Source organism: Lineus longissimus, chromosome 6 (assembly GCF_910592395.1).
Source record: "Lineus longissimus chromosome 6, tnLinLong1.2, whole genome shotgun sequence".
Taxonomy (NCBI): Eukaryota; Metazoa; Nemertea; class Pilidiophora; order Heteronemertea; family Lineidae; genus Lineus; species Lineus longissimus.
Window position 1 is genome coordinate 6,106,879 of NC_088313.1, and position 72,089 is coordinate 6,178,967.

General features: G+C 41.8%; 6 protein-coding genes across 6 annotated transcripts; 2 read left to right on the forward strand and 4 right to left on the reverse strand.

Moving 5' to 3' along the window:
- Positions 1-21,723: 21,723 nt before the first annotated feature.
- LOC135489492 (uncharacterized) lies at positions 21,724-23,255 on the reverse strand. Its single transcript, XM_064774872.1, has 3 exons — positions 23,102-23,255; positions 22,826-22,982; positions 21,724-22,667 (listed from the first exon to the last, which is right to left on the reverse strand). Exons 1-3 carry the CDS (start codon positions 23,253-23,255, stop codon positions 22,013-22,015), a joined length of 966 nt encoding a protein of 321 aa, XP_064630942.1. The 3' UTR covers positions 21,724-22,012.
- A 33-nt stretch (positions 23,256-23,288) lies between these two features.
- LOC135489494 (uncharacterized) lies at positions 23,289-23,957 on the forward strand. Its single transcript, XM_064774874.1, has one exon. It carries the CDS (start codon positions 23,289-23,291, stop codon positions 23,955-23,957), a length of 669 nt encoding a protein of 222 aa, XP_064630944.1.
- Positions 23,958-25,955: 1,998 nt separating this feature from the next.
- LOC135489496 (piggyBac transposable element-derived protein 3-like) lies at positions 25,956-26,981 on the reverse strand. The gene has a single exon (XM_064774876.1). The coding sequence runs from the start codon at positions 26,979-26,981 to the stop codon at positions 25,956-25,958; it is 1,026 nt and encodes a 341-aa protein (XP_064630946.1).
- Positions 26,982-37,408: 10,427 nt separating this feature from the next.
- LOC135489498 (uncharacterized protein K02A2.6-like) lies at positions 37,409-38,446 on the reverse strand. Its single transcript, XM_064774877.1, has one exon. It carries the CDS (start codon positions 38,444-38,446, stop codon positions 37,409-37,411), a length of 1,038 nt encoding a protein of 345 aa, XP_064630947.1.
- Positions 38,447-46,580: 8,134 nt separating this feature from the next.
- On the reverse strand, positions 46,581-48,764 carry LOC135489499 (uncharacterized). The gene has a single exon (XM_064774878.1). The coding sequence runs from the start codon at positions 48,762-48,764 to the stop codon at positions 46,581-46,583; it is 2,184 nt and encodes a 727-aa protein (XP_064630948.1).
- Positions 48,765-57,549: 8,785 nt separating this feature from the next.
- On the forward strand, positions 57,550-58,068 carry LOC135489500 (putative nuclease HARBI1). The gene has a single exon (XM_064774879.1). It carries the CDS (start codon positions 57,550-57,552, stop codon positions 58,066-58,068), a length of 519 nt encoding a protein of 172 aa, XP_064630949.1.
- The last annotated feature ends 14,021 nt before the right edge of the window (positions 58,069-72,089 follow it).

Below are 72,089 nucleotides of genomic sequence, written 5' to 3' on the forward strand. Positions count from 1 at the left end.
TCCAAGGGCAATGTGAATTTTCAGAGTCGATATTGTGTCGTGACCATTCTGAACTGCAAGTCCTTCAAACTCGAGGCTCTTCAGGTCTGGAAGTATATGGCCAACAATAGCATCTATCCCATAGTGTTTTATGTCCACAGATCGAGCAACAGCCAACATAAATAATTATATTATTCAAACATGTTTGGTACACAGGGTGGATATCCTTTATAATAAAGTAAAACATTCCCAATTCATGATTCCCATTTCCTCGTAACGGATTTGTTGTCTCAAGCTCGTCGAAGTAGAGCAGAATGTTACTACAGTCACGATCACAGAGGCATTGAAGTGATTTGTAAAACTCTCCGTCCTTGAAGTCCTTCAGGTCATCATCAGCTGTTGCTGATCTGTAATGGTCTATCCCATGAAGCACCTGATCTTGGTTGATGCTGGGGAAATGTGTTTACCCTTTTCAGTGAAATATTTCCCCTGCTTATAGCGACTTTCAAAACCCGCAAATGGAGTGCAACAGTCTTCGAATATCTTCCTCAAATGTTTAACTCTTTCACATGATTCTACTTCTATGCCAGTATCCTCAATCACACACAGCGTTCCCACTACCTCATTGAACATTTCTGATGTACATTCAATGACATTTTGTAACTAGAATTTCAACTGAGTCTGCATGCAGACTCTGAAGTCTCCGTCACGTGTCGGGTGTAGAAAAGTAATAAGAGGAAACAGCATTTGAGTAATGTATTTTATTTAGTATTCATTTTATATACATTGTTTGTTTTAAAAATATGTAGTGTTAACAGTTATAAGTTGAACGAATTGTCTTGTACAGTGGGGAAGCAGAATAATTAAATAGTAACGCAATAGTTGTGAACAGCTGAACCCACATCAGGCCTAGAATTTAAGAATGAGAGGGGCACTGCCATTTTGTCCCCATTTTTTCCCCTTCTGCCAGGGCAGGCAGCCAAGTCAGGGGCAGCAAGGTCAAACTTGGTCACTTTTTTGGGCACTGAGGACATGGCAGAATTTGACCTGAGGGCATCGAGGCCAAATCGCACGTCATCGTAAAATCGTCTGCTGTTGTGTGTACATAGCTACATACATTGTACACACATATAGTACACACACTGCATGATCGAATCGAGAGGATGACTAACAAAACCACCCTGTGCATCGGCGAACTAGACTGAGAAATCACATCGAAGTTTGATCAGAGACATGTTAGATAAACAAAAATGTCACAAAACTTACTTGAACAAATTTTCCAGCCTCGGTGTGACTGCTGCAGAAGCCTGAAGCTGCGCCTCTTGGGCCATCCGCCGCCTCCTCCGATCCGGCATTTTGCTAACGAACCTCGGCGACAGGGGTGTGATGTCAGTGTGTATGCAGTGCAAATGATCGTCAAGAGTATACCATGCGAACGAGGTCTGATAATTGGCCGTTCCTCTGTACAAACGCTCCCCGCTGCTTAACACAGCTTCGCAAAATAGTAGTTGAATTGTCGAGAGATCGAAGTGGGAGTGTGTGTAATTAGTGAACCCGTACTAACATCGGCGACCGGGCCACGTGCTACGGGGCATTCCCTTTCAAGGCTTAGGGGCACCGCAGCGAGCCGGGGGAAAGGGGCAGGACACTTGTGGCCGTGATATTACTTGGTTTGGGTGGGGCAACCAGACATTTGAAAGGGAACCGCGGCAATTGGCCGCGGTGCCGCGGTTAAATTCGAGAGCTGCCACATAAGTTAATATGTTGCGAGATCATTTAATAGTGTGAAAAGTTTACAAGTGTCACACTAGCTCAATCAAATCATGCTCTTTGTTCATTAAGAACTAGCACTAGGAATTTTAAGGGTGGGAATTGCAGCAAATGTGATGTCATGGTAGCTGTAGTATGTGTGGCAAGTCCCGTAGATTGTGAAGGCTGGTGTTCCTCTTTGGTATATGTGGTCCAAGAGGGTGTTGCCAGAAGTGGTTGACTCGTTGATCATTTGGGTGAAACCAGTGTCAGCAAAGATGTCTGAAATTGGGTTCTGGGGGTGTTGGTGCAAGTCTAGATTGTAGTCTCCAACTGCTGGAATAGGAGTACCTGAAGTATTGTCTGTTTGGGTGTGTGTTCTTTGAAGAAGTTTTGTTAGTTCTGGGACAAAATCCTTGGTTGCATTTGTAGCGTTTTTTAACGTTGTACTTTCAACATTAGGGCCGACTACAAAAACGTTTTGGGTTCGAACACAAGAAAATGAAATGATATAACATATGATAGGGTTTATTTGATAACGGAATATTCACAGATGTATATATATATAGACGATGGTTTCACGTATTTCTTATATGAGCGACGAAAACAGATACACAGACCATTTAACGTTACGACGTCGGTAGAGAAAGCACAGAGACCGGGACCACAGATTTAGTTTCGTTTGACGAGAGTTCCCACAAACACTGGTTTTTAGCTCACCTCTTAGCAGAGGTGAGCTTATCCCATACCGTGGCGTCCGTCGTCCGTCGTCGTCGTCGTCGTCGTCGTCGTCGTCGTCGTCCGTCGTCCGTTAGCAGGGCACGTTTCGTAACTGTTAGAGCTATTGAGTTGAAACTTGGTACACATGTACCCTTATGTAATGACACCTTGGAGACTAAGTTTCGGTACGATTCGTTTCATGGTTTGGCCACCAGGGGGCCAAACGTTAAAAGTGAAAATGTGCAATATCTCCCTTAATAGTAGTCGGGAAATTTTGAAAAAAATATGGTAGGTACTTCTAGCAAAGGTGCATCATATATCCCCCGGGTTCTTGATTTGACCTCCTTTTCAAGGTCACAGAGGTCAAATGGTGTAAATTGGCCGTTAGGATGTAACGATGGCACGTTTCTAAACTGCAATGACTATTGATACCAAATTTGGTACACATTTACCCCTTAGTCAGGTGATCTTAGGGACCAAAGTTTGGTCCAATATGATTCACCACTTGACCACCAGGGGGCAAAATCCAAAAACCTTAAAAATGTGATTATTCCTTAACTTCTTGCCCGATTGCCACCAATTTGATATCATGGGTACATCTAACCACCATACAGTATATGTCACACAGGTTTTCAATTTGACCTTCTTGTCAAGGTCACAGAGGTCAAATGACGTAAATTCGCCGTTAGGCCGTAACTATGGCACGTTTCTTAACTGCAATGACTATTGATCACAAATTAAGTACACATGTACCCCTTGGTCAGGTGATCTCAGGTACCGAAGTTTGGTGCGATCTGATTTGCCGTTTGGCCTCCAGGGAGGGGGCCAAATCCTAAATTCATCAAAATGCCATTATTCCTAGTAATGACTTGCCCGATTGGCACCAATTTTATATCATAGGTACATCTAATTCTAACAACCATTCAATGTGTCACCCGGGTCTTCTTTGATTTGACCTACTTTTCAAGGTCACAGAGGTCGAATGTACTGTAAATTGGCCATTTTGGGGAAATTGTAATTGCTTGGACCTACATCAAACCTAACACTACATGACACAATACCATGCTCTTTATCCATCTTTCCTCCACATGAGGTGAGCACAATGGCCCTGGCCATTTCATCATTTTTGTGGTCTTCAAACTACCCGCCGTTTATTATAAGTTCATATGCAAATCACGCAAATCACATGATTTTGCTGCTGCTGAGTGCGCATGTCTGGTACTGAACTGGCTCAGTAATGAAAACAAACCATGAAAACGTTAGAAAAGGAAAGTTTATTTATTCATTTACACTTTACAATTGATCATACCTGCAAAATCACATTGTATTTTTTGTTTTCATATGTATTCCCATGGCCATTGTCCCCGTCTCAACAAAGCTTGGCAGCGAGGTGCTAATTACTATGCCGCGGTCGCGACCGATTACGGCAATTAGGCCTGGTGGTCGGGTTAGCGGGGTTGATTTTCAGTTTGGGACCGGCCAAGCCAGTGGTCGCGGTCGGGGTACCGGGGTGGTCGTCTTAGCGGGGGTCTCTTAATGGTAATTAGAGAGGAAACCATTCAGGACCGGAAATTTTGGTCGCGTTAGCGGGGTGGTCGCGTTAACGGGGTGGTCGCCAACCGGGGTTCCACTGTATGTTCATTGAAAATCCAAGTCCGGATGTTGACAGATTCTGAGTGGACATTGCGCCACCATGGCGTGAAAAACGAAACTGAATTGTTCTTGATGACGATATACTTTGGCAGTATTTTTGAAAATCACGGCTGATCTTCCGCCATACTGAGGTCATACAGTTCTATAACAGCAAGTTTATTCCATGAAACAGGGTTTTTGAAATGATTTTACATATCATCTTAAACATTTTCCGATATATTTTGCAGCTATAATTCCATAATCAGACCAGATGACGTCGGATTATTGAAGAACCAAATTTCTTATGATGCCCGTCCGACCCATGGCGGCGGCGGCTGCGCAACTTGAAGACGGACTAAAAAATCTTGATTTTTTTCAGTATTGATTGACGAATATAATTATACTTATATTATTTTCTGTGGGCGCTACAGTTATTCTTACCTTCAAATACGGGAATTAGATCGCCCATCCCCCATGCTCTTAAATTATTTTCCATGATTGTTTTCCGTTTCTGTTGAACTACGCGTCTTCGAAGCGGGTAGAAAAAGATGGCGGCGCTTCTAAAAATCGTCTGCGCGTGAGAGGCTCTCTGATTGGTCGACGCTTTGACTACTAAAGTAGTAAATTGTAGAAATAGACACTTTTGATTGGTCAATTAAGTTAACTACACCCAAACAGTAAATTGTACATACTAAACAACTGCAAAAGTAGTAATCAGAACCTCTGAGAATTATTTAATTAGTAATTTGATGTTAACTACTCAAAATAGTAAGTGAAATAACTACTTTTAGCCCCTAATTTTTTAGAGTGTGCTTGTTTCACGTTCTATATTTCGCGCCACACAAGATATCGCTCCACCAAGCCCAATCCAGGGTCCAGTTTCCCAAGCCCACAAAATCCTTGTGCTCAACAAAAAAAGAACACCCCTAGCAAATACGGTTGCAGATGAACAGACTTACAAGGTCCCAAAAACTCAAAAGAAGAACTTATTGCATAGAAACCAGGTTAGATATCGGTCACACGGAATAGATAAAAGTGACTGAAATCGCGGTTAAACGCACAACCACAGTTATTAACCGAATTAATATAAATTGATGATCTATGTTACCGCGCATGGATATTCTTAACAACCGCGTAAATGGGGCACAACACGATCACGTGATAATGGCTGACTTGCCATGCTATGTGAACAAGAATTTATCACAAGCGTTTCAAAAGGGGAATATCAAGTAAACACGCAATAACATGCGGTACTGATGCACACTGACAGTGAAAGGATGGGGAAGCCAAATTAGAACGTGATAAGCGATGACAACAGCTGTCATGCCAGAAACCGCATGTCAAATGTGCTGACGCAAACAACGAAAGTTATGTACAGAGAATGCTGTACATTATATACACAATAATACGTTGGCCAAAATGTCAAATCACCATAGTATGTTACAGTATTTGCAGTGGGATGGAGCTAACGATATAACATCCCCGGTCTTCCCTTTCCGATCATATTGGTTACAATCAACCAGGGCAATTCAGGAGGGTCTGCGTTTTGTAGCTCAGGGATCTTGGTTTTGTACATATGGGTCTGCGTTTTGTACAGGTCTGCGGTCTTCGATCTTCGGATTGTATACACCCTTCACCATAACAATAATTTCACTGTAGGCACCACTGTAATGTACCATGTTTTACCTACATTGCACTAAGTAAACAAAACCATTAATGCTATTTTTCCTTTTCCCCAGGTATGATCAATATCATGTAGCACACCTAAGATATCATATCATTCGTATTTGGCAACAATATCAGATGGTAAAAATGGCGGACAATCAGCTAATAATAAGCGTCCTCTATGCAGACATTTGAAGATATTAAGAAAGGAGATGGGTAAGTTGACCTACTGATTCCAAGATATGGCGAACATGTCTTACTGATCATCTCAGGTGTTCGTTAGAGGTGGGGACAGCTAGATTGCCAGATTGAACAACCACTTGAAATGATTAGCCAGACATGTTGACCACATCTTGGAAGTATCGGTAGGTCAACTAATTACCCATCTCCTTTCTCGATATCATCAAATGTCTGCGTCAGGGACGACGATTTTCGCTGATTGTCCGCCATTTTTACCGCCGGACTTTGTTGCAGTTTACTACAAATGATATGATATCTTACGTGTGTTATGATATTGAAAGCTTAGTTGGTAGATTAAAGAAAACATCACTAATGTGTCATTTATCCTATATGGTATTTGGCAAGGTTCTAGGACATTTATTCCCCGGACACTTACCCCCTGGACATTCATCTCCCCGACATATACCCCCGGACATTTGCCCCCGGACATTTACGCCCTAGGACACTTACCCCCTAGGACATATACCCCCCAGACACTTACCCCCCAATAATTAGTACTAAAGAGTTGAGCCCTTATGATATTCATGGGTAGGCCTATAGTGTGAACGGAGCAGTGCGTCAATAGTGGAAAAGAATTTTAAGAATCAGAATTTTGCCACTATTCAAAAGCCGGTAGAGGAGGTGCTTTTTAAAATACCATAGCTCTAGGACCCACCACCAGTTTTAAGCATCCTAAAATTTTCTCCTTTGGTAGTTTTTGTCCTTATGGAAGATAATAATGGGTCACATCATCAAATTTGAAATTTGACCTTCGTAACCTATTTTTTGGAAATGATGCTCAGGTGCAACTTTGGGCTTTAAGGGTCGAAAAAGTTAAGAAATCGAACTGATTTTTTTTTATATAACGATTTAATTCTTTATAAATTTCAAGTCTACATTGATTTTATACATATCTATGATATGTATATTGCACTAAGTTGCCCTAGCCCTATCCCCACCACCCCCAGTGTCAGCTATACAACATAAAACAAACTATAATTATAAAGTAGATCAAGTCATGCAAGTCCATTGAACAGTTTCTAATTTCCTATTGCATACAGTGTCATACATATCTATTGCACTAAGTTGCCCTAGCCCAATCCCCTCCCCCCTCCCCCCTCCCAACCGCCCCCAGTGTCAGCTATAAAACATAAAACATACTATAATTATAAATCAGATAAAGTCATGCAAGTCCATCCATTGAACAGTTTCTGATTTCCTATTGCATACAGTTTGTCCTCTCAGCCTTTCAGCAGCATCAGAATAGCACATACAAAAATATCATGAATACACTTCATTGAATTCTTAATCTATGTCTAAAACGTTACATGTACAGTACTAGATAATGAATGAGATCGTTTCAAAAATGATATGGTATACTAAAAAGTACTAGTATCCAGAGAAGTACTACTACATAATACCGAACAAAGGTCAATCAGCAGTTTCCAAGCTCAGAGTAGTCGCTATTGTATTGGTCCCACACCAAAAGGACCGAACATACCCGGTAGTTCTTTCTGCGAGGACATGACAAGCATTCAATTACTTCTGGTGGTATGAAACAAAGCAGTTGCGGCCCGGTATCATGCAAAGGAACATCTTACACTTGAACACTCCCAGCTAGTATACCCTCCTGTGCACAACCTGCACCTTGCACGCTTGGTTCTGTTTAAGGGCCAGTGGTCCATTTTGTCATACCGCACATCACGGGTGGGTGCTGGTAAATAGTTAGTCTTCGTCACTGGAGGCGACTTCATGACTTTAAGGGATGGTCGACCACGGCATACCTTACCACATTTTATCAGAGCACTGGCAACCTTTGATTGAAACACCCTCATTGACATGCGGTCCTTGACCAGGACCTCCTCTATTTTGCAGTCTCTGCAGTACAAGAACCAGGCATTAACCATTGCCATTGTCAGTGTGTGACTTTTCAGCAGCTGTTTGTACAAGATTGACATCATGTCAAGTAGATCTACCCCGCCCATGTTGGTGTTGTACAGTCCTACCACCGCTGGACGATCGACTTCAATGTGCTCCTTTTTTGACCGGTCATATCTCTTCACCTTTTCCAACGGCTCTGTACCAGCGTAAGTGGATATGAGGGTGACACACTTGTTGTCATACCATCTTACTAAGCATAGCTCCCTATCCTTGTCATAGATGGTTGAGACTGATCCACATTTCAACTTCTCCATGGCCTTCAGTGACATCAATGGTGCATCGTGGACACGGTTACCTTTGTACCCGTATACTGTCCAATGCCGCTGTCTTTCACCAACTTTGCCACAGTAAAGTTTGAGAAGTAGTTATCTGCAAAGATTTGAACTGGCGGTTCTTTGGTAGAGATTGACACAGCTGCATTACAACACTACCACCAAGGCCACAACAACCAGGTGCTAATTCTTCATCAATTCCAGTGCCTCTGCCCTGATAAACATTGAAATCATGGCAAAACCCATAACTGCTGCAACGACCCCAAAGTTTGAATCCCCTCTTCTTTGGCTTTTTCTCCATGAACTGTTTTATCAGTGATCGACCTTTGAAGGCAACCATAATTTCGTCAATGCTTTGGTTTTCTTCTGGACTCACTTCCTGAGAACTATCTCACAGTGAATTCAGCCATGGTCTCAGCTTCCAAAGACGGTTTTTCTTTTCTTCATCAGTCACGTCATTGTTGTCAGTGAAATGTAAGGATTGCGCGATTTTACTGAACCGATTCCGACCCATTTCATCAAGAAGTCCACTATGTCGTAGCTCAGCCTCCCAGTAACATCTCAGAGAAGGCATTTTGATAATTGTGGTGGAGCGGGGATTACGGCTAACTGCAATGGGCCTGGTCACGATAAAAAAACAACGAAGAGGAATGCTGAAATTATAATTTACAAAATATAATGAAGATTATGAAAGTTACAATGAAACAATATATATAAAATTAAAGTTCAGTCCTTGCAATAAAAATATTAAATGAACAAACAGCTAAACAGTCCTACCGTGTACAGTCCTGTCACCACCCTCGACCCCCCACAATACCTCGCGAAACCTCCGGAGGCAAAACAAACTAAAGGCTTTCGTCACACACACACGTAACAACACGACTCCAAGAATTCCACGGCAGCAATGCCAAGTGCTACCGACGCACAGTCGGTACGAACGAACCGTGGCACGTCCAGCGGGAACACAGGCAGCAACGCCAATCACCCCCAACACGCAGTCGGTGGAAATGTCCCCCGACCAGCAGGTTCCAATGGCAGCAATGCCAAGCGTAGCTGACACACAGTCGGCCCATAAACAGTTCTCACACGCAGCGAGATAAGGGACCAGCAGGTTCCAATGGCAGCAATGCCAAGCGCGGCCGACACACAGTTGGCCCATAAACAGTTCTCACACGCAGCGAGATAAGCCCCTAAAAAGTGGCCTAGCGGACTCCAAGCTACAGAAGTGCACGCCTTGTCCACAGCACTTCATTCTTCTCCAGTGCCTTGCCTTGAACTCCCGAATTCAAGCACCGCTCCCAATATATAGTCCCCCAAAACAGTTCCAAGCACAAACAATTGTCGCACACACCCAATAAGTCCCGTCCATTTCACAAGTCCATAACCGAAAGACACAAAGTAATTGTCCAAACTCAAATCCAAGTCACTGCATTATATAAAAGCTATGCTCTAGTAAACACAGGAGAAATATTACATAGAGAAATATTACTTGGAGAAAAATTACATGCCCAGCATAACTTTTACGAGCTATATAAAAAAAATAGGAGGTCTAAAATGACCACTTCATCACAATAATGCCCATGAGGAAATAAAGTCCAAAGAATGTCGTCAGTTCATTTTCAGTCAGCTGTAGGTTGTACCCAGTTTTTTGTAAAGAGTACTTGTTTGACTCTTCAGTAATACCACGAAGCATTTCATCAGTGATGAACATCCAGAAGAATTCATATGGAGTCCTGCTGGCATCAGGTATAGGAAGATGTGGTCCAGGCACATAGTCAGTGTTCAAAGGTGAGAATGGACAACGTGTTTCAAAATCATATATCTCTTCTTTTTTCTTCTTCTTCTTCTTCGAAGTCGTGGCAAGAGTAGCCAAAGGTTCTTTTTCAGATGAACTCCAGGCATCCGACTCCGAGTCAATAAGCTGTGGCTCATTGGCAATTGCTTCCTCTTCTTCCCCTGAACATGGCCAATCGTCACCGTCAGCATCTCCATCAGAGAGCTCGTCAAATTCTGAGTCGGATGCAAGGACGGCATCTAAAACATCATGGACGTTGCTGGTTTTTTTGCTTCGGGGACATCTGGCTGGAAAAAAAATCATATTTTAGAAGGTACAACATAACAATGGTGTATAAGAAGGCTATAAAACCTCAAATAATGCGAAAATAATCAGTTCAGAGGGTGATGGAAAGCCCCGACATGGTTTATCAAAAAATCCCCAGGTGGCCAAAAATGATTACTTTGTCCCGTTTTTGCTGTGGAGCAACATTTCAACTTTAGGTTCTGCCCAGACATCAGCATAATATCATTATAAGAAAGTATGTGGTGCTAGATAATCTATAACATCTTATCTTTCATATGTAGTACAGATTTTATTAGATTCTTACCTGTTTGGTCGAAAATTTGGGACCCACTTATGAGGTGAAAATACTGAAGAGGCAAGACCACAATTGATTTTTTAAGCCTTTTAGCAGTTAAATTGTCAATGTTTGACCGCGACGCATCAAATAATGCGTGCGGTTGTGAATCTGAAATTTAGATTATGTTATTCCGGACAGTCGGGCAAGTAAATGGTGAAAAATAAACTGGTGATTGACCACGGAAATTTTTTGATAATCGACAAATTAGACAGACTTTGATATTTCCACTCTTTTCAGCCATCTGGCAGAAAAAACTCAAAACACGCCCCCTATTACCAAATTAGCAAAATTCGAAATTAATTTTTTCATCAAATAATTTCTTTATATCTGTAGACTTGCCACAGCAAATATTTTTTAAATACCTCTCCAAATATGTACTTGAGAGTTAAAAACATGCACTCGTCTAATTGATAGGCCTTGACCCTCCAACCTATGAATATTCATTAGTGGTCTTGTCTCTGAAATTAAGCCTTCATGGAGGCTGCCATGTTGAAAGGGGTATTAATAAACAGAGAAACAGAGAAACGAAGAAATCGAGAACTTCCCCCATCGACTAGTTAGGCCTCGTCTCCCAATGCATTGCTACACAAAATCAGTACTTGTGTGCCAACAGCCATTTTGTTTTGTTCAAAATGAAGTAGCATCAATTCAAAACAATTAAGGGGAGTATAGCCATGTAGCAAATCCTGATCTAGCTTGGACAGTTTTGACTGTGTATTAGGTTATTAAAACCAAGAAAACAACCACTAAAAACGAAATACAGACTTGGCTAATTAAGACTGGACTATGCTGAATACTCAACAAGGCTGAAATGAGATATGAAGTGGGGGTGCAACTTCGCCGTGCCAGGTGTACATCGGTGCTTTGAGAAGGGACGCAGATGGGAACGATTTTACTGACACTTCCCTTAATAACTGAATGGTTTCATTCTTCTATCCTACCAGTAAATAAACGGTCTTAACTTCTGCACTGGACATATTATACACCTCAAGAAATGCACAATCACTCTGTCTGCAATGTGGAATTAGCATACTGGAAGGGCCTTCTGTGCCCGGCTACAGTGTTCCTCCCTCATGGGTTGAGCCAAAAATAGCATGCCAAATAGCATTAGGGTATCAGCCCATGGAATAAATACTAATACACCAAACTTCAAAATTATTGAAAAGTATATTTATTTGGAATGGAAGTAAAAGAACTTAACAAATGAATACAAAACATACATTACTAGTAATATAAAAACAGGTCTATTTTTGCTTCTTATGCTGAAGGTTTGTTCTGTTTAATTAATATGATTGCTCAATGATTTGTAAATCACGTCATGAATAATTCTGAATTATTTATGAAGTGATTTACAAATCATTGAGCAATCAGATCAATTAAACAAAACAAACCTTCAGCATATTAATTGAATATTAAAGCTATTATGCAACACTTTCATGACATTTCAGCATGTAATTGACAAATTCAATTAAATAATCATATCAGTAATCAGATTCCGAACAAATTAAAACAATTACTAATGCTCCATTTTCATAAAATAACATGTAATTACAAATTTAATCACAGTTATTGACACATCATTGATCAATTAATAGGTTCATTAAACAGAACACTTTTCACTATATAAAGTGATTGAATAATCATTCGAGCAAATTAAGACAATTACTAAAAATTCACCATTTTAAAAAAATAACATGTAATTATAAATTTAATCACAGTGACTGACACCTCATTTAGCAGTTAGGTTTTATTCAACAGAACACTTTTAATTTTTAGCTCAGCTGACCGAAGGTCTGCTGAGCTTATCAAATAGCTATTCGAGTGGCGTCTGTCCGCCAGTCAGTCGGGCCGTCCATCTGTCCACAGGGGCACATTTTGTAACCGTAAGTTCTACAGACCTCAATTAGGCATGACAATTATGAGCCTTGTGAAGGCTACCTTCAGTAACAAATTTGGAATGAAGGAAACTGGCCTATATCGGCCTAGGAGCAGCAGAATTAGTCGAAATATGCTTTAATATTAAGATAAAATTCTTGAAAAACTATTTTATTGAGAAAAAGTTCAAAATTTTAACAGGAGAGGGCGCTACCTGCCTTTTAATTATTTCTGCCGATTCAAATTCCCGCCCGATGACGTCAGCCATCAATGAAGTCTCCTATTTGCCAGTTCTCAAAACATGGCAGCTACACTACAAAGCAGCAGTAGCTCCAGGAATAAATCACTGTTCACTTCAGCTTCGTAATCGATTGTACCCCACTTTATTGTGTTTTGTGTGGTGTTCCTATTCAATCAACGATGTAAGGCCTTATTATGTTGGTTTTAATTGAGAAGGTGCATTATAAGCGGCCTACGAAATACCGAAGCGGAGACAAAATGGCGGCATGTTGTTTACGCCATGTGCAATAATCTTGGAGCTCAATGACACTCAGCTCGATGACGATGGCCCGCTACGGGCGAGTACTACGGTCGTACCGGGGAAAGTACCCAATTTTCTGCTTAAAAAGTAGTCTGGTAGGCGATATTATCACTAGTTCGTTTCAGTGGTAGTCATAAGGTCTTTAGGAACTACTTTCAGAAATTAGTTCTTGAAAATTTGGCCACATTTCTGTGAAAACGATATCGGAAGTGCATGCTCTGTTCGCGATGACATCGCCGATGTATTTTGAAGTGGAGAATTCCCACAGTATGTGCAGTGAATCGGCATGATTCTGTTCGCCTGTTAAGTTTTAGTTCTACGATTCTTTCATGAGTAAAAAGTAGACTTCTAAGCAATACAATAATGTCACTCCCATAAAAATTGATTGGAAATTGAGGGAGCTACGGCATTCTCTTCGGCAACTGGCAGCGCTGAAAAAATACATTGCATACTGTACTATACCAAATGGCACATTTTAAAAAGCACTCATTTGACAACGTAGGGAATCACCAGAAGTGACGTCATCGCTGGTCTAAATAGAAAACTACGGTGGCGCAGTAGAGCACAAGAAAAGGTTTAGCATTAACTTCGTCATGCAAGCTTCAGCAACAAAACGATTTCTCATGAATGATTTACTTGATCATCATCAGCTTGTTTTCCCCTGATAGATAAAAAAATGATTTACAATTTCCATCAAAGTTTTCTATTTTGTGTATAGTCACATGTTATTTAACTGGGAAGGAGCCAAGCAGACAATCAAAACTTACTATTGTTCAATGAAACATAATTTTCTTAACTCTGTCATATTTTTCACTTTCATACTAAACAATGCAGGTTTCCCTTCATGACCCAAGAATAATTCTTTAGACATTTTTAATGACTCGGAATCCATGCACTCTGATTCTCCATAAATGGATGTATGGTTTGACCAATTCTTGCATGACATGTCCACCAAACAAAATGTGAATGCAGTCCGGCAAAGAGGAACAACCAACCATTCATTTCGACTTTTAAAGGCTACATGGTTCCAAGAAAATACATTTATACTACCAAGTAAAAGGTTTATCCTACATTTTCGTTCATATGTAGTCTAGCATTTACTTGACTTGGTAGCAAATACTGATTTCTAAAAATCCTAGTACTAAACTATTCCAATTTTTGAAGCATACTAAATGCTTCAAAATCTGGAGTAAAAGCTAATGCTAGTTTTTATTCATATGGCCCATCAACAGGTGCATACCATAAACCATGAGAATGTTCCAACAGTGGCATTATTATGTCAACCAAAAACATTGGTACCGTAGTGAACGCAAAAGGATATCAAATACCATGGAGCATGCCATTTTCATGCATAATGAACTAAACACCGGGAAGATATTAATGATATTAACTCAGCTGAGCGCCAGGCCCTTGGGCCTCTTGTTATGATTTCTGTTGACGAATTGAATTACTAGTATATACGGTGATTGAATAATCATTTATGCAATCAGATAAAGAACAAATCAGAACAAAAAAGAAACAAACTACTTAGTTATACATGTAGATCATTGTCAAGGAAAAAGTTGGAGTCTACTATGGAGGGGGTTTCAACGCAAATTTCAATCCAACTATATTTCGAGCCCAGTTCTTGGGGGTTTGGACAGGTACGAGTTTGTCCTTGCCTCTTATTAAACATACGGTACACTATTACAGGACTGTCCTACCGTAAATACAGGCAATCACCACCACGTGGTCAGGATGATACATTTCTTACAATATTGATATTTCACGATCTCCAGACATGACAAAATCCCCACCTATTCAGAGATTGAAGTATGCACGAATGTATGCATGGTGAACTTCAGACAAATTCATGTCTGGTGGAACCATCAATTGATCAACTACAAACCCAGGACAGCGTCGCTTGATGCAGGGTGGGTTGAGGTGATAATGCTTTGGCTGCTGCTGAAAAGTAAGTTTTAGTATACCATCTCTCTGATACGTGTCCCATTCACTGTGGACTATGACGAGGTCATAAGGTGCAGGAGGAATTTCGCCATTCACCTTGTAAAAATTCTTTCTGCAACCAGCACACACTCGGATTCTCTTGGTGAGAGCTTTGAAGACAAATGGCTGGTTCGAGTCAGTTGGCAGTATCGACGGGTTGGGATTGACTGCTGCATGGATGGAATAAGTACCTTGAGGGTATGTTGGCTGTAGAGCACCTATTCCTTGATTATGTCGTGCACCATAATAGTATGGTTGTAGAGCACCGGTTCCTGAGGCAGGCTGTATTGGCTGGCAGGCATGAGAGTGAGCTTAGAGGTCACAACCTGAAAAATTTTCTGAAAATTTTTCTGATGGGAGGGTTCAAGGGGGTGCCTTACTCGCTGAAGAAGTTCAAAATTTAAATGCATTGGGAGTAATTTCTGGCAAATTACAGAGTTATTCTGCTCTGTTTATTGTGTGGGGGTCCTCCCCAGAAAGATTTCATGTGTGGTTGCTTGTAGTGAAGTCTGAATTTCAAAATTCCTCTGGGGGGGGGGGGGGGGGAAGGGTGTCCCACTGAGAGTAATACTAATTCTACTGTTTGTCAATGGAGGGGAAATCTGGTGGTCCTCCAGAAGGATTTTGAATTTCAGAATCAACTACAACATGCAAAACATATGTGAGCATCTCAAGACCAAAAATCCCCAAGGAGAACCACCAGGTATTAAATTAGAGAAGCATCTTTTCATCAAATTATATAGTTTATTGTCTGAACAAATAAAACATTGAAGTGTCACAACCTTAAATGATAGTGTAGTCACAACTATTAGATATAACAACATCAAGAAGATTCACATAATTGAAAGAGCAACAACCTTAAAAGACAGTCACAACCAGATGGAACAACTTAATAGCCAGGGCCCATATTCATAAACGTACTTAAGTCAAAGTATGACACCTATCTACCTACTTAACTCAAGTATCATACTTAAGTGGAATTCAATATCCTACTTATCCAAAGTATGATACTCAAATTCCTACTTATATTTAAGACACCTCCAGACCTGTCTTAACTTTGAGTAGGTTGGGTGTTCGCTATAAAAAAATCAATTTAGACTCTACATTGGTGGAGAATGGCTGTGTTTATGATCGCTGCGCTAGAAGAACTGGAAGGACAACGTGCTATGCGGCGGGAGAGGGTATTTCGGGACCGTGTCCATCCGTTGGACATCTATAACGATGTGCAACTTTATCAACGATATCGTTTCGATAGGCAAACCATTTTGGAACTGATTGATGTGGTAGGTGATGAACTTGAGCCACAGACGTTGAGGAATCATGCTCTACCAAGTTCACTAAAACTCCTTGCTGCCCTTCGATTTTATGCTTCCGGGTCATTTCAAATGGTCACAGGTGATACAGTGCACGTATCACAACCAACAATGTGTAGAGTGATTTCCCAAGTGACCCATGCACTGCTTCCTCTGTTGCCAAGAGCCGTGGAATTTCCAAGTATTGCAAATATTCCGAACATTGTCGCCGAGTTTCATGAAATTGCGAACTTTCCCTGTGTTGTTAGTTTGGTCGACGGCACACACATTTGGATTCAAGGCCCTAGCCAGCACGAGTGGCGCTACGTCAACCGGAAGAACTATTACTCAATAAATACCCAAGTCGTGATGGATGCTAGATGTGTTCATCAACGTGGTAGCAAAATGGCCAGGAAGTACCCACGACTCTGTGATTCTTAGGGAAAGTGCACTTCCACGAGTTTTTGAGGAACGAGCAGCAGACGAATTGCTTTTGGGAGATAGTGGGTACCCACTGAGACCATGGCTCATGACACCTTTCCTCAATCCTAACACTGCCCAACAACGTGCCTACAACAGAGCTCATAAGAAAACAAGATGTTTGGTGGAAAGAGGCATTGGACAATGGAAAAGAAGATTCCACTGTCTCCACGGCAAATTGAGATACGACCCGAGAAAATCATGTGAGATAATTGGCGTGTGTGCACTTCTACACAATATTGCCATCAACAGAGGGCTGCCCGATTTTGACGAACAACCAATCGAACTGCGACCGCAACCCGATGTTGATCCAGAAAACGTAGTTCCCTTACCTGACAGAGCATACGGGGTTGGGAGAAGAAATCAATTGGTAAATGTCCACTTCTAATGATCAAGGTGAGTTTAGTTTAGTCAAGATATACATTTTGTTTTTATTTTCACAAAAGTTACACATCAAAGATTGGTTAGAGAGTAATCGTATGGTCGGTTATTGCTCATATCATAATTGCCAACTTCATCTCGTTCAAGCTTTCTCTTCTTAAGTTGCAACACTTCAATTTCTAAAACAAGTTTAGTTTTCTCCAATTTAAGCTTTTCGATTTCTAATGTGGACCTCGTCTTCTCGAGATCCAAAAGCTCTGCGTGGCTGGCTGCTCGGGCTGTAGCTTCTTCATTGACACTGGCTTTTTGTTTCTTCGTAGCTGATTCCACGTCTGGCAAAGGGGGACAAGGATCCGGAATTGCAGACGGTGTAAGACTCCTTCTCGTTGTAAGAAGTTGACTGCATGCTTGCGATTGCTGTTCACGAATGGAATCCGTACTGTAAAATAAACAATGGTTGCGATTACCGTACAGGTAAATGTACACGTAAATGTAAATTGACTATTTCTTTGAATCAGGATTGATTGCAGCCAGTATTTGGACTGATTGCAGTACATGTAATTGCCTTGAACTACTACTTCCACTTGCCGTAGATGTACTTGTAGTGGGAGTATTTGAGACAACAGCCGGCGTGTTTTCAATGCCACCTTCTATCCCTGTGAGTGTTGGGTCATCTTCACCCAAAATTGCCAACACTTTCTGCGAAATCAGTGACGGTTCAACTGGTGCCGGTCCTCCTCCTAAAGGATAAATGCAAATAATTGAATACAGCATGATAAAAAAACTGTTGTTAAAATTATTTTTTGTTGTATTAAATGTTAAACTTGAAAGTTATTTTGCTCTCACCTGTTTTAGCTAGCTCTTTACGATATTTCCTGTATTCATCCTTTGCATTTGAACACAAATTCTGCCATTTCTTGAGATAGTCAGCATCGGACCTCGTAACCGACGGATTTCGCCTATTCATGGCGGAGGTGATATTCTGCCACGCATCATGTTTCTTCTTATTTGAAATATTGGCACTGAACTTTCCCGTCACTACATTAAATACATTCTCATATTCCTCGCAAAGTCGATATTTTTCACCTTCCGAAAAATTTGGCTTGCGCTTAGCCTTGTCCATGCTGAATAGATAGGACTATGAAGAATGTGCATACCATCCGAGGCCTTCCCATGCAATTTAGACCGCCCCAATACCTTCCCAAACCACAAAAATGAGCAACATAATCTATGAAATGCGATCACCAACCCTGGGAATGTCTCGGAAAAACGTTTAAGCATGATGCCTAAATATAGGTATCATACTTAACAATGTATGACACTAAGGACGGTTTATGAATTCCAACATAAGTATCATGACTATTAAAGTATGACACATAGAGTTTAGGTGACTTATCTTAGGAATTTTTATGAATAAGGGCCCTGGACACCTAACAAGAGACAAGTTACTTCCTTTTTTGAATATAATAAAGTGCAATAAAATTGGATTTTTATTTTTATTTTTATTTGGCCCCCACCCCAACGCCACATGGCTTTGGGTGAGAACATTGTGTAATCCAACAAATAAAAGTGTGGCATAATATTATAAGCAGGGCAGGGCCATATGAAGTGAAAAAGAACAATATAACACTGTCTCAGCTTTTATTGTGATCAACAGTAAGCCCTAAACACACATATATATACGGAGGGAATGAATCAGACGGTGCAATACCTTTTTGCCACTGGAGCCATCTATACTATAATGCGCGTTGTGGCCGCTATTTAGGAGGTAATTTTTGTTTCAAAATTGGGCCTTGGAAATGCGTCGAATTCTTGCAACCTTTGGCTTCGTAGGTCTGGATCATACGTAAGAGTGTCACTGAGGGTGTCATACGTCGAATATCTTCGTGGTTTTAGAATGAATAACAACTTTTCAGAGAGCACGTCGACTGGAGAGCTCCGCTCATTCTCAAAAGCATACACAAACTTCACGCATATTCTCCCTGCCACATCAGTATTAGCTTCCAGCACGTATGTAGTGCTACACAACCTGGTCCATGGTGCAGGGTATTAGCAGGGAGATTAATGATTAGCCTATTCTATTTTAGTTCTATTCGAGAAACACTGACCTGAGTGATAAGGAAAATTCTGCAGAGTGGCCTCCCGGAACATGCAGTCAGGGTATCAATAAACAGTTATGCCAGGATGGACAAAATATGTACAGTGGCCAGCGCTTGCTCTTTGATTTATTCTTTACTGACTGATGTTGTCAGTTTGAATTGCGTTCTGCATCTCTCCATGCACCTGGCTTTGGTCCGACAGTGGCATTGGGTACGGGCGTGGGTAGGTGATATGCCTAATATGTGAGGGCCTTATTTGGAATAGGACCTGCTGTCACTGGTCTCAATGCATTGTGTAAAATAGCGTACTCCAATCAATCTATTGGGGGTTGCATGTAGATAGCAGCAATAAGTCCATAAATGCAGTTCATTGCGTGTTTAACCTTTAATAAAACTTCAGTAACGTTAGAAATTTAATGTAGTTCAATCAAAGTGCCCATTTAACTAATGTATATTACATTTCAACTTTGCCCGCTCCATGGGTATATGCTAGTAGTTTATAATGTAATTGCACCATGTACAAACAACCTTGCCGGGCTGCTCAAGTTTCTTCACAGCTTCCCCTACTTTGCCTTCCAGCTTGCGGCCCCCCTTACTGGTGACCTTCACAATCTCTTCCAGCCAGTTCCATCTAAATTTGTTTTTGATTTGAGCTTTTGACGCTCTCACACAGCTCCAGGCGGCTGCAATTCGATGCATTGTTCAGTCCAAAACGAAACCGGCACACAACAAAAGCGGGCTGACATGAGCTGACCCCGTCCTGGGACCACTTTCAGCTGTACTCAAGCGCTGTGTACTCACACTACTGCGTATTGTATATCAAGTGACGAGGTCGCCACGCCGATGATACATTCGCCAATCAGAAAACTTCGGAGTTACTCGGGCAAAGCAGAATGATAAACCGCATAAATTATTGACAGTGACTGCATACATTAGCGCTAGCATTTACTGAACTGCTGAATCGACGAAAGTTGTGAAAGCAAGGTACAACACATCTTCTCCCGAAGAAAATTTTTGAAGTTCCAGCCTGAATAATTTGATACGATTTTAAGCAAATTCGGAAGTTCGTTTATAATAATATACTAATTACTATCCTACTCACCGAACGAAGTCTTCCACCAATTTTAATTCCAAAAAGATCGAATGTGAACAATAATTAAATCCACAATGTGAACCTTGTCTTGTGACGGCGATTTTCATTATTGTATTCTTTTTAAAATTCACCATTATTCACCCAACTAGCTGTAAGTGTTCATGGCGCCATTTCGATCATGAGGCGAGGCTATCCCACAGTGCCTTGCGCTGTGAGGGGATTCCCCAAGTTTCGTCAGTTCGTTGGCTGTTTGTACGGTGAAGATGAGGTCAGCGCTATTTTTAGACAGCACACGGCATCGATCAATATTTTAGTCTCTTGCACATGCGTTCCATTGGCGGTACAGCACTGTCTAGGCCGAGTCACACGGTTGATTCAGAGACTGACGGCTACAGCGTGATATACATTATGCAGCCTGCCTTTGGGAATGCCAAGGCGCGTGGTGATTCGATGGGTTTAGCTCTGGCTTTGGCGGGAATAATGCGGACAATTTTGGTGCCGGGCGGAAAGTTTTGTGGCTGGCTCTTCAGTTCAGGTCAACACCTCTACCCCCCCACTCCCCCCCCCCTAATTTTTATTGCAGATCTGCACGAATCTCGGGACCCAACTTTTTGGATACTTCATAACCGGATTTCCGGAAATTACTGGAAAACTCTCATGCCTGTAGTCGTAAATGGAGCCGGAGTGGTAAATGTGGTAGCTTTGGTAAGTTTATCGTCCCCAGTTGAGAAAACTGGGAGCTCATCAACATCATCATCATCATCATCATCACAGTCCTGAAATAAATAAACAAGGACATTCTTTGCTTTTTTATACGTCTTAAGGCCCGTGCACACCAAAACCGCGCGTCGACCGCGGCGGAAAACGCGGCGGTTTCCGCCTGCAGACAGGGGTCACACAGGGGTTACACCAGCGCGCGAAACGATGCGCGAGGCGCGCTTTTCTACGCGGGAAATTCGTCCATTTGCCAAGATGATGGAGCCAGAAGAGGACGTCTGTGATATTTTGGCATTTTATGCCTATCTAAAGCATAGAAAACGCAAAGGGCAACGTACAATTTGGGTGCATGATATATTCCAAAAAAGGAAGAAGCTTGGCGAATATCATCACTTGGTGAAAAGTCTGTTCTCCTATGAAGACAAATTCTTTGAGTACTTCAAAATGAGTCCATGGCACTTTGAACATGTCCATGCTCTCATAGAGGCTGACATAAGGAGATCCGATACTAATTATCGCGAGGCAATCACCAATAGGGAACGGCTGGCCATTTGCCTGAGGTAAGTGATAAAAACTTGATCATTCAGTTCCTTGTAACAATGTTTATTTAACCAAACATACAAAGTGTAATGTTTTTGCAATCGTCGTTGCAACTGAAAGATGATGAGTGAACGCATCACATCACATCACACTTCTCTGTGATGTATGAAATTACAGTGCAACATACGGCCAAAATAACACTTTCCATAAAACCTATAAACAACCTATATCAAGGGTACAAGGGCATCTTCGTTGCACGGATTATTGTCACCGACCCTCCTGGTCGTACACTGATCGAGACAAGAAATATTGATAAAAGTAAATTCGAAACAACAAAAATTAAATCGCGAACATAGGCTTTCTGGGTGCTTTTAAATGAACAGTCAACAGTACTTCACGCAAACAGTCGTTCCTCTACATTAGTTGTGTGAAAGTGCCTGAGTATGATGCATCAGACTCAAATGTGTTACTTGAGAGGGAGGCTGGTGTTTCACTCCGAGGCATAGGGTTGTATGGAAGCCTTTCCGCTGCCATCCCATAAGGTTGACTATAGACGCTAGTACTTGGTTGTGTGTAGCAGTACTCCTGTGTTGGTCTGAGTTGTTCTGCTGGTCGAGAATAAAGATGCTCCATTTCAGCATCATGGACAACTTTGTGGATGGAAAATCGAACTTCTGCCTGTGCTTTTGCGGGGAGCTTTCTGATGCTGTTTGCCATGGAATTGAGAAATAGGGTTACATAGTCGTCGGTTTCTTCTGCTCTTTTAGGGGTTGGTTCTTTCTTTGCTTTGAGGTAGTCAACAATGGCAACCTCCACTTCATCTGCAGCTTGCGCCTTAAAGCATCGCCTCTTTTTAGGTGGAGGTCTTGGAGTTGAGGCCGGGATCAAGCTAGTACTAGTAGATGGTATGTCTGCAACTTTGGAAGAAGGCGCTGGTTTCACAGGTTGAATTATACTGACGTCATCACTGTCATCTTCAGACAAAGGTTGCTGAGTATTTCCCTCTTGTGCTTCAACATCAGCAGTGCTTTCTCTCTCCGCCTCGCTATCGCTCAGGTTACCGCTTGTTCTGAAGAAAAAAGGTGGATCACGGTTAGAGTCGGAGGCATTGTCTGTGGCCGAGGTTAATGAGTCGGTACGGCTGGTGAGACAGAGTTGGTTCGTCAGGTTGGACTTGATGCCAAAGTTATTGTGGGGATAAAACCTAGGTATTTGTAGTCTACTTACTGGCGTTCTCCTAGAGTTGGAATTATAAATTCGAGTAGATGGGCATATTTATACGGCTTCACTTCTTTGGCCCTTTGTCCACTTTTGGTCTTAGATTTCTGTCGATATTTCACGAAGGCATCCCGGATATTCTTCCACTTTGTTTTTGCTTCAGTAACTGAAAGGATATTGAACAAGTACTTATTCTAACCGCTTTTCTCGTTGCAGGTTCCTGACAACTGGCGACTCATACTTAACAATATCATTCAGCTATCGTGTCGGGAAATCAACAGTTACTTCCATAGTAAGAGAAACATGCGATACCATTTGGAAGAGGCTTCAGCCATTGTATATGCCTAGACCCAACAGACAACAGTGGTCTGACACGGCAGCAGGATTTGGAGACCGTTGGCAATTCCCAAACTGCCTTGGTGCGCTCGACGGCAAACATGTCCTTATTACAGCACCTGTGAACTCCGGTAGTATGTACTTCAACTATAAGAAATCATTTTCTGTTGTTTTGATGGCTCTTGTTGACCACAAGTATTGCTTCAGCGCTATTGACGTCGGGGCGTACGGTTCGAATAGCGATGGCGGTATTTTCAAAGCATGTCCACTCGGCAAGAAACTCGTGAATGGAACTCTGGATATACCTGAAGACAAGGCACTGCCAGGTACTACAGAACCTATGCCTCTTGTGATGATTGGAGATGAGGCGTTTCCGCTTCGTACTAATCTGATGCGTCCAGTACCGGGACGTGGACTCTCTAAAGAGGACAGGATTTTCAACTACCGCCTGTCTCGTGCACGTAGAATTGTCGAAAATGCTTTCGGCATCTTGGCAAATAGGTGGAGGATGTACCACAGGAAAATACCACTTGACCCAAACAATGTTGATTCGGTAGTCCGGGCCAGCTGTATCCTGCACAACATGATGCAAACCGACAGTCACCCACAAGGAGCACCAGCTTGTCCACCTATTGAGCAGGGCGGCGACATAACTGATGGAATTTTGAGGGACTTGGATGACAATGGAGGTCGTTCAGGTGCTGATGCAATGGACATTAGAGACAGATTCAAAGAGTACTTTTCGTCTCCTCAAGGTTCCGTCTCGTGGCAGGATCAATGCTGCTTTGGGCATTGTGAGGAGTAGCGAACAAAAACTTTGGCGTGCCCGGGGCCTGTTTTTGAAGAGTAGGTCTATCATAGATTGTGGGTGACCAATGTCCGCGAATTCATATTCACTTAACATGTACATTGTAGCTTACTTGAACGCAACTCGGGACACTTTTCTGCGAGATGTACTTTGTACTGATCAGGTGTAAGGTGACTAAGATATAGAATTATAACAATTTGATGAAATTTCGTTATTTAGGATATCAGTCCACATGTATTACCTTGTTTTGACTTTTGACTATATGCGAGCAGCAGAATCTGAATTCTGGAATTTGACATTGGATACAATAGTGATGCCACCTATGAACGAGGAAAACACTTTCTTGTGTAAAGTGGACACATTATACATCTGCCAAGGTTGTCTTCTTTATAACATTTCATACATTTGTTATCTTGAGGTTGGCCTATTAGAGAACTGTAGCCTGGCTTAAAAAGGCACATAAGCATCGACCTTGAAAGTACATTTGAAGGGAAAATAAAGCAAACTCTCACCATCAATTCCAACTCGTTTTCCAATTGTCTTCCAGACATCCTCCTTGAAATCTGATCTTTTGTAATCTGCCTGTCTCTTGTCAAACAAAATCGGATTTTTCTCTACCTCGATAATCAAAAGTTCATGTATATCATGCTCGGGTCGCTCAGGAGAGGACTCGCTAGGTACATATCTCTTCGATTTCGCTTTGGGCATGATCAAGCCAGAGTTCCTGCTGTTGAAACAACTGGACCACGTGTGTAGATGAAGATATGACTGCACCCTCTTCACCTGATCTGCAGACTGAGCATGCGCAGTGAGAAAAAACGCCGCGGCTTGCGGGCTGAATAACTCAAAAGTTATCTGGCGCGGCGCCGCGGCGGCGACCGCGCCGCGCCCGCGCGTCAATTTTTGCCGCGCGGTTTTGGTGTGTCCTATTCATAGAAAATCTATTGAAGTTTTTTTCGCGGCGATGAACGCGCGTCGTTTTTTGCCGTCGCGGCCCGCAGCGCGGTTTTGGTGTGTACGGGCCTTTAGTAGTGCTGCTGGCATGGCTGGCGGCGGCGCTGCGGCTGGATCTAGACCTAGGAGGCCTGCTGTGATACCTCCTAGTTGTAGAAAATATACTACTGCTGGTACTAGATCCTGCTGCTGGGGGCTGTGACTGTGTTACTGTTGGAATGGTTGGGATGCCTACGGCAGCAGTAGTAGTAGTCAATGTATTATGCATGTCATGATGTGCTTGTGGTACTTGTGGCTGTGCATTCAAATGCGGGGCATATCCACGCCCGCGTCCGCGCCCGAATAATCGCTGCAATTCACCATTTACACTACTAACAACAGACATCGTGGCTGTCGAACACGGCGGTGTTTGTGCCTGGAGCACACGTAGCAAATCTGGTGATTCTATTAAGCGGGTAACGACCGTGTTTACAAAATTTTCCAGGTCCGACTTATCCATGTTCTCCGCCATTTTTTTTGATACCGGCGGTCCTGCTAGACGGCGCGCGCAATGTACACAAAAACTTATGACGTCATAATGTTCGACTTTATTTTTGTAGCGCTCGACTGATTATTTTCTCGAGTATGAAATTTTTACTCGAGTATGAAATTTTTACTTTCGACACAACTGGCTGTTCTTGATGCAAAATTAGTTATGGTATGATTTGAAACAATTGCGATCATGCGTAAAGCAGAGGCGGACATCACACTTCTCACAGAGTGTGTCCGTATTGTTGACAGAACACAATTTGCACCGGCCACACTTTTCACTCTTTACCGGCCAGTGTCCGTACTGATCCTTTTGAACATCAGTAGGCGGTGCGACACGCACTCTCTTGGGTGGTGCTGGTGTTGGTGGAGAGTCCAATGATGGCCGTCCTGGTCTCCAGGCTGCATTTATTAGTATCAGGCTAGAAGCGATCTCACCCTGAAACTTGCGCTGTGATTTGACCTTTTTGACTCTAAAACTTGCACACGCCCTTCGGTAAAGCATCCAAGAATTTACGACGGCAAGGATGATTGTTGCCAGAATAAGTACAGATACCACCTCCGTGACCTCATATGGTACTTATACCTTGCCACACAAGCATCTATCAGATCTATCCCGCCCATGAAACGGTTGTATTCTTTTACAATGAATGGACGATCCACTATAATTTTTTCCTTTTTCTTTTTGTCCCATCGTGTACATGTGTCCATGGGTTGTTCTCTTGCGTAGCTGGATAGTAATGTAACAGACTTATTGTCATACCACTTGACAATCACTGCATCTGACTTGGTCTCCACACAGCTATCAATGGAACCACGCCCCTTAGCTTCCATAGCCTTGTCAGAAGGAAGGGGACATCCCCCTAGACGGTTTTTTCGCACAATCCCAACATACAGAATACCATCCTGAAGTAACTTTTCTGCCAGAGCTATGGAGGTGAAAAGGTTATCAGCAAAGACTTTGTAGTTTTCATGTTTTGGAAGGGTATCACAGAGTTTTACCACAACATCTCCACCCATGCCCAGTTCAGTTTTTTTTCCAGTCCCTCCTTGGTATACATCAAAGTCAAACAATAACCCTGTGTCACTAGAGCGTGCCCATACTTTCAGTCCCCATGGGTGGGGCTTGCTCTTCACGTATTGTTTGATGGGACAACGTTTCCCTTTGAACGGGATCATTTGTTCGTCTAATGAATTGTGCTCACTTGGGACAAGATCCCGGCATTCATCGCGAAACATATCAACCCAAGGGCGAGCTTTCCAAATCTTGTCCTTCTTGTCATCATCTGTTGCCTTGTTGTTGTCAACAAAATGAAGTACAGTGAGCAAATAGGAGAAACGGTTGCGACCCATAACGTCAGCCACAGGAGCAAATCTTGATTTTTCCTCCCAGTATGCACGATTACCAGACATCTGATGCAGGCCCATGCGCAAGAACATTCCCAACACTTTTTCAAGTTCTTTTGTGGAAAGATTAGCTGACTTCCCACTTTTGTCAACGCTATAGACATTAGTTTGTTCTACACGTAGTTGAAGCATCTCATCGGTGATAAACTTTCTGAAATACGTATATGGGGAGGGAATATCATAGTTTGCTGGATAAACTATTTGAGCCCCCCTGGAAGTTGTATCCGGTGGATCGAAGTCTTTCTTTCTCCACGTGTAAGTAGCCCTTTCCCTTTCTTTTTCTGCTGTTGTTGAGGTACCAGGTGTGCTAAGGGTAAGTCATCATTAGTGTTGAAGTCGGAATCATCTGGACCGGAACTTTCTGGAGAATCAGTGGCAGCGACATCGGCAAAGAAGTCATCATCATTGTCATCATCCCCGGACTCCGACTCGCATCCATCAAACTCGCTGTCTTCATTGTCAATTGCAGATAAAACATCTCGCACAGTCAACTCTTTTCAGCCAACTGGCAGAAAAAAACTCAAAACACGCCCCCTATTACCCAATTAGCAAAATTCGAAATTAATTTTTTCATCAAATAATTTCTTTATATCTGTAGACTTGCCACAACAAATATTTTTTCAATACCTCTCAAAATATGTACTTGAGAGTTAAAAACATGCACTCGTCTAATTGATAGGCCTCGACCCTCCAACCTATGAATATTCATTAGTGGTCTTGTCTCCCCTGAGACAAGACCACAATTGATTTTTTAAGCCTTTTAGCAGTTAAATTGTCAATGTTTGACCGCGACGCATCAAAGAACGCGTGGTGTTGTGAATCTGAAATTTAGATTATGTTATTCCGGACAGTCGGGCAAGTAAATGGTGAAAAATAAAATGGTGATTGACCACGGAAATTTTTTGATAATCAACAAATTAGACAGACTTTGATATTTCCACTCTTTTCAGCCAACTGGCAGAAAAAACTCAAAACACGCCCCCTATTACCCAATTAGCAAAATTCGAAATTAATTTTTTCATCAAAAAATTTCTTTATATCTGTAGACTTGCCACAGCAAATATTTTTTCAATACCTCTCCAAATATGTACTTGAGAGTTAAAAACATGCACTCGTCTAATTGATAGGTCTCGACCCTCCAACCTATGAATATTCATTAGTGGTCTTGTCTCCCCTCTCAGAAATTGATGGGGGCCGCCATGTTGGAAATGCTTGCCTGGTCTTGATAGTTCATGAAATCGACTCTAGATGGCCCTACTAGCGTGACAATAGTGTCACATTGGGCTTAAGTGGTAAAATAGATGAATTTATTTGTTTAACCCTGTCCCCGACCCCCCCTAAAATTCATGTGACGTATATGTCACACGTGGCCTAAAAGGGTTAAAAAGACCTTGTCTTAACATTCTTTATTTTCTGTACTAAGCTTTCGATAAAGAGAACAATAATGGCTCAACAGGGCGACCAAGATCTAATAAATGAAATGTAACTTGATAAAATTTCAACTAATTTAGCATTATGGCTGGAACAGTAACTGTTTAAAACATTTCACATATTTAATTACACTATCCAATCTGTCCAAAATGTTGCGCTGCTCACAGTGAAGACAGGAAACGTATCTGATTGGAGCCAATTGCAGTCCACTAGAAACTGAATAAAACCCTCACACACTTTGAGTCACTCATTGGACTATCAGACATGCTTGGAGATATGTTTTCATTTGTTTTGGGCTGCAATTTCAATCCGCTTGATCTCCTCCCGGCTTATTTGGTAGGATCTCCCGGACCTTCCGACGGAGGTTGGTTCTGCAATCGTCATTAAGATATCATCGAATGGAATCCATAAGTCCCAGTCACGGGGCTGAGGCCACTTAAATTTCAAATCCTGCTGACCGATTCCCTTCGTCTCGTGCATAAAGTCGAGGTTAGCATCCTCATTGTCGTGGTAAACAGCAACTACCTTAGCCACGTACCACTTGGCGAGATACATTGCAGCAACATAGCTATCCACAACTGGCACCACAGGCAAACTGCGACTAACACGTACATCCGCCTCATTTGAAGTGGACTCCGTTGGCATGGTACATGAAGGAGCTGGTCCGAATTCTGTTGCTGGTGCGTCTACGCCCATAGCGGAAGGAATCATTGCGGTCGTGTCTACTGACTTGCTTGGCCTACTGTCCGATTGTGCATCTGTGTCACACTTGTCGTCTGCGGCTTTTACATGGTCAAACAGTGCTCGCTCCACCCGTCGCACATATCTTCCCCTTTCAGACAGTTATCGTAATAGCATGACGTAGGGCGAACCATTAACTTCATTTCACCCACAGGAAGGATGGCATGAGTTTTCATGGTCCCAGGAATTGGCTTTGTGAAAAGTTTCTAAGAATTGTAGCCGATGCATCGTAATCTCCTTGATCATAGAAGACATACTGCATTTCTTTCTGGTTACCGATAGCCCATGTGAAGAAGTCGGTAGCATCTTGAATTACAACTTTTCCTTGTTTAACTGCATTGGCAGCCTGTCTCTTTGCTTCTCCTCCTATTCCGTCGCAGACTGACTTTCCGTGCCCAACCTCAAAGTTATTCCAGCGCGCCTTGATGCCAAACAGGGAATGATGATGACAAACCATACTCAAGATATGTCAATTCCTGTACTGTGAAGATGGACTATCTGTCCAGTAGTGGACAGTTCGCCATCAGGGAGCAACTTATTCAGCAATACAACCAGTTTCGTAATGATTGCAGCGACAGACTTGGCGTTATGCTCAGCCAAATCGGAGACGAAGACAAAGCTTTTGTGGTGCAACTCGCCAGAAACCGGGTCAACGTAATACACTACCACAGGATGGAGGGTCACTGATGTACCATTCCAGTAAGCACTTTGGATCTCATCTGCATTTTTACAAGCGAAGTTCTCTGCAAAATCCATCTGTACCAAGACATCATTCGATGGGAGTTTCATTTTCAAGTCCCTGATCGACCTAAATTGGTGGCAAACGCGGTCCTTGTGCTCAAGGAAGTGCCTGTAGTCTGCCTTCATTAGCCTGATGAAATCTTCACGGCTTTCTGAGATTATTACGACTCGTGTTTTTTTCACTCCACGGAAATTTTTTTTGTGCCATTTTTGCCATTTTTCGTACTCGACTCGGGACTGACTGATTTATGACAAGCTGGTTTCCATTTCCTCCATGGTCACCGATTTACCAACTGCTTCAGGATGCGGACTGATGTTGACCCCTGGTTCACATAGGCACTTAAGTGTCAGTCCATGATACCACCATGCAGAGGGTGGCAAGGTGGGGGTCAACCGTTTTTAACGAGATTAGGTATGCAAGATCCTTCCACTAAGACATCATTACACAGCAATTGATGACTCTCAAAAATCACTAGCAACCGAGTTAGGGGCAGGCCTAGTTAGGGGGCTTGTTTTAGCTTTTTTCCCCCTATTTTTTGTGTATTTTTGGGTCAATGTTGGGCACTCCTGCAGAGACTAAAAAAATAGCTGGATTTTCCCCCTTTGTATGATGGAAGTATTTGATGAGATCTTCCATTCTGCAACAGGTCATTGAGTAACACTTCATACTTTGGTCGTGCTAGGCCTAGTAATTATGCATACCTAGGGGCAGTGCTTAGGAAGATCTCTCTATCGACGCTCATATCTCCAACACTGCAGGTCTTTGAATGCTGTGGCTTGCACATGATAAAGGCAATGATACCTACTTTCAAAATCAGAAATAAAATTTCCGGCCGCTTTTACTGTTTTCCCAGGATAAACCAAGGAAAAAGTGCTATTTTCCACCAAAATGACACTCATTGGCTAGTGCTGCCACCTTGTGTACACTTGATGAATTATAAAATAAATGCATAATGAACACATAATTTATGCTTGGTGCTGGCCATGAGGATTAGTAGTTACTGTCAACCACCATGATCACCCCCCCCCATGCCTAGGCCTACTAACCTATTTCAAGTAGGCCTACCGGTAAATAACTCCACTTGCATTTTTCCCCCCAAAAAAGAACAAGCTCATCACTACAAATTTGCCCTTGATGAAAGCCCTTTGGGGAATTGGGCCCCATAGGTCCTGAAATGCTGATTTGAATTTCAAATAACATTTCGGCCTTGGCCTACCTGATGGCAACGTAATTGAATAAGCTACATGTAGCCTTCTTACAGTCCGAAAACCTAAAGAAACCCCCCTGTTGGTGAGGATGCTAATGTTGACCCATTCATTAGCCTGTGTCATGCTGCCAGAGCATGTTGTAAGGGTTGGACCCCCCCCCCCCCCCCCCCCCCATGGCTAAGGCACCTGAAGGGCATGTGGTATGACCTACTAATACATCTTTATCAACCCATGCAGGGATCATCCTGTTCCTAAGAACCTTGCAGAAGTGCTCTCACATACTAAACACCTTCCATTGCTAAGGAGCCAATTGACCAAAGGTGCAGTTCCTACTGTAATTACTGTTTGATGAGGACAACCCTGCAGTTGGCTGCACCGTCAGAGTACTGCTATTGGAAGTTTTTAGCTCCTTGGTTGGCGGTGAAATGTTCTCCTGGAGTTGCTCTAGCATTGGCTAAATTGTACATATACATGTACTGGAATGGAGAAGTTTTTCATGAACTGAGTTACGGTACTGTCCAGTCCCTTAGGAGAGATCACAACTTTCCACATGCTACACTTGTACCTGTCTGCAGAGGACAGTGCTGCCACCTAAGAAGCAGGGACACTTTTTTTTTACAAATGGGTGATTTATTTACAAGCTAATATAATGATACATAGCAAAAAGGCTATTTTGCAGACAATAGCCAAACCACTACTAACCACTACTAGGGTGGGACCAATACTAGTAACACCTCATTTACGGTACTACATGTCAGGCCCAAGTGCAGGATAGTATCAGGGGAGAGTCCCACTTTCCAGTAGCAGGCTTGGTTGTTCAAAACTGACATTAGCGCTACTAAGTATACTGACATTAAAAATCTATCTTGGCATTTACAATTGTTTACTGAAAGCCAAAGTTCAAATTTATCCCAAGATATCGCTATAAAATCATTTTTTAACCAAGCCCCGCATTTTACCTGATGAACCATCCGCTAGATATACTAGAACATCAAATCTGGATGTCCTTCATATTGCAGGTTATGTTAGTCAAGGGAGACAAAAACACAGCATGTAACAGTTTTAGGAAATTCACCATGTATTTTTTTTAGAAAAAGAGAGATGTATTGTAGAATGCGAACAATGCATTTGCAATCAATGGCGTGGAAAATCTCACGTCAAGCCTGATGAATGTACATCCAATAAAGTCGTACCCTTTCATTCTAAATCAAGAATTCTTGATGTGTAGCTGACAACTTTCACTGGGCTAATTCTGCCCAGTCATGACTCAAAGACCAACATTTCAGAAAATCTGTCTCCACCCTCTTATCATTTCTCTCTCCCAGCTCAAGAGTGCTTGACCAGCAGTCCTTATGATACTGTTGCAACAACATTACCCATCAAATTTGCCCTTCTGTCCCGTCTGCTGGGTTTTCTAAGGCGTCGGCTGGTTGAACAGAGGAAGAGGCAACAGCGGACTGAAAAAAGATATTGATGGAGAATCAGGTTTGGCTTAGAATCCCTCATTGCCAAGGAGATGGGAGCCAGAATGGCATCAAGGTTTTCAGCTTAGTCCCTCCTCTCTCATCAGTGACCTTCTTACATGTAAGTCAGTCGCTGCAGGCAGAATTAACCGATATTCACTTTGGCTTGCCCCGAATCTTTCCCCTTTTTTCATTCAACTCACCTCTGTAGCCATGGGTGCTGGTTCTACTTCTGGTTCTACATTTGCCACAGATACTCGATGTTTAGCCTCACATCCTTTACACAGAGCTGAAAAGGCACCAGATTATGGGGGTAATGATAATATGATGTACAATATAATAGTGTGAGGACATGATGATGATGATAGACTTGTTTTGATAATGCGACCGGCCATGCTGATTTTGTACGGCAGTGAAGCATCACCTCCAGTGGCACTGGCAGGGAATCATAACTGGGACTTCCTGATCATCAAGCCAAGGCTCCAATCAACTTTCTAGGAAGAACACAAGTGAAGTGGTAAATCGTTATCACTCAGTTGGTTTTGCACAAAAGTTAGGTTTAGTCAGAGTGGGTATCATTACAGGCCTACTGCTTCTTTTCTACTTCAGTGATTTTGAGACTGATCCCTTACCTGAGCCAACTGGGACAAAAACTCCCCACTTGATGTATATTTCCCGAGACATCACTCGATGAACTGAACCACCATCTTTTCTGGGCTTCCGACTTGTTTTAGAGGGTTGATGAAGTGGGTGCTGGCATCTCCTTTGCTGATTCCATGATAAACTCAACTTGTATCGGTGGTTTGGGCATATTGTGGTGTCCAGAACTGGAGAACTCATATCAAACACGCCAGCACGAAGTGCTATGAGCTCCCATTAACTTTTGACTTGACTGGCTTTCCTGGAGGACATCCAACGCATCAAATGGGAGTGCACGTCCTTCTTACATTGTTTCAAGGGGATCACACTCTTGTCATTGGGGTATGAAGCGTCAGTACCACACTCGATATCCTTGGATATGACAGCAAATCCACATTTCAACTGTGATTTTTCAGGTTCCATTTTCAATAGACTATCACACAATGTACACGTGCATGTACACAATGCATTGTAACTGTAACTGTTGTTGTTGTTGTCGTTGCTGGTGTTCGTTTCCGCCTAGACCGCTAAGCCTCCACAGGGGTAATAAAGGCCTCTAGGTTGTTTGAGGGAGTGTGTGGGAGGGGCAAGGGAGAGGGGGGTTCACTAACATCTAAAAATGTAATTTTATTTGGAAAGCATGTGTATTTCGTCAGTTATCTGAGGGAATGGGCAAAAAATGGGCACCAGTGAGAAGGGCGCGACTCGACCCCCTCACCGGAAAACCGTAAGGGCGGCCGGATTTTTTTCTTTTGCAAATAAAAAAACAGCATTCTGACTTCCTTACCTGGAAGTGGCATCACCTAAAAAACTGCAGTGTTGGAGCTAAAGGAGAGTTAAAATTGCCTTTTTACTGAAATTTGAGATGGCATTGTTTTTGGGACGTACTGTACCTGTCATTGAAATGTACCTGGGGCAAAACAAAAGGCATGAAAAGGTAGCTCAGATCATGTACTTTCAATTTCAATAGGCGGTGTTTAGTGATAATTCTGTTTGATGCACGAAAATTGACAAAAGACTTAGCCTATTTTGAGGGATAATGCATGTTTTTTTAAAAGGAAAATGAGTAGGAAATGGTTAACAGCCGTACCCCAAAACTGTGGGGTTATTTTCGAAACCAATCCACCAGCCTTCATAGTACCCTAGGACAGGTCTGTGGTAGAAATTACAACTAGATCTGTTGACCCCCCCACCTTGCCACCATTTGCATGATTCTGCATGGTGGTATCATGGACTGACACTTAAGTTTCATAGCGATGTTCTGATGTATTGTGCATAAGCAGATGTTATGTGATAGAAACTTGGTCAGCTTAATGTTCTTGGGTCGCAGGCGACAAAAATTTGACATAGATATGCGCAGGTCTGGACGTTCTGCTCGAAGCTTCTTGTGAAGATTGGCCAGGTAATCATTGAGAATTTGAACCTGGACCTTCGTAGCATCGATCTTTTCGGCATCATTTTTCCCTGACATGTTTCTGCTGACATCATCTCTCTCAAAGAAGGAAACCACTTCGTCACGCACGTACGCCCTAGCAGAGGCTTCTCACTCATTTCTCTTCTTTATTTTTACAAGTGTGTCCCTCCGTATCTTTGTGTTTATGCGCAACATGTTCATCAGTCTGTATTTCTTACAGATTCCACTGCTAAATATAAGGGAAGGGAGCTTCCTACTTGCAGCCTCAGTCCCGATCTTGTGCGTATTTTCAATATTTGAGGTGGCAACATTTACGAATATGAGTTTCTGTCTGATTCTCGATGGTACTTCCAATCCGAAGTCAGAAAGCTCAGCATCTGTTTACTTCTTGGCGTCAGGATTGGTTGGTTGTCTTCCTTAGGCCTAACGGTACTTTCTTCATTCGTATGCATTAGACGCTCCTTCTGTTTTTGCATCTTTCTAATCTTTTTTTCGAGGAGTACGTTTTTCTTGACCAATTCCTTTTCTCGTTTCTTAGACACTCTTAAGGCTTTTGATGTTTTCCTACCGGTACTTGAGGAATTGCGACTTCGGATTGGTAATTTCACCAGCAGAGGAGCAGTGTTCCCAAGTTGCCATTACTATTAGGAATTGGTGGTAGGCCCATATAACTACATCCTGCCCATGTTATATGCCATCTCTTTGAAGTGACATAGCACATAAAGATCATCAAGTATTTGTCAGTGTGTTGTCTGTGATGCAATAATTCATAAATAATCTCAAAAAATTAGACAAAAATTGGATTTGACCACTCAAAACATGCCTAAATGTAGTGCATCAGATACGTTGCCACATGGCATCAGATACGTTACCACATGGCCGACGTGTATTCCCGCTCGTGGCACTACAGTTGAGCCACAGATTACTGAAACACGGCCTGTCATGGCTTAGCGTAGTTGCCTTTAAGGTTTTTAATAAGCTATGTACTCTAAATAATACTCAGGGATATATCCTGCTTCAAATACTGACCTAATAAATGGGAGAGCAAGGCAGGAAAACACAAGTTAACGCCCCTTTTTTAAATCGGGAAGCTGTTCATTTGCAAAAAGACATATCTTTCATTGTCTTTGGGGTTAGGCAAACCAAGAACGCAATGACATCATCATTCACACTAATGACGTCATGAAGGAATGCAGTTTTAAACATCATTGGTAACGTATCTGACAGTCACGTATCTGATGATCCTTATGCATGAACTGCTTTCACAGTAACACTAATCGACATACCTGTTTTCTTCTGTGTGTGATTGGTCACTTACCTTAGTACCTTTAACCTCATACAGATGTCCTCGCTGTATGAGGTTGAATTGTCTCCACGTGGTGCAAAGTATAGGTAACGTATCTGACGCGTATTTTGCGTATCACAGGGAATCTGCGATAATTTTGATCCCATTATTTTTTCTCAATGACGACCATCTAAAGTTGTTGTCTTTGGGTTCTAGTGCTACCTATTACCCTATTATAAACAAACGTTAATGATATATTGATCAAATATTTCTATTCTTTTACTAATTTTGAAGTTTGGTAACATATCTGACTAGCTTTGCGACAGATGGTTATAGATGTCAGAGAAAATTTTGAAGGATCAAATTGGCCCAAACGAGCCATATGTTTATGCTCCACATACCCATGCAAAAAAAAGACCATTTAGTGCCATAAACTCATGAATAATAAGGTCAGTTTGGTTTACTGCAAACATAACCTCACCGATGACATTGGAAAATGGCAGTTTTCACCACTTTGGCATCAATTTTTTTCAATCTCTATGCATAGGAGTGTCATATATCGTTGTGTAGCGTGCAAAGCCAACCACTACTAAATATCGGTGTGTGAAACACCAGAATATTCGGTCTGTGGGTGCAGCAAAGCCCCAAAGACATGAAAATCAGCGAATTGCACACTTTATCTGAGAATGGGCCCGCAATCAAGACCTCACAAAGGGATGCGTCGTGCGTCGCAATCCTAAATTGCATAATAATTTAACATCAGCGAAGGTAGTGTTCTCTTTAAAGGCCATTGTAACGACCTCTGAAGTTAGGACGACGATAAATAATGGCCAACATAAGACACGAGTTGCGACTGACCCCGGAACTACTTTATTATAATGATGTATCAATACGCAATACACTACATCTCCCTTTCTTCGAAAAAGAAGAAAAAGTTAGAAGACATACAATAACAATGATACATGAAGATGGAATAAAGATAAGACCATTAGAGGATTCAAAGGTCTGAAAGTAGATTCAAGAATAAGTCACTTTAACTACAACAAAGTAACAAATTTAGAAGGGAAAAAAAAACACACCAAATGTGATAAAAAAATTTAGAAAATTACTGATTTTGCGTTTTGTAAGTTTCTCTAGTTTCCACACTATTCCAGATTACTCAGTTTTCCAATACCACTATTGAGTAGAAGACTCAAAACTTATACCAACATGAACCAGTCTAGTTAGCACAACACTCTACACAAGTACACATTTACTTGACATAGTCTTTCAGGTGGTTTGGAGCACTTGAGACTCTTCCTGTTCTCAACTGTTCTGGAGGTTTAGAAGCAGGAGTAGGAACTGACCTGACTGGAGCTGAACCTGGAGGACCAGAAGCAACAGGCCTTGGAGCTGCAATAGCAGGAGTTTCTGGTGGCCTGGGCTGAGTAGCAGCTCAGTTTCCTCATTCATCAACAGATGGCGCCTCATGGGCTCATAGATTCCAGATTCTCTCGTTCTCAGAATGTGTCTCCTGTTTCTAACTATGGTCTTGCCAGAGGGTGTGACCAACTTGTATGACCTTGGACCATCAGCCTCAGACACAAATTTGGCTGGTGTCCAGGTTTTACCAGTTCTGTACCTCACAGTATTATTTCTAGTCAAGTTTGGAAGTTGTTTTCACATGCTTGTCATAGTGTACCTTGTTTCTGGCTTTACATTCTTGCAACCTGCCAGTCACTTGCTTTGGGGACAACAATTTAGGCTTCAGCAGTGACGGATTTGTAGGCAATCTAGTCTGTGTCCTTCGTCCCATACACCTTTGTACAGGGGAACCCAAGACATTGTCTCTAGGGGTGTTCCTATAGTCCAACAAAGCCAACTGAAAATCTGTGCCATCTTGCCTACACTTCTTCAGCATGTTTTTAGCAATCTGAACTGACTTTTCTGCTAGGCCATTTGCCTGTGGATTCTTAGCACTGAATGCCTTGATTTCAAACCCCCACTGGGTACTGAAATCTTTCATATCACGACTAGTGTACTCCGAGCCAGGATCAGAATACAAAGTCCTGGGGATGCCATGGGTGGCAAAGACTCTTTTCAGTTTGGATATGACAACAGGTGCACTATGATCAGGTTTCAGTTCATCCACTTCAAAATACCCAGAATAGTGATCTACAGTCACAAGATAGAAATCATCATCTAGTACAAACAAGTCTGATGAAACAGACTGCCATGGTAGAGTTGGCACAGGAGTGCTCATCATAGGCTCTTTCTGCTGTTGACTTCTACTGGCTTGGCACAATGGACATTTGCTTACAGCTTCTTCAATCTGCTTGTTCATTCCAACCCAAAACAGAACGTCTCGAGCCAGCTGTTTTGATTTGACAATCCCTTGATGCGAACTATGTATCAACTCTACCATGTCCTTATGCATCTGCTTGGGTACAATGACTCGCTCTCCTTTGAAAAGGATACCATCATACACAGTGATCTCTGCCCTATAGTCCCAGTATGGCTTCAGAACATTTTCTACCTTGGCTCTGTCATCAGGCCAACCTTTGACAACCTGGTTTCGCAACTTCTGCAACTCAGCATCATTCTCAGTATTTGTCTTCAACAACTTCAGTTTGGAATCAGAGAAAGCATGTACAGTAGGAATCTCCATAGCACAGACTTGGTAGGTGGTAGTCATGCATGTCATCAACTAGGCCTCTGTAGTGACAATCTTTCAATGGAGCTCAGCTCAGACAATCAGCAACAGGAATATCTTTCCCTGACTTTCCTATCAGTTTGGAACTGTATGGTTGCAATTTCAACCACATCTTCTGTAATCTCAAGGGAACTTGTCCCAAGGGTTTCTCAATGATGTGGACAAGAGGCAAATGGTCTGTCTCTACTGTGATGTCATTTCTGCCATACAGTAGGTGGTGAAAGGGCATGTTCACTTTCGTTTTGTGACCAAGTTTTGTGATCCTTGGGAAAACGGAAAAAGCGAGGAATTTGAAAATTGCAGGGATGATACAATGATTAAAATGATTAATATTGGGTGAAATGACAATTCGTTTACTTGTCATTAACTAAGACAAAAGAACAATTGAACTGATTAGGCCTTGTGAAAATGCCATGATTTTCTAAATATTACTTCAGAAATGGGTTGTGCCGGTCATGAGAGCTCCAAATAATCCAATAATTTGATTCATAATTATCAGAAACACCCCAAAAAAATGACTTTGAAATTCATCGTTTAAGGGAGAGTTGACCTCAGATGAACTATTAATTCCTCAAGCCATTTTAAAAATAGCCATTCATTACTTCGAGTTGGGTATTACATGAATCTGTTTGTAACACAGCAGATTGAACCATTCAACTGTGGGGGTGTGCACTGCGTGCTGGACAACAATGGCCACAGTGAACAATGAAGGCCTAGGGTTCATAGGCCTATAGAATGGCAGATGTGCTGAGCTGCCATCATTTTCCTATTGAAGGACACAAAAAGCCAATTGTTTGAGTTACCTGGGCCTACTGCTGATGAACTTTCTAATAGTTTTCTTTACTTTTAGCTCCTAAAAATGTCGTAATAAATGTATTGAATCTCAATATGGCCCTACTCTTTCATAAAAATGACTTGTTCTTCATCAAGAGGGCATAATGAGAATGAATGATGTCTATAAAAGTGATCAAATCCAAATGGACATCAGAAAGAAAAGAAATGATAATAAAATGAACCATTTCATCGCATTTGCTACAGATAAGAGTTGGGTTTTCCCCTGGATATCACCAGTCTTCCTGTTGCCTTTTTTTTCTTCAGGGTGTTTCTAACAAATGAAACCAATGGCAAATATGAAAGCGGATACCAGTACCATTTCATTTGTGAGAAAAGTATAGTTTGGTGTTCATAAGCCTACTGTCAACACATCTATACTAGGCATGCTTGAAATCCCTCAATTGTGAAGCACCCACCACAATGAACTGCATGCAGTGAAAACTACCCAGTGGACTTAGGGGACAGACACACCAATAAGAGGACTTTGTATGGCAATGAATGCTTTAGATGATAAGGGAAAGAGCAAGCATTTGGCCTTCTGGTTTGATGTTCCCCCCCCCCCCCGATCAGTGTGATATAGCTTATTATTGTAGTTTGTTTTTTCTTCTATGAACAGAACTTGTGTTGAACCGTGCAAGGCATACATTTTTAGTTCAACAACAAATGGATTTGATTACATGAGGTTGCCAAAATCATCATCAGCGCCACCATAGGAGTAAAGAGAAACAATCGGACAGAATTTGCAAACCAGGAAAACATCCCAAGTGCGCATGTGCGATCAATCATTTTTGCCTGGGGCGAGGTGGCAGATTATGACCAGTTGTTTATCTTTTCTCCAATGGTGGCACTGATGTCAAGTGTGGCAAATGAAATGATGATTACCTCTGAGACATACACTGGAAGTGTTATTTGTGACAAATAACCCCATATCTAATTTAACACATTATTCTTTCAAAATTAAACCCAAACTATTTTAGCATTTGTCATCTGAACATTGTTATTCTTCTAATTGCCCGAGGAATTTATTGTCTGGCCATGCTATTGATATACTACTGTGAAGCCTGCAACGCATCTGAAATTGAAAAACGACACTGGTTATTAGAGAATAAAACTTATGGTATAGGTTGTCCTACCTATCTGCAATCAACTGCCCATAAATGGAATCATCAGTCACATCCCCATCAGTTTATCCACAGTCAGAATCACCAGTAATCCAAAGGAACAAAAGATAATCCAGGACTTGAATCCAGCTAAAGTATGCTATGAACACAGTCTAGGCCAAAAATTGAACGTCAGAATCATATGAATCATATGAATCTAGTCAAACTGCTTTTATGAACATAGTCTAGGCCAAAAAGAAAACATTCAGGGTAAAGTTGTTCCCTTGTTGGTCCCAAGGTGATGCAGCCACTGGTTGCCTATCATCATCCATCCTCCACCAGATGTTGTTGGGGTCTCTTAGATAGGCGAACCAGTGGCCCACATTGCACTGGTCCCCAGAATGGCACATGATGCCTTGAATTATCTTGCCATCTAGGGTACCTCCCTCTGGAGGTCTAATCTTGGTCATGCACTTTTGATTGCCTGATCGTCTGTTGACCTCGATTATAGTTATAGGTCCATCTACAGTGATCTGAAACCCCTGCGAGTGGCGTTCACAGACTCTCCCATTTCGTCCTTGGAATTGACAGTGACCCTGGAGAATACCTGAATTTGCAAAGTGATCATGGTAAAGATCGATAAGTGACACTGCTTGGGGGCCACGTGGAACGTTAATCCTTAACACGGTGCCATCCCTCACCAACTGTAAGTCAATGTGCCCCAGGGGGCAGTGGAATTGCCCTGGCCACGAAGTGAGAACTCCTTCAGGTATACTGAGTTTTTCCAACAAGCTCATTAGAAATTCTCCTGCATCCTGGTATACTCCTAGCACATACCCTCTCCCATCAATTGTGGTATTCAGAGTGGTAATGAGTTCCTGGACAGAGAAAGGTGCACCCTGTCCAGCCATCCTGGCACAAATATCAAGAAAGGTGTTGTCCACAAGATTTGGTTGATCACCTTGTATGTGCTGGCCAAGATTCACATGATTTAAACACTGGAGCACAGCATTGCTGTAGCAAATGTTTGCGTCATTGATCAGTCGTGATCCTGGATATTGGGGCGGCATGGGCTCATCATTCCTGTCCACATCAGCAATGTTGGTCACTTCAGAGTCATGGGTGTCAGGGATCTCAGATTGTTGGGGACTTGTGCTCTGTTGTGGTGGGCGTTGTCTTTGTGTCCTACGGAAAACTGGTGTGCGACCCCTTGGCGCAGTGTAGCGAGGCTGAAGGGGTTCTGGCAGCTTTGGGTCGGCTAGATGACATTTTCTTACTACAGGATCCCGAAACCTCTCCTCAGCACACAGTATCATCAGAAGTGCGGCTACATGGGCATCTGACGTGAGCATACGGGAGCCAAGGTCCCTCTTGGCAGCTGTCCCACAAGTCCAACCACAAAGTCTCTGTAGCGGCCCAGTAAATCCTAGATAGTTCTCCAACTCGCTGTTCCTCGGTGAACCACTCTGTGTGAACACTACTAGAGGCCGTTTCATGTTCCCGGGTTTCTGTTCGTCCTGTTTGCCGATGGCATTTTCATCGTTATGATGGTCACTCCTGTCTCGGGCCACTGGAAGTAAGTTTCATTGTTCCAGCCATCCGGAATCTCATCGACATTTGTGAAGTAAACACGGGTGGTAACTGGAAGTTCACGTGCCATGTCCCAGTATTCAGCAATACTTTCGAATTGGCCCATTTGAGCACCGATTTCGAGTTGCTTACAATGGGTAATGTAAGAACAACCCCTACGAACCAAGTACGGTCCAAGAGTGAATTCGTATATCTGCTGTGCACTAAGAGCCGGCAAGTCAAGGCGGTCTCTGAGTTGACCAATGTCTCCGACTTCAACACTGTTCCACTGAATACTCCTGGCAGAAGGGAACTGCAGCACATGAGGAGGAAGAGTGACTGAGGGGTCATGCAGGAAGTTACTGATGTTGAGTCGGTGCTTAATCAGCTTCGCCAGGCGAACCTGCTCCTGATCATCCACGAACTTTATGTTGAATTTTGCATGGAACTGATTGAAATGTGACACTGCAGCTAGCCATATAAGGTAGATACGAGGACAATTCACATAATCATTAGGTATACCATATTTGTTGCAAAATTGTTCTCCAAGTGGTTGGAGGAACTGATAAGGTATTATGTCCAGGATTTTTTCATCAGCAATAGCTCCATGAAATTGTTCTACTCCGAATCTGAGCTTTCCAACTATGATTTTGCTGTTTTTTGTGAGAACAGGGTCGCTGGGAGATGCCGTCATCTCAATTTTACCACTTGTTGGATCAACTTGGAGAATATCCTCATCCCCCTCACTAGGCCATATTAGCCTGCAACCATTCTCAGAACACCACTGCTTCAGATTTGTCACATTTTGTTGGCTTACATTATGTGGCACATAGATGTACCCCTTGTCCACAGCGAGTATCACGAAGTAGTCCGAGGTTCCTTGAAGGAGAGACAGAAGTCCCTGAGGTGCGACCTCACTGTCAGCCTGACTTTCGCATAATTGCAACTCAACACCACACAGATTGCTATCACCACACCTTGGGGTGGCTGCTGCAGCCACAGGAAGTGTCAAAACCACATGTCCTGTAGTATCCACCAAAGTAGAAAAGGTTATGAAATGCCCTCCCTTTTTGGAATAATAACAATCCTTCTGTTGCTCATAATCCATTGAGTTCTGCACCTTCACTTTTTTAGAATCCATGCTTGCAGCAACAGGCATCCTTGAAGAACCATCTTTTGGATCAGAAAAGTAGGACAGCAACTCACTATGGATGGGGGATTCTCGACCTTTCATATTGGAGTAAACATCATTTTTCTCAGAGTCACTTAGGTTACCAAACCACTGCAATGGAAGGCTTGAGCTATTGAGAATGTCAGCACACAACTCAGTCCAGAAAATGTCATTGGCAGTTGGCAGACCTATATCAAAGTACGCAGCCAAATCACGAAACTCTACGTTACTCCGCATTTTGTGCCGATACAACAATACTCTAGCAGAAGGATCCAAACTACGGCAGGTTGACTTCTGGGTCCTCCCCTGCTGATGCTCCCACACAAGCAGCCAGAACTGTTCCTTTTTCATGCCTGTGAGATTCTCTAGCTTCCAATCTGGCATCATCCATGGCTTTCGCATGTGATTCCAGTCCCGTCGTCGGTTCTCAGGCCATTCATGTCTTGGAAACTCAGCATCATAGCAACTGTCTGATACCCCATAAACATATGTTCCATCAGTGTTGTTTTCACTGCGGCTGGAGGTTTGGCCAGGCCTATCGTTGGGACTGGCAGTTTCAGAGTCTACGTCGTTGTTAGCAGCAGTCTCCGGTTCATCATCAGAAGAGGCGGTGTCCATTGGTTCATCATGGCTGGCGGTGTCCATTGGTTCATCATGGCTGGCGGTGCCGATTGGTTCATCATGGGTGGCAGTATCAGCGTCATCATGTTGACCATCAATTGTCCCATTGCCTTGGACGTCTGGATTACCTTGGTGATATTGAGCCTGTAATAGAACAAGGAATTGTTGCAGTTACTAGTGAGTTATACATGACACTTTGCACTTTGCAGGTGGGCTGCTGTAGGCACATGCCTTCCCTATTTAATACCTTTTTTCTCCAGAATCAAATGATTTTAGTTTTAATCAGCTGAAGGCTTTGACAAAGTAGTGGTTCATGAACTTACAGCAGTCATCCAATGCATGGCAGTACCAGTCCCAAGTGTGCAATTTCAGAAACTAGTAGACCAATTCAGAAAGTGCTGATACTTGGTATCAAATGAAAATGTACCATGAATACATTTTAATTGAAATGTTACAATTGCTAGGTAAAATCATTTTATATCTTTAAAACACTGAAACCTGGCAGAGAAAGAACTGACCACCGGTGTAAACCTTGAGGGTAAAATGATGTTTACATCGTATTTCTAATCTTTTGCTCTAAAAATCAGGAATCTTCGTTTTAGATACCGTATACGCAAATATTTTTGTGAGGAAAGATTTCGCGATTTGGCCCTGCACTGACTATTTCGCGAGGAATAATGTTCGCGATGGGATCCCAAAAATCTTTGTAGAAAATTCCGATATTCTCCTGATCGATGGAATTGGTGCTAATCACTCTGAAAAAATCACAGAAATTCGTCACTGTGTGGTTGTTTTCCTAGAATTTTCCTTGTTTTGATTTATGTTCGCGGGGAATAATCTTCGCAATACCGAATTAAATTATTGTGTATACAGTAAGTAGGCATTTCGTGTGTTACTCAATTTCAAGAGTGCAATAAATCATTGCAATCGACTGATATTTTCTGAAATCGCCCTTGGGACATGGACTGACCTTACCCCTGCAGCCCCTTATGGAATCTTTGATCTTAAAAAAAGTAAAAACTACCAACCTACGCTATATTTTTTAGTTTTGTTATCAGAAACACAACCTAACAAAAAAGCAGTACACCCGGTAATGGTATTTCTAAGAATCTATGAACGTTTTTGGTAGTTTTCACTTTTTATAAACAATCACTATTCCAAGTTGTAAAGCCCATTTACAATGTACACAGCATCCTCATCAGAGGAAGCCCTATGCACATTTCATGTACATTTTTTTTGGTTTTCACCCTGGCCCATATTGCTGGATTGGCAGCCCTTTCTAAACTAGTGGAGATACTGTAAACCCCCTTATTTTCGCTAGTGACTTGATGACCGTATTTCACCCTTTAATCAAATGTCTCCTATGGCAATCTAAAAATGCATGATAAGAGTAATACAATTTCGTGCCTTTTACTTGTATTTTTGCGTTTAACGAGAAAAACATTTAAGAGGTTTACAGTACTCCAGAGGATTTTCAAACATGGTGGCTTTCCCGAATTTGACAATGGCCACCTGTTGGCCTGGGTCGTATGTACACACCCTCTTCAATGAATAGACCTCTTGCCTTAGTCTGACTCAGGGGCCGATTGGCCGGGGGTAAATTCTAATGGCTTCATGAATTGTGAATCCCTGTATCTCAAAATCAACTTGGCCGATTTTCGCCAAACATTTTACTGAAAGTCTAGATCAGCAACATACCATTTTTTTACAAATCTCTGTAGAATGTTTATCATGTCTACAAGCAGAAAAAGTTTGGTGAAAATCGGTCCAGTAGATTTTAAGATATAGGGATTCACAATGTATAAACGACATTAGAATTAGCCCCCCCCCCCCCCTCCATCAGCCCCTTTATCGGACAAAGGCAAGAGGTCTATACAAAACCCTCACCAACAGGATGGCAAAGCTGCTCAAATCGGGAAATCGACGATGTTCGAAATGCATTGGTTCACATAGTTCGGAGGATAATACTTACAAACAAATCTCTATTTATGCAGTAATGCCGAAGATGTCTTTGTAGATTCGAAATTCGCTGTCCACTCTCATGTATCAATGCCCCACAACCTTCACATACATGGAGCACCATGTCTAAAGCTGGCAGTCTTCATTCAATGCACAAACGTCTAATGTGTTCTGATGGTAGAAAGCATGCTGGAATCTTGACAAAAGGAACTATTAGGAATGATGATGTAACATCTTATGGTTTCCTTGACCCTATTCAAACACTAGACATTAGACAATATTTTCATGGACAGGGTCCCTGCAGAAACTCATCTGTTGAATAGATTGTTCTCATTCATGCACAGCTCTATTGTCTGAATGACAGAATACAAAGCAGGTGCTGTCTTTGAATAGCTCAGCACCTATTATTGATAAAATCCTCCCTTCCAAAAGACCCTATGATCCGGAAAAGTGTTACATTCTCCAGAGAGTAGGCCTAAAGGCACATTACGCAACCACAAGTAATCTCAATCAACAATGCATAACCAATTTATAAAGGGTAACAACACCTTTCACCCCCAGAGAGGAAATGGGGCAGTCTGACTCGAACTTCACTAAGATGGTCATGTAATCACCTTATAGGCCTAGTAATGACATAACATTCAGGGTGATCATAACGACCCTATTTCTTAACGTCTTAAAACGAAAGTGAACAGGCCCTTTCCTACAAGCAAACACTATGGCCAGAAGCTCTTTTTCAATCTGTGCATATGCTCGTTCAGTCTGAGTCAGGGTTTTAGATGCATATGCTATAGGGTGGTCATGTTGCATCAAGACCGCACCGAGGCCCCCCAATGAGGCATCGCAAGAAACCACTATCGGCTCAGTCTTGGAGCGACACAGTCACACCTTCATCAGTCAAAACATGACCAGTGTAATCTACCTCTGGCTGCGCGAACATGCACTTACTCAACCTGAACGTCAAGTCGTTTTCACGTGCTGTCTCTAGTGTTTTCCTCAGTACTCTACAATGGTGCTCAATGTCACCTGTGTGCAACAAAATATCATCGAAGATATTGGCGAAGTTTTCCATCCCAGCGAACATTTCTTCTATAGCCCGCTGGTATATCTCTGGAGCAGACTTGACACCCATAGGAAGACGTTTGTACATGTAGTGCCCCCAAGGGGTAGAGAAGCAAGTAAGCAGTTGACTCTCATAGTCCAACTGTAGCTGGAAGAAACCTTGATTAGCATCAAGTACTGAAAAGTACTTGCTACCCTGAACCTGAGTGAGTACATCTTCAAGTGTTCTAATAGGATGGGTCTCTCTGAGCAAAGCCTTATTCAAGAACTTTGGATCTATACACACGCGTACTGACTTGCCATCTTTCTTATGCACTACATGCAGTTGACTACACCAGGGTGTTGGGACACCGGGTGGTACCTTGGAAATAATGTCATTACCCTCTAGGAAATCTATTTGTTTCTTGGTCATATCTCTCAGAGCTGCTGGTATAGGTCTACTACCATATGACACTGGACCATCTTTGTACTCTGGATCAATGGACAGATGAAACTTACCAGGTAGCTTGCCAACCCTTTCATCAGGAAACCTGTCTGGAAAGTCCCTAAGTACCTTCAAGATAGGTTCTGGTACTTTCTCAACATTTGAAATGCGCTTCAGGAATTTGTCATCAAACAATGGCTGGTCTCTGACATGGAATACACACTTCACTAGGCCTAACCTTTCACTATCCTTTGCACCGAGAAGATTTGGCACATTGCCAGGTACAACCTCACACTCAATTGAGTGTGTTTCACCCTTCATGATGACATCAAATGTTGTTTTGCCAACAGGCACTACAGTAGTGTTACCAAAGGCAGTGATGGTAGATGCTGTGGACTTGAGCTGCAGGTGACCATGCTGTTGCATTCTGTCAAAAGAGGTTTTGGACATGGTGTTGCAATGAGCCTGTGTATCTATTTTCATTCTAATGGCACCACGTCCATTTTCATAGGGAGTATGCAGCAGTACAGTCCAAGTATCACCAGCACTGTCTCTAGTAGTTGATCTAGTCTTGATAGAGTATATGTGGAGGGAGTCCATCTCCTCAGTGGGCTCATAATCATATGACCATGACTGTTCTTCATCATAGTCACATTCACCATCGATGAAACACACGTTCTTTTTCAAGCACTTTCTCTCGAAATGACCATACATGTGGCAATGTCTACACTGTTGATCATAGGCTGGACACTGTCTAGGGGCATGTTGACGACCACACTTTTGGCATGACCCATGATACTGATTTTGGCTGTGGCTGCGACGTCCACGACCATACCCGCGTTGCTGAGCTACTCTTGGGGTTGAGCGTCCACGTCCATGATGTTGACTCGCAGTGGCACCTCCACGGGGATAGTTTGTGTACCCGCGACCCCGTGATCTAGATCGACTACCACCACACCCACGATAGGCTGCGTTCACTTCCTTATCACCAGCAGTGTTGTTATGCTTTTTAAACAACCCTGCACTTTCAGCACGTAGTTCGAATGTCTGGCACTTTTCAATCGTTTGCTGCAACGTCAGATCCTCGTCCCACAGCTTCTTCCTTAATACTTCGTCTTTGACACCGTTAGAAATCTGAAGAGACATCATTCGGTCCTCTTTGTCACCGAATTCACACAATTTCGCTAGGCGACGCAGGTCAGTGATATAATCTGAAATTGTCTCATTGCTGGCCTGCATCCGCTTTTGAAACTTGGTAATGTGGCTTTTAACCAGTTTCTTTGGTTCAAAGTACTTATCAAACGCTGAGCAGACCTTGTCGTACTTGTCCTTGTCAGCGTCTGCTTCGAACACCAGTTCATTTTGAAACACTTTCATGTACTGCTTCCCCATTTGATACAGCAAGAGGGACACCTTCTGTTTCTGTGCTGCTGTTCCTTGCCCACTAGCAAGGAAATATAGATCTAGTTCGTCCTTGTATTCTCTCCATGAAGTGGCGAGCACTCCCATGTCGTGAGAGGCGGGGGTGAACTTAGGGGGAAGTATTCCCTGAACGGCCATTTTGGATTCTGCTGTAGTGAATGTTCAAATGCACTACGAATGTACAACGATCCTGGCACTGATCCTGATCAGGCACTGATTCTGCCTCGACTAAAATCAGGCGGCACGCATAAATGTCAATAGGGGAAATCGAGTTTCTCACTTCTATTGATTCACCGATACTCTGCCTTTCTTTTCATGTCCTTGATTTGCGAATCCCACTTCTAGGACACCATGTAACGACCTCTGAAGTTAGGACGACGATAAATAATGGCCAACATAAGACACGAGTTGCGACTGACCCCGGAACTACTTTATTATAATGATGTATCAATACGCAATACACTACAGCCATATATCTAGGTTTGAAACATGCTTGATACTCATGAAATATGTTGAGGGTTAAAAAAACAAGATCCCAGACATTAAAAAAATTCTAATAATAAAGTCATTATTTAGTTATTTCAATTTTCAATTTTAAACTATTTGAATTTCCCACCACACACAACTTTAGATTAGTTCCACATGTGGCCCCTAGGGATTTGTTGATGATGTAGATCAGGCTATTCAGAACAAAGCAAGATGGCTTCCGCATACAGTTCAGAGAGTGATAGTTCATACAAGAGGCAGTTAGATAAATGTTATCTATATTGAATTATATTATGTGACAGATCACACCTATCTCATCTCATGACTCTCCCTGATGGAAATAGATACTCCATACAAAATTATGGCTATAAACTTGACTCAGTGGCAAGATAAAACTTAAAATCCCTATGTTCAATTTCCAACTATCCGTTAGGCAGATGTCATTAGAGGAGACCAGCTAGACTGACTAACAAGAATAATTTATAAGCAGATCATATAAATTATTAACATATGACATCACAGCCTGTTGTTAGCCTATAGATACAAAATTATTAACATTTATACACGAGAGCACAAGTTTTTTGCCAGAGGGCAAGAAAAACCCATGCTTACGCAGGAGGGACCAACTTATGGAATGTTTTGAAATATGTAGATATCACAAGAGCAAAAACAGCAAACCAAATTTCATTATCCCATTCAAACCCGTCCAAAAAAGGAAAAGAAGAGAGAAGTCAACATCAAGAATGAGCATGGTTAATCATAGTTCTCAAACAATGAGAACGGTTCATTCTTATAGTATCCCAAGAAAGAGCAGGTTTCATTACAATAGTTTTCTGAGAAAGATCATGGTTCATTGATAAAGTTTTCTCAGAAAGATCATGTTTCATTATCCTAGTTCTCCAGGAAAGAGCATGGTTAATTGTTACATTACTCTAAGAAAGAGCATGGTTCATAGTTCGCCAATAACACTTTCTAGATGTGAGATTTGACTTCTAAAATAAATATTACCGTTTTTCCAAAAATATTAAAAAATTAGATTAATTACTTTTTGGAATACAATAAACTCATTTATCATGGGCAAAAGTATGCTTTCATACTAGAACATTGAAAATGTCAATAAAAAACAGACTTCATATATCAATTTTAAGAGCATTAATTGATATAATTGATATTTGTCCTCCCAAGTAGGGCAATAGCCTGATCTACATCACAACTTTGGTGAACCCGCCGCCTGGCTCTAACAAGCCAGTTGCTAGCCTGATTAGGTAATCTAGTTGTCAAACACATAAATGGCTATATCTTCAAAATGGATGTAGCAAATTGCATGGGGTTTTCTGTATTGTATAGATTGTTAGGTGCAATTTTGCAATCGTCTTACAGCAGGAAATGGCAAAATACCTTGAGTCATGGCCTTTAAGCTGTTGCAATAAAATAGAGTTGACTGTACCATTGACAATACCATCGATTTCTAAGCGACAACAGCAACGGTTCATTTTGTTGATTAACAGTTTTCTTGGAAAACATGTTTTACTATAATGTCTCTTTGAATTGCAGAGGCTACTTTTTCAATGTCTTATGGGTAGTCACATGAAATTAGTCACTTTCTTGACCTAAAACTGAAAATTGTGTGCAATAGCTCTCAAATACAAATTCGGTTGCAGTTTTCATAGTCATCAACAATGTTTCTGATACGCTGCTGCACATCACGGTACACTCTCCTCTGCGCTGTCCATTCTCACCGGCTTCAGCTTGCACCATCTGCACACGTGTCAGTGACTCTTCTTGTTTTAAAACGTCAAGGAAACGCCAAAAATTTCGTGGACATGATGTACTTTTTCATTCGCTGACAGATTTTCTCAATCGAATGCCATGACAGAACTGATTTCAAAATCGTATGCCCCGCCTTACTTAGCTGGTTTCTTTTTGTATATGCCCCAATCTTCCATGTAGGACTCCAAATGCATTCCCCGTTTCTGTTGTGCAAATTCGTCAGAACTACCAAGAACCGTATATTGGCTTCTTGGTTGCAACAATAACCATGTCCGTAAATGACTATGATCATTCATTTGCCTCCAATCTCCAGTTCCTGGGTTTACATCAGTTTTCATATTAATTATGCATCAATTTCGATGTCTCCTTTTTAGCTCACCTCTTAGCAGAGGTGAGCTTATCCCATACCGTGGCGTCCGTCGTCCGTCGTCGTCGTCGTCGTCGTCGTCGTCGTCGTCGTCGTCGTCGTCGTCGTCGTCGTCGTCCGTCGTCCGTTAGCAGGGCACGTTTCGTAACTGTTAGAGCTATTGAGTTGAAACTTGGTACACATGTACCCTTATGTAATGACACCTTGGAGACCAAGTTTCGGTCCGATTCGTTTCATGGTTTGGCCACCAGGGGGCCAAACGTTAAAAGTGAAAACATGCAATATCTCCCTTAATAATAGTCGGGAAATTTTGAAAAAAATATGGTAGGTACTTCTAGCAAAGGTGCATCATATATCCTCCGGGTTTTTGATTTGACCTCCTTTTCAAGGTCACAGAGGTCAAATGGTGTAAATTGGCCGTTAGGATGTAACGATGGCACGTTTCTAAACTGCAATGACTATTGATACCAAATTTGGTACACATTTACCCCTTAGTCAGGTGATCTCAGGGACCGAAGTTTGGTCCAATATGATTCACCACTTGACCACCAGGGGGCAAAATCCAAAAACCTTAAAAATGTGATTATTCCTTAACTTCTTGCCCGATTGCCACCAAATTGATATCATAGGTACATCTAACCACCATACAGTATATGTCACACAGGTTTTTAATTTGACCTTCTTGTCAAGGTCACAGAGGTCAAATGGCGTAAATTCGCCGTCGGGCCGTAACTATGGCACGTTTCTTAACTGCAATGACTATTGATCACAAATTAAGTACACATGTACCCCTTGGTCAGGTGATCTTAGGTACCGAAGTTTGGTGCGATCTGATTTGCCGTTTGGCCTCCAGGGAGGGGGCCAAATCCTAAATTCTTCAAAATGCCATTAATATTCCTAGTAATGACTTGCCCGATTGGCACCAATTTTATATCATAGGTACATCTAATTCTAACAACCATTCAATGAGTCACCCGGGTCTTCTTTGATTTGACCTACTTTTCAAGGTCACAGAGGTCGAATGTACTGTAAATTGGCCATTTTGGGGAAATTGTAATTGCTTGGACCTACATCAAACCTAACACTACATGACACAATACCATGCTCTTTATCCATCTTTCCACCACATGAGGTGAGCACAATGGCCCTGGCCATTTCATTATGTGGATCAAGGGATATTTCTGCCGTTTTGAATTTTCAATACACACTGTTGCTGGCATGGAGATGAAGTTAGCAGCGATCCAAAACAAGTAGGATTTGGGTTGCTATTCCTCCATTTGGTGAATAAAGGGGAAGAATGCCTCATCCAGATAACCAAGCATAACATCAGCCCTCATCCAGCGCGTCGGTGACTCTGCTACTGTTACATTCAGTGGGAGATTGTGCTGCACCTCTCAATGTGATTTGGGATGTCCGAGCTAGTTTCCTTGATAAGCCACAGGAACAAGTCTTTCAACTTTATTGACGCACGCACACATTTGACAATTTAACTTGATGTTTGGTTGATCTGATAGGTCCATTATCATCATACGGCATGCACAGGCTCTTCATTATCTTCTTGTGCTTTTGAGGGCTAGCAGCCATCTGTGGTAATCCTGGGCACAGTGAACAAAGTTCTCCTATCCCAAATGTTAAAGGCGTTCCACAGCTTTCTGTGATTCGCCCCTAAAATAAAAAACAAGAACTTATAAAATGAGAAAAACAGACTCATATTGTCGTAAGGTTGCCATTTCATCATCAAGGTGAGGCACTCGCAATAAGTCATGGGTGTGGGCGGATGAGCTCTTTTAAGGTCAACGGCCAACTAGTTAATCCCTAGTATTGCCTAGAGGGAACTAGTCACTCAGGTGACCAGACATCTAGGTGACTGGTGGCCTTGGGCGTAGAGAAGTCGTCAGGTAAGACCAACCGGTATGTGGATATGTCCAACAATCAAGCTTCAGCCATGGGTGGGTAAAATAGTTGGACTGAACTCTGAAATCTAAACCCGAATAGGAAGAACACGTTAGCCCTGCCTGGTAGGCAATTTTCAAGGAGAAGGCCACTCCAAATTCAAATTACATTCCCAACCCAATGAGAATGGTGAGGCATTAACTATCAACGGTATTATAGATCATAAGCTTAATTAACAATTTCTGTGGCGTTCACATGGTAACTATTCACTTTTAGCTCACCTCTAGGGAGCTTATACGATACCGTGGCGTCCGTTGTCGTCCATTAGTGGAGCACGTTTCGTCACCGCTAGGACTAGATGTCTAAAACTATGTGTGATGGTAGCTTTGGGCAATGTGTGTATGTGAAAATAAAACAACTGCAACAATCTTTTTTCTCAGATGTTTCGTGTTCTTGGTACTTTCTCAATGAGTGGCATAATAAATTGATCAACCTGGTTATATATTGCTGCGAACAGAGATTGTAGTTTACGCTACGTCCTAACAAAAGCCAACCGCGACCTCATACCATGTTTCGGGTTTGTTGTTATTTACATTAATATTGAATAAATGGGGACACCAAAAACAGACGTGAAAACAACCGACGTTTCGCTTTATTTAAAGCTTCTTCAGGGTTTCAGTTACATACGAAATATAATGTCAAAACTATTTTTACAATATATATACTCTAGATATGATGTAACGTCATTAACACTGCAGTGGCGTATCTGTTGTCCGACCGCGTGTCAATGTTGACAAGCGGACCACGGCCTGGCCAATCATGGACCAGGGCGAGAGGTCAGAAGTCATGAAATGTAAACAAACATTTGCTCTGATGGTACCAGGTTTAGCCAATAGGTGGAGTTTTTGTTTACAAGTGCTGAATCACAACCAGTTTGTGATACGGTATGTCTCTGGTAAAAAGATGATAACATCTGAGTTTTGAGATATATAGAGACAAAACAACACTTAATTAAAGGTCTATACCGACAGTAAATTGTCCATAACATTCAGGCCAGTGGGTTTGTTGCTCCTGAGAGTATGGATCCAAAATGACTCCCTTTGTAGGAGTTGAGTGTTTAAGTGAACATCTGGTACATTTTTGATTTTTTCAATGCCAGTGACTTTAAAGTTTTTGATTTTATGGCCTGGAGAATTGAAATGGTTTGCCACTGCAGTGTTCCTGCCGCACCTTATGTTAGAACGATGTTCGTTCATTCTCACTTTGAGTTGCCTTGAGGTTTGACCTATGTATTGAAGGTTACATTTATCACAAGTTATTAAATAAATGACATTCTTTAAGTTACAGTCCATTTTCTGACGAATGCCATAGCGAGTATTAGTAATACTGCTTTGAAATTTAGAATCTTTCACCATAGAGGAACAGTTAGTACACTTGTTTTGGAAGCATTTGCCGTTGCCTGGAGGCTGACTTATGGTGAAAAATGAGTTACTATGACTCCTAGTGGGAGTGTCCTGTTTCACTTCAGCTCTGGTTAGAGTGTCCTTTACACTTTTGCATTTCCTATAGCTAACCAGTGGAAGTGAATTCCTGAGAACAGATTCCAATCTTTCTGAGCTCAGTGGTACATCCCAATGTTCTTTAATTATTTTGTTGAGATCAGGTAGACTTGGGTTGTACGTAGTAACTAGTGGGATAATGTCCTTTTTAGTGTTATCCCTACGATTTGCTTTTGTTGTAAGCAGTGTCTCTCTATCTAACAGTCTAGCTTTCATTATTGATTTCTTAATGTCAGTCTTCTTGTGTCCCCTTACTAATAATAGTTCCATTAGTCTATCTGTATGAAAATCAAAGTCCTTGACATTAGAGCATATTCTGCGTATTCTGATAGCCTGGCTGTAGGCTATTCCCTTCTTAGTATGGCCAGGGTGACAAGAATCAGAATGCAGGTATGTGTGGCAATCAGTGGGTTTAATGAAACGATTGGTTGACAGTTTGTTGGATTCATCGAAGTGAGTTTCGACATCCAAAAAAACAATCTCAGTATCACTGTATGTCATAGTAAATTTGATGGTCGGATGAAAGTTGTTGAGGTCTTTTATAGTCTCTTCTAGTTGTTCAGGTCCGTGTTCCCATATTAGGTCAATGTTGTCAATGAAGCGGACATAGAAAGTTGGTTGGAGGGCTCTGTCTTTCCAAAAATTTTGTTCTAGTTGACCTAGGAAAATGTTGGCATAGGAAGGGGCCATTGAGGTGCCCATAGCTGTGCCTGAGGTTTGGATATAATTTTTACCATTGAATCCAAAATTGTTTGTGGTCAGAATGATTTCAGTGGCTTCCACTATGGTTTCAGTCGGGATTTTGGTATTTTCCCTGGCGTCAAGGGCAGTTTTGATGGCTGCAAGTCTGTCGTCGTGCGGGATGTTAGTGTAAAGTGACATCCAGCGTCACCAATAGGGGTTTGTGTCTCGTTTTACATGGTGGTCTGAGTTAAACTTCTTTAAGTTTGTTGAGAAAGTGGGTGGTGTCTTGAATATAAGAAGGAATGTCTTTGACAAGGGGTCTGAGATAATGATCTACAAATTTGGATAGTCCTTCCGAAGGACTGTGGTTACCAGATACTATGGGTCTATCTGGATTGCCGTCCTTGTGGATTTTGGGGAGGGTATAAAACTTTGGGGTTCGAGATTTATTGGGCATTATGCTACCCGCTGTTTCCTTGTCGATGCAGTCGTTGTCTGCATTTGTCATTAGGAACGTCTGGATCAATTCCTCATGTTTTTGGGTGAGGTCCTCAGTGGTTTCTCTATAGAAGAGAGGGTCTTCTAGCTGTTGTTATTTACATGTAATTCTATTGGCTGAGGTTTGAAGGGGACGTGGCTTCCTAGAAATATAGTGTGTAATCCCGGCCGATAGGAGGCTCTTGATGTGCGTACTAGAAAGGAAAATGGCGGTTCAAGTAAATGATGCAGCGAGTTACAAAGGGATAATTTTACGAATTACATAAAAAATGAAATGAAAGTAACTCATTGCCATGTACAGAGGTAGGTAAAGATGTCAGGCATCCGAGAAATGTTCATTCGATGACTGATACCAGTTGGTCCATGACATTTGGACCAAGGGGACGAGCGGTTGGCAAGGTATAGATCCAATATGAATCTCTGGCTAGCAGACAATTTTCTAGTTCATAAGTTCTCTCATTTTTCGCTTAAGGTAACTTTTCAAGTCCATATATACGGAGGTCTTTAATAGAGTGATTACTACTATTAAAATGCGAGCCAATAGATGTGGGTTTCTTATTGTTTATACCAGAGCGGTGTTCGTTCATTCGGGTTTTGAGTGTCCTTTTTGTCTGACCCACATATTAGTATTTACACTTGGCATATTCAATGAGTAGGGATGACAACAAAAAAATAAAGTTTTCCTGATATCAATTTTGATATATCTGGAAAGAGCTAACAAAAAGCTGCACGATGATACTTGAATCACTTTGATAGGACAAATAATAAGGATGTTATGGTCATTTTACTGAATTCGAACATGCCCTTTTTCGTAACGGTAGAAACTATAGAAAATAAAGGAAATTAGACCGTAATTATTCAAAAATTGGCAAAAAACAAAGGAAACTTGAAAGTCGTATAACTTTTTTATAGTTTCGAATATTGCCACAATACTTTCAGAACTAATATATATATGCTAGTATTATGTTTTTAAATGATTGGATAAAGGGTTATCTTCATTAACCTATTAACTGCGTAAGATGCCATATGACGTCCTGGCCTAAAGACAGTGCATTGCGTAAGAGGTCATATGGCGTCCTATGTTTGTGATTAAAAATTACGCGGTTAACAGGTTAATCTTTAAGTATTGTTCATATAAATTTTTAGTAGTAAGGCACCCAAATAGAAGCGATGACATTCGGTATCGTCAAGTAACACAACTTGATCAAAATGGAAGGTAACCCCTTAAAGGTTTAAGAACTTGCTGATTGTGCATAGGCATACTAGAAAACACACTCTTTCCTCATCTTTTTATCATAGATTAGTATCATGTGCAATGAGAAATCACTAATTCCCATGTAGTGCTCACTGACGGAATACATGTCAGAGTTCATACAGATATTGGGCCGAATAAATAAAACCTAGCATTTGCTATTTCTAGCCATTTTCTTGAAAAGTCATTAATAAAAACGAGCATTTGCCTGGAAGATGAAGCAAGTTCTCAACTAGACGAAGCAAATGCTTGTACGCCGAGCAAGAACTTGGAACTTCAAGAACATGCTTGAATGTGTATTAATAACAACTATCTTTTTCTTGCATGACAGAGCATTTGCTCACTATTAATGCAAGCTACTCTGGAGGTGCTTGTGCATTTGCTTCGACAGGTTTGCAGCAACACTGCACGGATATGTTTATGCGAATTCGACAACAGAAAGTTTACAAAAATCACATAGATCGAGATGAGATCTCACCAGCGACTTATCGCAAGTTATTTCGTTTCGAGGAAGAAAACGTGGAATGGCTTGCAGCGACATTTCTGCCCGATACAGTCGAGAGCAGAGGCGGGTGTATGACTCCATTGGCACGCATGGAGACTACGTTACACTACTTGGCGGATCCTGGTTACCAGACAAGTGTGGCAGAGCTGATGGGCGTTACGCAGCCTACCGTTTCCAACTGCGTTTCCAGCACTATAAACAGTATTGCTGAGCAACATCCACGATGGATTATTTTCCCATTTTCTGATGCTGATGCCACCCTGGCAAAGGAGCGATGGGCGGATAAGCTCGGCTTTCCATTTACGCTGGGAGCGATCGACTGCACTCATGTAAGAATTGACAAGCCTGGTGGTCCGTTTGGCGACGAATTCATCAATCGAAAGAACTTTGCCTCCTTTAATGTTCAGGCGACATGTGACGAAAAGTAGTCCTTTACAAGTGCCGATGTAGGATGGCCTGGATCAGTGCACGACTCGCGTATATTCCAAACATCGGAACTACACGCTCTGGTTTCAAGGAACGTTCATGGCGTTCTTCTTGGTGATTCTGGTTATGGAATTGCACCCTACATGATGACACCGTTTACTGACCCAAATACTCCAGCTGAACGATACTTCAACCGCGAACATGCGAAAAATAGAGTGGTAATAGAACAAGCTTTTGGACAGTTAAAAAGACGGTTCCCTATCCTCCGTTATGGCGTCCGACTAAAACTAGACAACGTACCCAAATGTATAATTTCTTGTTTTGTTTTGCACAATATTGCAAAAGTGTTGAACGATGCTGATGATTTTGACGATGAAGAGCAGGAACATGAGGTTGACGACCAGGGTCAAGAAGCACCTGCACCCTTGGCGGCTCGGCAACTGCGACTGCAATTGAACCAAAAACGCCAAGAGATCACAAACTTCCTGTATGACAGACATCACCAGCGTGTATAACTGATCAAAGAGAATGTAAAATCTTGCCATGTTAAAGGCGTACCTCTAGGAAAAATAAACAAACCCCTGTGTTTATATGTTGATCCACAGTTAATAGGCCCTCAAGGGGCAATAGAGTAAATCACATGGTAATTACATGTGGATCCACTTGATTACGCTATTTGAAGCTTGTTGACGGTATTTCAATAGCGTCAACAAGCGTCAATTAGCATCAAGTGGATCCACACGTAAACAAAGGGGTTTGTTTATTTTTCCTAGAAGTATCCCCTTTAAGGTAGGTCCACACTACGGAAATGTTTGAAAACATTCGTTTTTGAACATTTGTCTGTAGTGTGTACCTGCTGTCTGTGACGCAATAACCTTATTTGTGTTTTCGCAACATCACGCTGCCATTAACCATCCTATTTTGTCAAACCACATATCAGGCGGTGCCGTATAGTTTTGGCAATTTTGTGTGAAAATTTTAACAGGATGGATTGAAAAATACATTTTTTGGTAATGCATCGATCATTCAGCATAGGGAATCCCTGTACATTTTTATGTACAAACCCGGTATATGCTTTGACGAAATAGGATGGTTAATGGCAGTCTGAGGTTGCAAAAACCCAACAAAGGTTATTCAGAAACAGATAGTAGCTTTAAGTATACTCAAGGAGTGTTCGCGGCTGTTCTTTATGACATACACAAACAAAATAAATTTGAATAAGACCTGATTTGAATCTATTTTTTCTCTATATTTGCTTTAGTGCTTACATTTGATAATTTATGGGGTCAAATTGTCGTTCAACAAAGAAAGGTATGAGACTGGAATCTCGGGATCGTCACCTGTCTGCTTCTGCTCGTTTGGCTGTTCAAAACATCTTATTTTCATCCTCGTAAGCTTCAGTTGCTCCAAAAGCAAGAGTCTCTGTAGCTCAGGTGTTGACAGATTCTTGGTTTCTTTGGTTTCGGAGTGCAACAGCCTTTTCTTTGGAACCTTCAAAGGAACCGGTGTTGAGCAACGACTTGGTGGAGGTGTCACCACGGTTGAACTGCTTGGACTCAATTCAGGAGGAACATAGGAAGCCTGAAAAATCATTTCAACGATAGTTTAGTTTAATTTGAAACTTGATGTTCCCTTTAGACCAACAAGGCCTTTTCAGAAAGGTGATAAGTTCCTCAATCCGGGTTGGACTAAATACCTCACTGGACCTCACCTGACCTCACCGTGCCTCAACGTACCTCACCGGGACCTCACCGAGACTTCACCGGTACCGTATTAAAAAGCATTAAAAAGGTATTAAATTTGGTGCTCCACAAGCTGCAGGAACCCTGATTATGGGACAAATATTCTGAAAACTGTTAAATGATACCGGCTTTTCACTTTGGATTAATTTTCGGCTTTTCACTGTGGATTAATTTTATTTATGTTTTTATTTCGACCTCCCACTTGCCTTTTTCTTTGAAAAAATATGTAAACCAAGTAGGCCTAATATAAAAAACGAGATTTTTACCTACTTTTGTCCGGGTATTTTTTTTCATGGGTGGATTTTTTCCTGGGGGGATTTTTTCCTAGGGGGGATTTTTACTGGAGGGATTTTTACCTACATTCCGGTGGCACTACATACCTTTGATGTTGCAACGGTGGACTGAGGCGACGACGGCATATCAACAGGACAACCTGGGCATGATCTCTTGACATGGCTCGCTGGAAAGCCAACCGAAATGGACGAGGCCATCTTCGTCACTGTTGGGTTTTCATCTCCATTCAAATTGTCGTAAAGCTGCTTCTCCCAAGGACAAAGAACGATTTTCCGATTTCCGGTTTCCTTCATATCCGTCTTCTTCTTCACGCTGGTTTTCATGTTCGAGATTTTCTTCAGAATTTGCTTCTCATCCATAGTCTTTCCACAACTGGTAAAGATAGTTGACTTTGCATCCCGTAGTGCCTGAGCTTTTTTCTCCTTGGTACTTGGTAATTGACTTTTCTCCAGTAAAACTGGATACTTTTTAATAACGGACACCAGAGTTACATTCAACTGAGAATTAGCTGCATTCTCCTCTGAGTCTGCACACGACGCCATGGTACAGCAATATGGCTTGCACGTTCTTTGGCCAAACACTATGTTTACATGGGACAATAGGGTTTAGATCGGACAAATAGTCTTGCGTAACACATGTGCACCACACCTATTGCTTATCTAACAAGCAAAAGATTGAAGCTGAAGCAGATGGTTATTAATACATTTTCAAGCATTTCCTTTGGCTTGATCTTCTTCTAGGCGACCTTTTCCTTTTTCTTTTTGCTTGAACTTGTAAGCAAATGCTAGGTTTTATTTATTCGGCCCATTGACCTCATCTTCTTCTTCTTCTTCTTCTTCTTCAGCGTTCAACCTGCCTAAGTACTATAACCTCAGTCCTGTGGCAGAGATGAAGCGGCTTGTCGCCTGAAGGTCCGGCTGTGTTCCCCACAGCTTTTCTTCGACCTTCGTGTCCTTAGGCCAGAATCTATTTCGTGAATCCTGGTACAGGGGACAGTCCTGTAGGATGTGCGTTGGTGTTTGCACTGCTGTCTGGCATTGGCATTCTGCTGTGTCTCTTACTCCTATACGTTTAAGATGCCCACGCAGGCCACAGTGGCCTGTTCTTAGACGGTAGGTGGTAGTAGCGTCTTTTCGGTCAAGTAGCCACAGCTGATCTGATTGGGGGTGTTGGTTTCCCTTGCTTTTCTTCCAGTCATTTCTGCATTTCTGCTTCAGGAGTGTTGTTATTTCTCTGTATGGACCTCATCAATATTCACCAAGTTCATGTTTACCTTGGAATTAGACCAGGAAAGGAACTGCACATCACCACAGACAAAGTCAACAGCTAGTGGAATTACATTTAATTTGAAGTCCTCGCCATTTTCATTATATGTTTGATCCTTTCCCCAGTAACCTATTATGTAGATTTTAGTTCTTGAATTTTTCGACCTTCCGATAGTAAGCACTATCGGTAAACTGGCTCTCATCGGCCCAAGTGTGGATAATCCTACATTTTACAATAGATCCTCTGAGAATGTCCTGCAGGTTATCCAAAGATGAACTGTCTAAATCATTAAGTATCACTAAGTATTAATAAAATTCAACAAAAGATTTGATACGTCCAGGGCCATTCTGCCTCAAGCGATCCTCAAAAGCTTTCAGCGACTTGCCACCCTTATCTCTGGCATTCAGGAACTTTGTCCGAAGATTATGTAGAGCAGCTTTTGGGTACTCTACACTGCATGCTACACTATTATGCGTTGCCTATATTTTGCGAGTTCCTGCAATTGATTAGAATTATATTTTTACATTTGAATATCATATGATTCACTGACCATATACATTCACTCTCCATGCCATAAAATGCTCCTCTGAAAATTTCCTGTGTAGAAATTGAGGAAACATTGAAATTTGGGTGTGCCACACTATTATGCATGGTAAGGTAATGATATCAAATAATCTTATTAAAGGTGTTTTAATGGCAATTACCTGACAGAAACCAACTACAAGAGCAAGAGAAAGAGCTAGATGCAGTACATCCGTCATTTTGTCTGCTCCTAATGATATACAGTGGAACCCCGGTCGGCGACCACCTCCGTAACGCGACCACCCCGCGAACACGACCAAAATTCTCCGGTCCCGAATGGTTTTCTCTCTAATTCCCATTAACTGGCCCTCGCTAACACGACCACCCCGGTACCCAGACCGCGACCACCAGCTTGGTCGGTCTCAAACTGCAAATTAACCCCGCTAACGCGACCATGAGGCCTAATTGCCGTAATCAACCATGACCGCATCGTATCAATTGGCACCTTCTCGCAAATCCGTGTTGATAATTAGCACCTCGAACACATGGGAATCCATATGAAAATAAATGATGTGTAAGTGAGTTTGATCAAATGTAAGCGCAAATAAAATGAAGAATAAACTTTCTTTTCGACTCACGGTTTGTGTTTTCATCATTTAGTATTAAATGATGTCAAGAGGCATGCACACGTAGTTTTTAGGACAAATCAATTATGTTGATTAGTAAGAGTACCGATACTCAAAGTAAAGAATGCTTACTACGTCGTAATGTTGATAAAATACGTTATTAATAAGATGATTTAATCAGTACCAGTTCAAATTGGCTGAAGTTAAAGCAGGAAGACATCAGGAAGAATTCTCAACATCTTCTCACATCACCTCTCTCAATGTTAGCGGGAATATTAGCTTGACATCAAGAAGGGAAGCTGCCGATGGTGTGAATTACATGCTTGCTCTAATTAGCATGCTCAAGTTTTAATGTAATGTTTGGTCTAATTAGCTCTCGTCAGTTTATTTACTCATTTACATAAGTTGCAAATTAAACGCAAAACACTCAAGAAAATGATTTTTTATTCGTAATATACACACAAAATTATCGAATCACCCGGTGGCGTAGTCATTCATGCATGTCAATGTACACACAGCAGGACGATGTTTTGGCGGGAAAACCTACTTATGATTCTTAAATTCACTAACGCGACCACCCCGGTAACACGGCCACTTCGGCTTAGTCCCTTGGGTGGTCGTGTTACCGGGGTTCCACTGTAACCACCTTTCTTACTAATTACAGAGATCAGCCTATCATCCATTCCAGAAGTGAATTTTTCTATCTCAGCTTACGAAAAGCTCTTTGCTGCTTCTTGAAGATCCTTCCAGAGAGTCTCTTTCGTTGAATATTGCCTGCCATTTGCATATAACCTTCTTTTCAGTGGCGACCAGAAGTTTTCTATCGGATTGAGGTCTGGTGAGGACGCAGGCCAGTCCATCAAAGTGCCGTCTTTGAACCACTGAGCAGCTAGCCAGCCCACCGAGTACTTGGACGCGTGTGACGGTGCATTATCTTGCATGAACATCAGCTTTTTTCTGGTTGCAGCAGGTTGTCGCTTGATACATGGAAGAAAATGCCGATTGAGAAATTCACAATAATTCTGCGAATTCATCTTCACACCATCATCGACCTTGAAGGGTCCAATCAAGCGATCCTTTTGAAGAGCAGCCCATATCATGATGCCTCCTCCTCCTTGCTGGCGTTTGAACCTCACCGGGGCAGTTCCACCTTCCATCAGCCAGCCTCTGGCCCAGCCATCAGGTCCATCAAGGGTTGCGTGCATCTCGTCAGACCAGATAACCTTGCTAAAATCCTGTTTCAGGTACTTTTTACACCACTCAATGCGTTTTTCCTTGTGTCTCTTGTTCAAAGGGGGCCTCGTTTTCACTTTCACCATTTTTCCGACGCTCCTGAGGCAACGACATCTTGTTGACCTTGAAACATGTGGCAGTCTAGCCACTTGAAATATTTGAGCGCTTGTACTAATTGGCTTTCTGGACATTTCTCTCTTCACAGCTGCCAAATCACGACCAGACAACACCCTCCTGGATGGTTTATCGACTCTTGTTCGGACATGTTGGCTGTCATTCACGAACTTTTTCACTGTCCTATGGTCACGATGAATAATCTTGGAAATTTCGAGTGAAGAGCATCCTTCCGCCAAACACTTGACAATTTTCGCCTTCTCTGTACTGTCTAGATCCCTTTTCCTAGGCCTAGACTGAGTAAATGGCCAGTATACACTGCCAAATGTCCCTCAGCCCTTACTTGCACAATAGTGTGGCACATCCATTATACAATCTTTCCTCAATTTCTATTGTGGTTATTATCCAAGGAGCATTTTATGGCATGAATAATGAATGTATATGGTCAATGAATCATATGGTATACATTGTTAAAATATAATCCCAATCAATTGCAGGAACTCGCAAAATATAGGCAATGCATAATAGTGTGGCACGCAGTGTATATTTGAATCACTCTCGTCTATCGTTACACACTTTGTATCCAAAATTTCCTTTAAGATTTCAATAACATGATGTCTCGTCAACTTCACAGACTTTGTCGATGCTTTGGCTTTGATTCTGTCCAGAAGGAATGATCTGAAAAAAAAAAATTTGATTATTAAAATCTTGCAATGATAACAGTGGCCAGCCAACTGCAGGCTTTTTCAAAAGATTTAACTCCGGGAGCTACTAATCACACTCCAAACATTAGCACATGGACAGCTCTTTTCACACCCCAGGGAGTACAGATGTGAAGGAAATACTCTAGTCATGGAGAGTGATCAATAGCTCACCATCTTATCATTTTACAGGAGTCAGTGATGGGGCTCAAGAGCGATCACTCTCGCTTCCTGGAGAAGCCTGCAACTGCAGGTGATCAGGATATTTTGAAAATGATGTGCTGGCATGAGAGATGGTTACTGAAAGCCATCGACACCAGTACTTTTTAATGCACTTCAAAAATACAAGTACCGGTAGGCCTCTTTCAAAATCTGCATCCATCTATGGTTGAGGTAAAGGGCATAGGACAGTATACATGTACTTACTTTTCTAACTTTAGACGAACAACATTATTTGGTCTATGCTTCTCCATTCTCCAGGGCATTCAACTTCTGTTTCACGAAGGAAACATTTAGTCGGCTGTCTCTTTCAAGATCTTCCCTCCATCCATTGCGGAATCTCCGAATCGACTGTGGACGGCGAAACCAAAATCGAACCGACTTCAAAACAATCTAAGCATGGTCTCCTTCCTTGTTTATTACTCTTTTGTACCAATCTTCCTGGCCAACGAAGTCCCTCAAATGATTGATATGTTCAAGATACTACGTCATTGGCGTGAAATTCAAATGTAACAAAACCACCTGATATTTCACCATATGACAGAATTGGGTTTTGAGTTTTAAATTGTTTTGTCAATCATTTGTGAATATTGTTGAGGCCGACATGATATGGAGACTTAGTTTCACTGAGAAACTTAACTTTGTAGGAGAGAAGAAAAACAAGTACAACTTCTTTCGTGTGACGACGTTCGGAGAAGGCGCGTAATCTTTTTCCACCCTCCTTTATTAGTATAATCATAGAAACAGTACAGGAGAGTTTGATACATGACCTTAGTACAGATGGCAGCACGTTACGGTGCAATTGATGGTATTTAAAGGGACAGTATAGACAGATGAAGTTTACATTCCAACAAATATAATCACTTCATGCTTCCATAAATCCTATAAAGAAATATGTGACCTTATTTAAACATTCATGTACTAACCTGTAGCAGTACTGTAAGTCCGGGGTTATTGCCCTATCAGCACTAATGAAAACATAATCATCGGCGTGTTCGAGCTGAAGGTCATATTTGTGCAGGTCAAGTGTTTTGGAAGGAGAATAACCATTTCTGAATAACTCCAGGAATTTTTCCTTCACATCTTCATTCACATCCCTATGCTTCGAAGCATCTGCAGCCCTGATAGGATGGTTGTGGGTACATTTGAGTTTCACGACCATTGGTTGATTGGGCAAGTGAGGATCTGAAGACCTGGAATGTAAGAAAGCAATGCATGATTATGTTACCAGAGTTCTTGGCTAACAGCTTCCAGCATATTTTTAGCTCAGCTGACAAGCTGAGCTATTCATATGAGTAAATGGTAGAATGAATGTCCGTCTGTCTGTCTGTCTGTCTGTCTGTCTGTCTGTCTGTCTGTCCGTTAAACAGGCGCGTTTCAAAACTATGGCGGATAGGCGATAGATTTTCCCTCTGAGGCGTTGAGACCCTTCAGGACTCCTGAATAGACCAAATGTGGGTCCGGCAGGATGAGCGGTTTGGCCACTAGGTGGCACCGAGCGAAATTTTCCAAAAACCTTTCCAGCAGCTGATTTCTCCTAATTCTTTAAGTTGGGGATCATGAATCAAATCTAATCTTATAGAGCAAAGCTTTCTCTTTCATTACCAATAGGCGTGGTTCATGAATTTCCCACCAGGTGGTGTTACTGGCGCAATTTAGTGAGCACCCCCAAAGAAGAGCATTTTAAATTTCGCGCGAGTTATCCCACGTGCAGCGAACGTCACGTCTCGGAGTCTGCGCAGTTCAGACGTAAGGAGACCATGCTATGGAATAGATCGCGTTCTGTCAATTCGGATGTAAGTTCTCATTAAATGCACAATTTCATAGGCGATAATATTTGGCTGCTTGTGTTATTGCATGTTGATGACATTAGGGAAGGCTTGGATTGTTTAATTGGATGTGATTAATTTGAAATAGTTCGTCGACGATCGTTGAAAAACGATCTGCGAAATGCAGCTTGGTCGGAGAAACGATGTCAAAGTCCGGCTTTAAATCATGGATTACTCAACAAATAACTCTTGTCACATAGCAGAACTAATGTGAATAAACAAGACAATAATAAACATCGTTCTGATATCATCGGGTAAGGTTGCCAATGTACATAAACAGTGTAATTGAGGATCGACTCCGGCGATTTGAAATGTCAACAAACAATAAATGCGATAGCTGATACACACTGACACATGCACACTGTACATAGCACAATGCTTCAAACGGGGCCGATTCATCACTCTTATCACAATTCATTCTCAATGAACTTCCTTGATCATTCGGCCCTAGCGCCTTATCAGTTGTTGTTGGCCTTGTATTTGATATAAAACTTGGTTAGCTATCTATCAAAATTAAAATGTTATCTCCTCATCATGTTTTCATCATCATCATCATCATAGGCGTTTTGGCCCAGAATTGGGCCTTTGCCTTTCGATTTATATTGGCGCATGGGTCGTGCAACATATTCTTCATATAGAGAAGAAACAAATAAAGAAAGAACATTTGACACTTATACAGAAAAATACAATTTTTTACAAGAAGCCTAGTAGCTTAATAGTTTGTGTGGTCAAGACAGAGAGGGTCCTAGATACGATCGATAGGACCACGTTGACCCCACAAAGCATACATGTTTATATTTACAGTTTGGCGTGAACTCTTGTTAAGAACAGTGCACTATATAATTTTATAATTTTTTAGCCAGAGAAGTTATATTGTTGTTCGCTAATAAGCTGGAACTACCGAAAGACATACCTCTTTGATGATATAGTTTTCTCTGTAACTCAGCATACTCCTTTGTTTACAGCGGACTCCCTGCTATCTGTGACATAGCCTAACTTGTCCTGGTATATAATGGTGTCACGGGGATGTTAATGCTGGATTCTGTTAACGAACGGACAGTAGGTTAGTTTTGGGTGCTATATAGGACAAGTGAGTGGAGTATAGAGGTCCCGGCTGATCTGAAAAGTAATATACTGATTTCAGGCCTGGTGAAAAGGAACGTTTATATGTTTAACAGTGCAATGGGTTACATAATACATGGCATGATGATGTCATTTGGTTAGGATGACTTATGTACAGCATATTAAGTAGATTATTTATAGGTTACAAACAGCGAGACTATTGTCGGGCGCTGCAAAATGAAGAGTTAACCATCGGGTTGGCTAAGAACTACTTTTAGATATGTAGCAAGATATGCATACAGGTTTATGGTAAGATAAGCACGATGAACTAGTATAAGCAGCGAGGCAGGTTGCCGAGCGCTGGCATGTGATACTAGAGGAAGATGAGATGAGAATGAGACTGAGAGGGGAAGAGAGAGATGGTCAAGTTTTTATAGATGTAGGTTGAAGATTTGTTCAAGTACGTCGTCTGGGATCAAGGAAAGTAGTCTGGTTAATGTTCTCCAGTGTATTACGGCAATAAGACTATTTGGGGGCGATGGGGTGAAGGATGAATCCTGATTACGGAAAGGGTTAAACATTATCTCGAAACGACTCATGAAGACCTGTTCTGAGGGATCGAAGGGAGAGTTGTAGGTATTCTGCTGAGATGATTCAGGGTGCAGGCGGTGACGTCTGACCTGGTCCAGTATCTCGTTCGAGTTTTCTAGTCTCAGTGCCAGGAATATAATCATTAGCATTTGGTGAATCAGAGAGGCCCATCGGGAGGGGTCGTCCGCCCTCACCGGGCAGTTTGGATGCCTTATGTTTCTTGCGATGATGGTGCCACATTGAACGTTGCACTGGAAACATGCTGACGGGCCCCTAATGAACCACGGAAGGTGGATACATAGGACATGCCTTTTTAATCTGGTGGTGGTATGAGGACAGATTGGGCAGCAGCTTCCGACAGAATTTCCCATGGTAACCAGTCTTGCCCCTTGGTCGTGGCTGTCTATGTTGACACCCGATATTATGTTTTCTCCCATGATTACATAGCGTCTGTCTTCTCCCATTTGGCTCATTTCGGGGCAATCGTTATCATCATCTTCCTCCTCTTCTGGAAACGAATTTGCTGCATTGTAAGTTGTTGGGTCTTGCTCTGCAACCTCTATCACTGGAGTCCCCCCTTGTTCTGGAGCAGTATGTAGATTTTCGTCCTCATCAGAGCTTTCTACAGCTGTCGTTCCCTCGTCCTCTGAAGCTGTCGTTCCTTCAGGAATAGATTCGTCGTCTGACATATCTGAATAGTCCAGGCTGGAGTCCATAATGGGCTGTTTGTCCATCTGGAAATAAAGCTTGCTTAATATATGGGGAAAAGAAGGTTATGTCATAATTTTCGGTGATGTTTACGGTCTCGTTTAGAGATTGGTCCTCATTAGTACTCATAGATGTTTTTGCCTTTTTGTATCCAGTATTTGTCCAATCTTGACTTAAAGGTGTTCAGACTTGGAGCCATAACTACTGATTCGGGCAATTCATTCCAAGGTTTCACGATCCTGTTGGAAAAGAAATTGTCCCGATGCTGGTAACGTGCTCTAAGGGGAGCTAACTTTGCAGGAATGCAGGAATGATCTGCACTACTGCAGCTGCATTTGAACATATTTGGTGACCACATCACAGATGACCAAGAGAGAGGATCGAGCTATGACTTTGCACATCCCATCGACTTCGGTGTTCACCAGTGCAATCGTCAGAAGAGCCAGTCAATTTTAGTATTCAAGTATTTCATTCTGTAATACTTACCTCAAAATTGACTAAATAAAGAAAACCGCATGTGGCAGTTGGTTAAAAAAATCAAGTCTATCTGTTTAAAGTTTTTACTTGCTATCAACATTTCAATGGTGGCATTCTGCTAAGGTTTGTAAGAGTTTCACTTGACTTATGCAGGGTGTACACTAGTAAAATATTAGCAACATTTTACCAACATTTTTACAACAATTTTGCAACAAGCCCTTCAAGGCCCTGTGTACACTAGCAACAAAATTGCAACAAATTAGCAACATTTTTACAACATGTTGGTAAATTGTTGCAAACTTTTTAGTGGGAACAAAGGGAAATAGGTATTTTGGAGGGAAAATGGATGATTCCAAGGAGAGAAGATGTGTTTTGAGTGCTTCTGCAGCAATTTTAGCTGTCATTGTTGAGAGACGGAAGAGCCGGCGAAATAACCAAAGAGAATATGGACCAGGCCCTGGATCAAAATAAGGGTGGATCATGGGGCATACCACTGCCTGTTAAAGGAGTTGCAGCTGACTGACAAGCCGTCATACAAAAACTTCCTGCAAATGGATGAAACTTCTAGAAAAGGTTTCATCACCCTACGAAGCAAGACACTCACTTGAGAGTTGCTATACCTGCTTCTTGTTCAAGTCACATGACCTCAGGTAGATCACATGACGCAAATCCTATTTCTGATTGGCTGAAGAGTTTGCAACATTTTTACAACATGCAACAAAGAATTGCATTGCATTTAATTTGCAACAATTTTACAACAATTTTACAACATGTTGTAAATGTAAGACGCGTTTTGCTCTGTAAACACTACGCAACATTTTTGCAACATTTGTTGCAACTGGAAATGTTGTAAAAATGTTGCTGATATTTTACTAGTGTACACAGGCCTTTAGGCAATAATAGAGTTGGGTAGAGCATTTTGTTAATGTTACCCTTTTAGTTAGGGAAACTGGTGCCTTTTGCATTAGGTGGACCCTACTTGCTCATCTGTCAGACCGGCCTCACACGTCGGCAGTAGAGTTTAAGGTCCAGTCTGCGAGATTTACCCATTTCTACCCAGCCAAAAGCGGGTGATTGGGCTAGTCTCTCCATGTGATTCAATTCGCATGGATTCTTGTGTCCTGTGCTGAAAGGCTCCCTCCACAAGGGCAGACTACATCCGGTGGCACTAAAGTATGGAAGAAAGACAGAAGACGACCAATTTGCGAAAAGGATCATCATCATCATCATCATGGCAACAGCTGAGGATGAATCATGTTGCTGTGTGTAGAATTGATGGTCCAATATAGGTTAGGTTATCTGTTTGCGCACACATTGCAAGGGTGGAGCTTGCTTGAAGTAGATTGCGCCAGTCTACCGTAATTCACTGTTACACATCCAGAAGCTAATAGCCTTAGGCTTTGAGTCCTTAGTTTAGTAGAGTTTGACGAGTAATGTAATATATACGAACAACGCAGCAACAACTCAGCTGAGCGCCAGGCCCTTGGGCCTCTTGTTCTTTTCCTTTTTAAACAAACAAGGTGGTTGTATGATACGTTTTTTTTTTTTTCATTCAGGAATGGCTTGCTTCTAGCAAGACTGTTAAAAAATCTAAAACTATAAAGCAATTTCCAAAAGCACCTTGCAAACACAAGGCCAGGAATTATTATGCTCTGCTCCTCTAAATCCCTTCAAATAAATTTTTGAAAATCAGAGGTGATATTTCTCTTTTAGGCTACAATTAATGCTGCAGTTTCACAGTCATTCAATATTTCAATCACCTGCACTTCCTTCTTTTCCCATCAGAATTTTCAAAGGTATTGGTTTTAACAACGATTCTCAGGCCTGCTGGACAATTAGTATTCTTTGTCCTCCTCTGCTGATCGGCTGATTTGGTTCTTGGTTTAGTTCTGTGTTGGCACCAAAAGTCTGCCTGAAAAGGAAAAAAAAATAATTCAAATTGTACTGATTGATAGGATTGAAATTTTTTTTTAAAAAACTAAATCTATCTTTAGGTCATACTGTATTTTTAGTGATTGGTAATTAGTCAGTGTCAAGCTCAGGGAATACTAAAGTACCGCATCAATATCATGCCTCACGGACCATGCTGACATTTTACTGTGATGTGGTAGGAATAGAATATATAGATAAGTTATTCAATTTTTCAGTGCAATTTCATTGGCTTTGTTGACATTGAACAAACAGTTCACAATCAGCCCTACCTTATAATGAACCTTTTCACCACTGCATGGGTACGTTCTTTCAACTCGGTAAGTTGTCAAGCTTGATTTCTCCAAAGACTCTAGCCACTCTTTTGCCCCTTCTTTGGTCGAAATGTCAACTCTCACCGTAACCTTCACATCTCTAACATATTCACAGACTGCCAAGAGGTCGTACTGGAGGCTTCCTTGAGACAATTGCTTGTGGTCGTACCTGGGCAACCAATTCAAGGGGTCAGGGATCAGGTTTTTCCCCCACCAACATAACATGTTGCCGAATGGTTAATGCATAAAAAATTGGTTGGAAAGGGTTTTTGCAGGCCAAGAGACTGGAAGACACTTGACTCTTGACGAACACCAAACTGATGAACAAAGAACCTGAGGAACACAGAACCCTCTTCATACCTGGTACCTGGGAGCATAAAAAGCCTGCTAAAATTT

Coding starts and splice junctions, on each gene's coding strand:
- LOC135489500 (XM_064774879.1), top strand. CDS start 57,550: ATGTTTATGCGAATTCGACAACAGAAAGTTTACAAAAATCACATAGAT.
- LOC135489498 (XM_064774877.1), bottom strand. CDS start 38,446: ATGACTACCACCTACCAAGTCTGTGCTATGGAGATTCCTACTGTACAT.
- LOC135489496 (XM_064774876.1), bottom strand. CDS start 26,981: ATGCTTCAACTACGTGTAGAACAAACTAATGTCTATAGCGTTGACAAA.
- LOC135489492 (XM_064774872.1), bottom strand. CDS start 23,255: ATGTTTGCCGTCGAGCGCACCAAGGCAGTTTGGGAATTGCCAACGGTC. Junction 22,983..23,101: donor ATGTTTCTCTTACTATGGAA/GTAACTGTTGAT, acceptor ATATCCTTTCAG/TTACTGAAGCAAAAACAAAG. Junction 22,668..22,825: donor CCAACTCTAGGAGAACGCCA/GTAAGTAGACTA, acceptor TTTTTTCTTCAG/AACAAGCGGTAACCTGAGCG.
- LOC135489494 (XM_064774874.1), top strand. CDS start 23,289: ATGTACTTCAACTATAAGAAATCATTTTCTGTTGTTTTGATGGCTCTT.
- LOC135489499 (XM_064774878.1), bottom strand. CDS start 48,764: ATGGCCGTTCAGGGAATACTTCCCCCTAAGTTCACCCCCGCCTCTCAC.